This window comes from Rhinoraja longicauda, chromosome 9, assembly GCF_053455715.1.
Source record: "Rhinoraja longicauda isolate Sanriku21f chromosome 9, sRhiLon1.1, whole genome shotgun sequence".
NCBI classification, from domain to species: Eukaryota; Metazoa; Chordata; class Chondrichthyes; order Rajiformes; family Arhynchobatidae; genus Rhinoraja; species Rhinoraja longicauda.
The window spans coordinates 24,882,753-24,954,841 of record NC_135961.1 but is presented as its reverse complement, the minus strand read 5'-3'; the positions used below and the strand labels follow the sequence as shown (position 1 = coordinate 24,954,841).

Below are 72,089 nucleotides of genomic sequence, written 5' to 3'. Positions count from 1 at the left end.
GCTGATTAAAACCAAAAATAGACGGCAAGTGCTGGAATAACTCAGCGGGGCGGGCAGCATCTCTGGAGAAAAAGGATAGGTGACGCTGCAGGTCTGAACATGGAAACATAGAAAATAGGTGGAGGAGTCGGCCATTCGGCCCTTTAGCAGAACAAGGCCTTTCATTTTGTGGTAATGATGGAACTGTTGGCTCTCTCCATGATGGAAATTACTTAGGATTGTTAGAATTACTGGCCAAGTTTGACCCTTTTCTGGCAGAGCATATAAATACTCTTCCAAACAAAGGAAAGGGACATAAATCATACCCATCTAAAACAACATGTGAAGAATTCATCAATCTGTTTGGATCCAGCATATTGGATCACATTATCAGTGTAGTGAAGAAATACAAGTATTATTCTGGTTCATTGGAATCTACTCCAGATATATCTAATGTGGACCAGCTGACTTTGACTGCGCGCTATGTTTTGCCATCTAGACCAGTTGAAAAATTTGTGAAGTTTTTGGATGTGGAAGGTCATAGTGCTGAACAGCTCACTCAAAATTTACTTGACTTTTTAAAGGAAAATGACATCGATATAAAAGACTGCCGTGGTCAAAGTTATGACAATGCCAGCAGCAAGTATGGTGGCTTACAAGCACCAATTAAAGAGCTGAATGAGTTTGCGGATTACATTCCATGTTTAGCACATTCACTAAATTTGGTTGGAAAATGGTGCTGAATGTTGTCAAGAAGCAGCATTAATTTTCTTTGACTTTGTAGAAAGCCTGTACACATTTTTTTCTGCTTCTACTTATCGGTGGGATCTCCTTTCTGCTGCATTATCTGATGATGTACAGGTTTGTAGGTTAATTGGCTGGGCAAATGTAAAAATTGTCCCTAGTGTGGGTGTAGGATAGTGTTAATGTGCGGGGATCGCTGGGCAGCGCGGACCCGGTGGGCCGAAGGGCCTGTTTCTGTGCTGTATCTCTAAATGATGGTGCTCATTTGGCCATTGTAAAAGAATGTCAGATACCAGGCGGTCAGCTCGTGCAGATGCAACAAAAGCACTTTTACACAGCTTTTCTGCAATAAAACAAATCTTGGATGACATTTCAAATAACAATGATCAGAAGGCAGTGTCGACAACAGGCTCATGGATGACTTTCAACCATGATGAAGTTGGAAACAGAAATAATGGTCATATTGTGGGAGAAAATATTACAGTGTTTCCAAATGACCAGTCTTCTTTGCAATCTTCTGGCCAAGACTTGAACACAGCTTGTGCACTCTATGAATCATTGCATGGATATATTCAAGCTCTGCGGTCTACTTTTTCAGACATTGAGCAAAAAAGCCAAGGATCTGACTGAGTGTGAAGATTATCAACAACAAACTCAAAGAGAACATAAGCGAAATCCCACGTATGATGATTTCAGTGGTTCCAGCACTCTTGATCTACTTGTTGAATCTCAAACGCCTTCTCAGAAGTTTAAAAGCCAAACAATTCTTGCCATTATTGATAGCTTGCTTTCTGCCCTGTCAAAATGCCAGAAAGCTTATCAAAAGGTGAATGGTGTATTTGGATTCCTTCATCAGTTACAGTCGTTTACACCTGAGGAGATTGTAAAGAGGTCATCAAATCTTATCAAAATCATATCTGGAAGACCTGGAAGAAAGTCTTGGTGAAGAATTTGTGCAGTTTGCTGAACTGTTGAAAGCTGATCTTGCTGCTCATATTGGCACCGAACACGACCTTGTAGAGTTACAGTTGTACTGTTTGATAACTGACAATTCTTTGGAGTCTTGTTTTCCAAATGTATAAAATGCCTTGCGCATCTATTTGTCACTCATGGTAACCAACTGCAGTGGAGAACGCTCATTTTCAAAACTGAAAAGGATTAAAAATGAACTAAGGGGCACCATGGGTCAGAACAGATTGAACAATCTCATTCTAATGAGCATGAACCTCTGTGTGAAATAGACATTTCCAATATCAACAAATTTGCTATAACAAATAAATCTAGAAAATGTGACTTTTCAATTGTAGTTTTGTTACTTTTGACATTTGAAATGTATGTGTATTTTTTAAATTTAAGGCCCCTTTAAAACATACTACGGGCCCCACACTTGCTTAATCCAGCCCAGAATACAGCATGGAAACAGGCCGTTTGGCAAACCAAGTCTGCGTCGACCAGCAATCATTCGGGTTCAGGTACACTTGCTCTATCCTATGCACCAGGGACAAGTTACAAAAGCCAATTCACCTACAAAATGGCGGCACTGCTTTAGCAGCTGCGGCTCACCTGCGGTCCATTTGTCTTTGTGTTTTTGTTGTTTTTTTTGGTCTTAATTGTAGTTGTGATGTGGTGTTTTTGTGTTTGTGTACTATGTGTGTATGTGGGGGGGAGGGGGAAACTGTAACATTGTAAATATGTGTCCCTTCCGAACGGAGACCCGACCTTTGTTTTCTGGGTGTTGTCTCCGTTCCTGCTGCGGCCTACCATCGGCCCAACTCCTGGAGCTGGCGGCCTCCAGGGCTCTGGTTCGCAGAGCCCGCGGATCGGACTTACCACCACCGGAGCCGGCCGTCTTCGGAGGCTGCGAGAGCGGCTGCGACTCGCCTTAGGCTCGGGCCGCGTGGATGCCGACATCGGGAGCTCCGGCAGCGGCAGCGTGTTCGCCCGCCCCGAATCGCGGGGCTTGGGTCGCGGACATTTCACCGTCCGGCGCGGCCTAAGATATGCCGCGGGATATTTCTCTGCTGGGCGGGGGCTTTAATGTCGGGAGCCACGACCGCCCCGACGTGCAGCAACAGCGGCAGCAGCGTGTTCGCCCTTGGGCTTGGCCCGCTGTGGACCGTCCGGTGCGGCCTGCAACCACAACAACCTGACTGCGGGCGAGGACAGCGGGAGAAGGGAAAGCCATTGTGGCCTTCCATCACAGTGAGGAGAGGACTGGAGGAGACTCACTGTGATGGATGTTTCTTTGATGGATGTTTCTTTTTTTGTGTGTTTTTGGGGTTGGGTGGTTTGAGTGCCTGTTTGATGCTTTTATTGTTGGACTGTGTTTTGGGGGTTTTTTTGGGGTTGTGTAATTTGAATGCCTGTTTAGCGCTTTTATTGTTGGACTGTGTTTTTGGGGGTTTTGGGGTTGTGTGATTTGAATGCCTATTTAATGCTTTTATTGTTGGACTGTGTTTTTGGGGGTTTTTGGGGTTGGGTAATTTGGGTGCCTGTTTAGTGCTTTTATTGTTGGACTGTGTTTTTGGGGGTTTTTTGGGGGTGTAATTTTGATGCTTATTTAATGCTTTTGTTGTTGGACTGTGGGTGATTGAATTAACATTTTGTTCAAGATGGCCGCGCCGTTGTGTTTGGCTGCCTGCCACTGTATGTTTCTTTTTTTTCCTGGTCAGATGTGCAGCACTTTGGTCAACGTGGGTTGTTTTTAAATGTGCTATACAAATAAATTGACTTGACTTGACTTGACTACAAACCTGCACATCTTTGAAATGTGGGAGGAAACCGGAGCTCCCAGAGAAAACCCACGTGGTCACAGGGAGGTAGATACAAAATGCTGGAGTAACTCAGCAGGACAGGCAGCATCTCTGGAGAGAAGGAATGGGGGACGTTTCGGGTCGAGACCCTTTTCAGACTGATGTCAGGGGAGTGCTGTCACAGGGAGAACGTACAAACTCTGTACCCACAGCACCCATAGCCAGGATTGAAACTGAGTCTCTGGCGCTGTAAGACAGCAACTCTACCGTTGCGTCAATGTGCTATCTCATTGCCAATTATATATATGGCCAACTCTTTTGCAGGAAATATGTGTGTGGGTGTTTGTGCATTTACTGTGTCCTACATTAGACAGTTGTTTTCCAGATTCACACCTGACATAAATCAATGGGACAACTTCCCACGGGGCTGTAACCAGAAAGACCAAGTAGAGGGTGGGAAGTAAACCCGCAAGGTTGAGGTGTGAATCTAATATCATGCAACATGGCAATGAATTGCATGGTGAACCAGATGAGTGTTTATGACAATCTGATAGTTTCAATATTACTATTAGATTTCTTTTTTGAAAATTCTAAACATTAATTAAGTGACTTTATCGTAATTCATTAACTGAGAGCATTGACCTCTGGGCCATTGATGTTCATTAACTCACCATCCTTTCAAAGCCGTTCATTTAAACAGCAGGACAGCGCCATTGCAGGTAGGATGTGGAGGCGTTGGCAAGGGTACAGAAGTGATTTAGCAGAATGGTGCCTGGATCAGAGGATATTTGCTATAAGGAGAGGTTGGAAAAGCTTGGATTGTTTTCTCTCGAGCAAAGATACTAGAGGAACAAAATGGACCACTCCATTGAAATCGCCTATACTGAAGTATAGTACGCAAAGGAGCCATTTTAGTAGGCAAAACCCACCGTCCGTTATGCCTCTCACAGTGTAATCAGTGTTTTGGGGAACAGTATGTGTGATGATACCATTAAAATGCAGAATATATCTCATCTATCAATTCACAGATTTTTGTTATTTTTCTTTTTAAATGTTTCTGCCAGTTTCTGCCCACTAAAATGGTGCCATGACATACTACGGTTTATAGGGTCGAGTGGTCTATCTTGTTCCTCTAGTATCTTTGCTCTCGAGCGCCAAAGACTGAGAGGAGATCAAATAGAATTTTCTAAAATTAAGGGAGGCATAGAGGGCATGGACAATCACCCTTTTCCACCCCAGGGTGGAAATATCAAAGACTAGGCAGCATTGCTTTAAGCTGAAAGGGGCAAAGTTTACAGGAGATGCACGAGGCAAGTTTTTTATACAGGGAGTGGTGAGGGCCTGGAACACACTATCAGATGTGATGGAGGTGGCAGATACAGTATGATAGTGGCTTTTACGAGATTTTTAGATAGGCACATGTATATGCAGGGAATGAAGGGGTATGGATCATGTGCAGGCAGATGAGATTAGTTTAGCTTGGCATCATGTTCGGCACAGACATTGTGGGCCGAATGGCCTGTTCCTGTGCTGTACTTTTCTATGTTCTATGTATTATGTTCTACATGGTATATCGGCATCCAGTCATTCCACAGAGTTACTTACATCATTAGTTCTATCAATAACTTCTTACAAATTACAATAGTCCTAAGGATTGAAGCAGAAAAGAACAGCAGATGCTGGTTTAAATCGAAGGTAGACCCAAAATGCATATCAACTTCAAACCTTTTGTGATATTTTGCTTTATAATCTCTAAAATGTACAATGAACAAGTCATAGGACTGTTAGTTTTTGGCAAGGGTAGAAAGACATAGTTGAAGTGTCTTCATGTTACGTGTTCACCCGTGAAACTAAAGCAATGGACCTGATCATTCTGTCCCAGCGTGGATCACTGGACAAGTGTTCTGGTATCACTGAGCAAAACAGCTATTAAATTACAGCTGGAGGAGGAAATAGTCGGGCGCATAGCATCCTTCTAAACCATATGGCATGCAGTTCCTAAGTAATGGAAAGACGAGGAGAGGGCTACCTTGGGCTAAAGGGTGTTTCTTGTTTGTACCCTCCGATTGAAGGTATTGAATGCCCAATGGATTCACGTCCATTGATATGGGGCTTAGATATAGTTGCTTGAAACGCATTACAGAGGGTTTTGAGATGGAGCAGGTCACTGCTTAACTCAAAATCCAAGCAATGAGCTACACATGCGGTCGCTGAGAGATTTTGAGGAGTGCAAAGAGTGTGAACGCGACATTCCTTTTGCACTTTGCATGCATTAACATCGGTAGGCGTAAGGAACCCTGGATGATGAGAGAAATTGAGGCTCTTGTCAGGTAAAAGAAAGAGACATGGGTCAGGGATATGCAGCTGGGATCAAGTGTATCTCTGGAAGAGTATAGAGCATTGAGGAGCATATGTAAGAAGGAAATCAGGAGGGCAAAGAAAGGGCACAAGGTAGCTCTGGCAGATAAGATTAAACAGAATCCAAAGAGATTTTATAAATATGTAAAGGGAAAAAAAGTAACGGGGAGGAATAGGGCTTCTCAGAAATCAAATGTCATCTAGTGTGGCGTTGCCAGAGATGGGCATGGTCCTCAATGAAGGCTTCTCTATTTTTACCGTGGAGAAAGACACGTAAAAGATGAGGAGACTTGGCAATGTCAAAGGCGATGTTTTGAGAACAGTCGGTCTTACAGTCGAGGAAGTGCTGGATATCTTAAAACATATGAAAATAGATAAACCTCCCAGACCTGATCAGGTATATCCAAGGACACTGTGGGAAGTGAGAGAGGAAATTACAGGAGCCTTTGCTGAGATATATGAATCATCCTCAGTCACAGGTGATGTACAGGAAGACTGGATGGAGCATGGCTAATGTGCCTCAATTGAAGAAAATTCAGGGAACTACAGACCAGTGAGCCTAACATCTGTGGTGGGTACTTGGAGAGGATTCTCCGATAAGATATACATGCATTTGAGAAAACAGAGGTTGTTAGGACTAGTCTGCATGGCTTTGTGCAGGGAAGATTGTGTGTTTCACAAATTTGATTGAGTTTTCTGAAGATGTAACCCTGAAAGTTGATGAGGGCAGGATCTTGGAAGTAGTCTATATGAACTTCAGCAAGGCCTTTGATAAGGCTTCCTTTCATTGGCTGCTCTGGAAAGTTAGATCACTTCAGATCAAGGGAGAGCTAGCTAACTGGATGTAAAATGTGTTTAATGGTAGGAAACAGTTTGTGACATCAGAATAGATGGTACTGTAGACAGTGAAGATAGTTATCAAGAATTACAGCAGGATCTTTATCAGTTGTGCAAGTAGGCTGAAGAATGCCAAATGGATGTTAATTCAGATAAGTGTGAAGTGTTGCATTTTAAGAAGTCAAACTAGGGCAGGACTTTCAAAGTGAGTAAAGGGCCCTGGGGAGTGTGGTAGAACAAAGTAATCTAGAATACATTGCTCCATGAAGGTGGTATTGCAGATCAAATGGGTGGTGAAGACGGCTTTTAACAAGCTGGCTTTCATCAGTCATGGAATTGAGTATAGAAGTTGCGATGTTATCTGAAGAAGGGTCTCGACCCGCAACATCACCCATTCCTCTCACTACGATGCTGCCTGTCCCACTGAGTTACTCCAGCTTTTTGTGTCTATCTTTGGTTTAAACCAGCATCTGCAGTTCCTTCTTACACATATTATCTTACAGTTGTACAAGACATTGATGAGGCTGCTCTTGGAGTATGTTTTGGTCACCCTGTTGCAGGAAAGATGCCATTCAACTGGAAAGAGTGCAGAGAAGATTTATGAGGATTTTGCCAGGATTTGAAGGCCTGAGCTCCAGGGAGAGGTTGGGCTGGCTAGGGCTTTACTCCTTGGAGCACAGGAGACTGAGAGGTAATCTTATAAAGGTGTACACACTCACGAGTGGAATAGACAGAGTGAATGCACAGTCTTTTATTTGATGTTGGGCAATCAAGAAATAGAAGGCATAGGTTTAAGCTGAGAGGGGAAAAAATTAATAGGAACCTGCTGAGCAACATTTTTACACAGAGGGTGATGGTTAGATGGAATAAGATAACATAGTTGAGATAGATACAGTAACAAAATTTAAAAGAAATTTGGACAGGTACATGAATAGGAAAGGTTTAGAGGTATGTAAGTCAAGCAGAGACAAATGGGACTAGCTCAGATGGGGCTGAACCAGGGATGGTGGTGGAAGCGGACATGGTAGTAGAGTTAAAGAGGCTTTTGAATAGGCACATGGAGTGCTGGGAATAGAGAGATATGGGGCATGTACAAGCAGATGAGATCAGTTTAACTTGGCATCTAGTTCGGCACAAACACTGTGGTCTGAAGTGCCTGTTCCTGTGCTATACTGTTCTATGTTCTATGACTCCTTTTAATACAAAGAGAGAAGAAAGAGACACAGAGAGATGGGAGATCTTTGACTGGAGACTTTTTCACATTCCTCATTAGTGCCTTCTGCCAATCAATCAGGCCACCAGGTTTCACCAAACAAAGCACAAAGTGTTGGAGGAACTCAATGGGTCAGGCAGCATCTGTGGAAGGAATGACAGAAATAGACAGGGCGACATTTCTTCCGACTGGTTTAACCAAACTTCACATCCGAGAAAGAACTATGCCTCAGTGTTCTACAATCATTCATGTGAATTCTGTTGGTTAAACATAAACATCTGACAGTAGAAGGCTGGAGGTCTTCAACAGATTAAAGATGTTTAAAGTGAAAACAGCACTGATAATTTCTGGGGGCTCTGAGGGTTTTTAAGAGATCAATGCTGCCCCCTGCTGTGGACTGTGCAATATTGCTGAGTGAAGGCCGAAGGTGACACCAGAGAGGCAGTGAACATGCATGCGGTGGTCATCTGACCTTAGGCAACAGTGCAACGGTCAGAATAAAAGCTCAACTATCTCTGCTGATTTAGCTGAAAACCAGGAGAGGCATTTACCAGGTGCAGGGATGAAAGAACATATTTATTATTGTGAACCAAAATCAACCGGTGACACAGTAGCGAAATGGCAGCACAATGGCGCAGCGGTAGAGCTGCTGCCTTACAGTGCCAGAGCCCTGGGTTCGATCCTGACCACGGGTGATATCTGTACATAGTTTGCACATTCTCCCTGTGACCACATGAGTTTGCTCCGGGTGCTCCGGTTTCCTCCCACTTTCCAAAGACATGTGGCTTTGTAGGTTAATTGGCTTCCGTTAACTGTCCCGAGATTGTTGGATAGAAATAGTGTTGGTCGGCGCAGACTTGGTGAGCAGAAGGGTCTGTTTCCACGCTGTATCTCCAAACTAAACTAAACTAAACTAAACTCTCTAAACCCTATCACTTTGCAAATCCTTAACTTCATTGTGATCACGTGTTAGGTCATTTAGAGATATGAAATGCTTGCTGGGTGATAGAAGCAAGTGCAAAAATCAAAAGTTCTTGTTGATAAGTTCTGTGGCCTCACGTGGTTTCACAAATAAGAGTGCTTTTAAAAAGTTTGGATTTGTGACTGGGCTCGATGTAAATATAAGAAGCTAAATTATATCCGAAGAAGTACAAGGGTTCTTTATACATTAGCTGCCAGTTTCGGTGGCACTAGCGTGTAAATGAAAAATCTCGAGCTTGGTAATTTTTCACTTTTCTGCACCCGTATCTCCTGTACATTTGACCAAAATACAAAGTGATGGAATAATTCAGCGAGTCAGGCAGCATCTGTGCAGAGAACTGATGGGCAATCTCATCCTGACCCGAAACGTTACTTATCCATTTCCTCCACAGATGCTGCCTGACCCTGCCGAATTCCTGCAGCACTTTGTGTTTTGCTCAAGATTCCAGCATCTGCAGTCTCTTGTGGCTCTCCAACGTTTGTCACTTTAGTTCATTGTCGCAGTCATTGGGTCTACGCTATTCATGTAGTCACAATGGTTGGGGCATGAACGTGCCAAATATCAAATACTAGAGGGCATCAGTTTAAGATAAGAAGGGGAAAGTGTAAAGGTGATTTACAAGGCACGTTTTTCACACAGAGGGTGTGTTATGCCTGGAATGCCATGCCAAGGGAACTGATATGCAGATATGAAATGATTACAATGATATGATAGCAACGATTAAGGTGCATTTAACAGGGTGGCACGGTGGTGTTGCGGTAGAGTTGCTACCTTACAGCACCAAAGGCCCAGGTTCAATCTGGGAGCTCCAGGTTTCTCCCACACTTCAAAGACGCACAGGTTTGTAGTTAATTGGTTTGGTAAAATTTTTAATTATCCCTAGTGTGTGTAGGATAGCTTTAATGTGCGGGGATCACTGGTCTGCACGGACTCGGTGGGCCAAAGGGCCCGTTTCCGCACTATATCTCTAAACTAAACTAGAAGAACAGGCAGGGATATGATCCTTGTGTAGGGAAATGGGATTAGCTACATTGTTATTATGATCAGTGCAAGCATCATGATTAGTAAAGACGTCAAAGGTTCTAGGCAGGAGAATGGGGTTGAGGGGGAAAGATAGATTGGCCGTGATTGAGTGGTGGAGTAGACTCGATGGGCCAAATGGCCTAATTCTGCTCCAATGACGAATGAACATGAACTGAAAGCCCTTTTCATGTGCTGTAATGTTCTATGTTCTACGTTTTATGATCTGTCCAATTCTGCAGAAGACAGGCACATGATGCTTGAGTAACTCAGAGGGACAGGCAGCGTCTCTGGATAGAAGGAATGGGTAATGTTTCGGGTCGAGTTCCTTCTTCAGATTGAAACAGGCGCGGTAACAAGCCCTTCAGCCCATCAAATCCGCGCCAACCACCAATCCCTGCACACTAACACCATCCGACACACACCAGGGATAATTTACAATTTTACCAAGCCAATTAACCTTCAGACTGATGAAGGGTCTCAACCCAAAATGTCACTCATTCCTATCCAGAAATGCTGCCTGTCCCGCTGAGTTACTCCAGCATTTTGTATCTATCTTCGGTATAAGCCAGCATCTGCAGTTCCTTGCTACACAATTCTGCAGTACTCTGCATTAGAAACTTTCCCATCCAACTCCACATCTTACTCCTTCTACACTCCTTATGGTAGCAGAGTCACTGGGTTCCAACTCACTGCAGCTCCCTGTCTAAACCAATTCTTGCTACCTCTCTGTGCACATTTGACGTCATCTCAGAACTTATTTTTTTAACTACTTCCTTGAATGCCTGCCCTAGACTTTTACCGACTCCTTGGGCTGTCAATGCATTACCTCCTGCCTCCCACCGCTCTATCCTATTCCCCTGCCCCCCAAAGGCGCATAAAGTGATTTTCTTGTTGATCAGTGACTGATCAGTTTTGTTGATCCAGTGACTCCCTTATCACTGATACCTTTTATATGGGTCAGTGTTTCATTCCAAGTTGATTACAGTCGTGACTGAGATATCAATGTGTAACCCATGGGCATTTCAGAACATGGATGGGATTCATGCGGTTGTTAAAAGTCTCTTCCTTTGTGATGTCCCTTGGGTTTCTTGCCCACGTAAAAAAAAGCACCCTATAAATGCAAGTTGCCATTGGCTAGCTGAGGACCAGCAATCACCCTCTCTGACCATTACCCAACCACACCTGATGGAAAAGATTGAGGTTTAGTCGCAGTGCTTTATAGAGAGAACGTTTAGGTTAGTTCATTGTCACGAGGTACAGTGAAAAGCTTTTGTTGCATGCTAACCAGTCAGCGGAAAGACATTATATGATTACAATCAATCCATCCACAGTGTACAGATACACGATAAAGGGAATAACTTATCGTGCAAGATAAAGTTCAGTAAAGTCTGATTAAAGATAGTCCAAGGGTCTCCAATGAGGTAGATAGTAGCTTGTGACCATTGTTGATAAGATAGTTCAGTTTCCTGATAGACGAATGACTTTCTACTAGCTATCATAAAGGCTTTTAGAAATGTACTGCTAAGAAAAAAGTTATTCAGCCTATCATGTCCATGCTAGCTGACAATGTGTTACCCACCCCAATTCTGCTTCCCAAAGCTTAATCCTTAGCCTTAACATTAAGTGTCCAAGCTAATATTTTTTAATTGCCTTTACTACCCTCTGGAGGTGAATGTGTTTTTCTGAAATCTTTCCACCTTCAATTTATGCCCATTGATTACTGAGGGAAAATTGGGGACAAACCTCGATATCCTCTCAGACTGGGCGGTACGGTGGCGCAGTGGTAGAACTGCTGCCTACAGCGAAAGAGACCCAGGCTTAATCCTGACTACAGGTGCTGTCTGTACAGAGTTTGTACATTCTCCCTGTGGCAGCGTGGGTTTTATCCAGGTGCTTCAGTTTCCACCCACATTCCAAAGACGTACAGGTTTGTAAGTTAATTGGCTTCTGTAAAGTGTAATTTGTCTCTAATGCATTGGATAGTGCTGGTGTACCGGGTGATCGCTGGTCAGTGCTGATTCGGTGGGCCGAAGGGCCTGTTTCCGCGCTCTAAAGACTACATTTAACATTACGATGACACCAGCCCCTAGCCCTTTTTATTCCAAAGACTAACAAAGGCAGAGTAGATGCTTGACAAACTCAAAGGAAGGTCTGGTAGGACACATCCCACGGCAGTCTTCGAAAAGACTGACTTTCCGAGAGGAGGAAGAAAATTGCCAAGAAAAATAACAAAGAATAACTTTAAACAAAGCATGGCCTCTTTGGTCTTTTCATGGAACATTGTGATAGCAGATAATGTCGTGCCTGTTTAATTGATGAGTGAAGTAACTATTTCCATGAGGTGAACCTGTGGGTGACACAAAGTAAAACGAACTGCAACATTGAGTCGGACTTCAATTCCCCCCCTCCCAGTTCCCACACTCGACTCCCTGTCAACGCCAACCCCCTCAGAAGCGATGCACCGCCTGTGAAACACAATATTTATCACATCGGAGCACAGTCTGATGAGAAGTATGAACAGAAAGTCATGCCAAGCAACAGGAAAATGCTCACATAGCCAAAGGCAGGCAAAGGTAAATCTTGATAACTGTCCATCAATTGCCTTTCAATAGCCCAGATGAGCATCAATCACATATTACAACACATGGATTAGGGAGTGTTAGAGAATCAATTAATTAGTTCAAGAGTCGCAGAGATAAACAATCATTATCTATCGGTGCGGGCCAATTAAAGGGATGCACAGGTATTTGCACAAGCAAAATGTAATCTGATTTTCTTAGTAGTTCCGACTGCAATAACATCAGACCTCAGGGACAGATGCTCAAACAAAGATAAACTTTTACACTGAAACTTGCCTGCCTCAAAATGATTGCACCTCCTACTCCGAAACCTCCTGAGGAGGTTTGGTGTCATTTAGAGATACAGCATGGAACAACAGCCCACCATGTCCATGCTGACCATTGATCACCCATTCACACTAGTTCTATGCCACACCATTTTTGCATCCACACCCTACTCAATTGGGGGCAATTTTACAGACCCTACAATGAACCCACAAACCCGCACGTCTTTGGAACATGGGAGTAAACCGGAGTGCCCGGAGGAAACCCACGTGGTCACAGGCACCATATCTGAGGAAGGATGTGCTGGCTCTTGAGAGGGTCCAGAGGAGGTTTACAAGAATGATCCCAGGAATGAGTAGGTTAACCTATGATGAGCTTTTTACTCGGCCTGTATTCGCTGGAGTTTAGAAGAATGAGGGGGGACCTCATCAAAAACATACAGAATAGTGAAAGGCTTGGATAGAATGGATGTGGAGAGAATGTCTCCACTAGTGGGAGAGTCTAGGACTAGAGGTCATAGCCTCAGAATCAAAAGACATTCTTTTAGGAAGGCGATGAGGAGACATTTCTTTAGTCAGAAGGTGGTGTGGTAGACTTGATGGGCCGAATGGCCGAATTCTCCTCCTTGTTTCTCTCCCCCAACCGTGTGCTGCATTTGTGAGGCACCACACATGAGCTAACTTCCATTCCCCATTCCCACATTCTGTCCATCAGCATTACGTCTTCCTAATTCTACTCCTATCACTTATGACCTGATGACCTTATGAGAATGTACAAACTCCACACAGACAGCACCCGAGGTCAGGATCGAACCCGGGACTCTGGCGCCGTGAGGCAGTGCCTCTACCAGCTGCGCCACTGTGGCGCCCTTCAATATCATGGAGGTCAACCTTCGGACAGACTGAAAGCTATTGTCATCCAGTCTATCTTTGAAGGGATCCAGTCAAAGTAAATGGAACATTGACAAATGAGTGGCAACAAGGAAACGGTTACAGCGAAGTGCAATGTCAAAAGGTTGCTGCAACATAAAATGAGGTTCATGCAGATTGTTGCATCTTGGAGGTCACACCCCGATTCAGAGGTAGGATGGTTGCTACAGGGTCCAATTGAATAATAATTTTCCCAAGGTACCAACTACCAACTTCATTGGATCCTGGAGGGCCCAATTTCATTAGCAATCACCTATACTGGTTCTATCAGCCATGTAGGCCCCATACAGAATATAACTAAAAAATAAATGTGTGGGGCAATTTTTTTAGGCAGAGGGTGGTGGGGGCCTAGAATACACCGCCGAAGGTGGTGGAAACAGATATGATAGTGGTGTTTAAAGGGCTTTTAGAAAGGCACATGTAAGTGCAGGGAATAGAAGGATATGGATCATGTGGAGGCAGATGAGATCAGTGTAACTTGGCATCACGTTCTGTAGAGGAGGATGTGAGTTTAAGAGTTAATGTGTACAGATTGCATGTTGTGCGTGGTAAGCCTTCTTTACTTATAGATAAAGTATAACATGTTGTTTTGTATAACTGCAGAGGGTGTTGTGACTAAAGGAGAAAGGCCCGATACCAAGTAGTACTGCAGAGAACAACAAGTCTGTTCTAGACAATAGAACCGGGGCAGAAATGTGTTGATTGTGTGATTAGCTGGACCCGTGACTACTCATGTATAAATATACTGACGATGCACAACTTAAATTGAGTGAGACCACGAGGAGCAGGCAAGTATGTGACCATACTTGCATAGACTCTCCCACTAGCATAATAAAGTTGTGTCTTTACTATTGCATAATAAAGTTGTGTCTTTACTTAACACACTGACGGTGTTTGTTATTTCAGAGCGCAGATGGGCTTTAACGGTTCAGCACAAACATTGTGGGCCAAAGAGCCTGTTCCAGAGCTGTACTGTTCTATGTTCTACGAAGCATGTGAGCAAGTGATGGTTAGGGAAGAGCAGTCTTGCCACTTCAAGCATCCATTCACAAGAAAGATAGACACAAAATGCTGGAGTAACTCAGCGGGACAGGCAGCATCTCTGGAGAGAAGAAATGGGTGACTTTTCGGGTCGAGACCTTTCTTCAGACGTACACTCCATTCACACGTACAGTCCCAGCTCCTGGGTAGGGCATCTCGAACAATGAAAGGTAAGGATAGAGTGGATGCGGGGAGGATGTTTCCACTAGTGGGAGAGTCTAGGACCAGAAGCCAGAGCCTCAGATTAAAAAGACATACCTTGAGAAAGGAGATGAGAAGGAATTTCTTTAGTCAGAGGGTGGTGAATCTGTGGAATTCATTGCCACAGACGGATGTAGAGGCCGTCAATGGATATTTTGAAGGCAGAGATTAGCAGATTTTTGATTAGTAAGGGTGCGGAGAAGGAGAATGTGGTTGAGAGAGGAAGATAGATCAGCCATGATTGAATGGTGGAGATGACTTGATGGGCTGAATGGCCTAATTCTGCTTCTATAGCTTATGAACTTATGTACTAGGACACCCAGGTCTCGTTGCACTTCCCCTTTTCCTAACCTAACACCATTCAGATAATATAAGAAAATAACTGCAGATGCTGGTACAAATCGATTTATTCACAAAATGCTGGAGTAACTCAGCAGGTCAGGCAGCAAGAAGGGTCTCGACCCGAAACGTCACCCATTCCTTCTCTCCCGAGATGCTGCCTGACCTGCTGAGTTACTCCAGCATTTTGTGAATAAAACCATTCAGATAATAATCTGCCTTCCCGTTCTTGTCTCCAAAGTGGATAACCTCACATTTATCCACATTATACTGCATCTGCCACGCATCTGTCCACTTACCCTACCTGTCCAAGTCACCCTGCATCCTCATAGCATCCCCTTCATAGTTCACGCTACCACCCAGCTTTGCGTCATCTGGAAATTTGCGAATGTTAATTCATTCATCTAAATCATTAATGTATACTGTAGTGTATTCTTGCAGTGAGCTTTCCGTCCACATAACGATCCATGTTGTTGGATGCATGAGCCAGTAATCTCGGAGTAAACAAAACAAAATGGTCTCCCCACCCTGGGCACTCAACAAAGATTATAAATTACAGCCATTATTCTGGAACTGTGTTCCTGGCAAGTTCATTAGAAGCAAATAAAACTGGTTACTATAAATGAGATTTTAGTTTGAAGTCTTCCCTGGGAAAAGAAAAAGCAAATGAAGTGGAAAGATTTGAATTGTTTGCACTGTGTTAAGATCTTGTGTAATGAGCTAACAGAGTCAGACAGCACTATCAGATTTACAGCATGTGTGAAATAATTGTGACATACTTTGAACTGCTGCCATATCACACTACAATAGTCTGTTGTCTCACCTGGCTGACTCATTTCCAAGTCATGCAGAAACATTCATTGTGATCAGCCTGGTTTAAAGGAAAAGCTTTGAAATTGGGGAATTGAGGAGGGGGGTGGGAGGGGGAGGGGGAGGGGAGAGAGATGCAGGATTGCGCTGGAGTTTGAGTCCAGGATATTCTTGTGAAAATGCTAAAGTGTAAACAGTAAGACAGTAGGAAAGGGACAGAAATACCATCAGGCTGTTAGTGCCTGTCAATGATGTGCATTGAATTTAACATTTTATTCTTGTCAATTTGTTATGAAAGGCACCTGGGTGCAAGCCCATAGCTAAAACCGCAGACCGTAGATTTTATTGTATCTTATAAAAATTCAAGGCAATCTGGATTGCTGCTCGAAATCTTCCCAATAATTTTTACTTTACAAATATAATTCACATGCAAAAACTGGAGTTACTCATGGCGTTCCTGGTTATTTTCCAATAATAGTTTATTACTTTATTCCAACTTTTTTTTTGTATTAATAAAAAAATCTACCAGAAGATGTTCTTGCAACAAAGCAGCCTGTATTTTCTTTTGTGACATGCCTACTTGCTATCATTTTTACTGCCTGCCCCTCTCACTCCGTCCGGGGTCATTTGACAGCAGCCATTCCCAATCTCATCCGAATGATCCCAGCTGGAGGCTTTTGTATCCCGCCTGAACTTCCTCTTGCAGCCTAAGATCATAATCTGCAGCAAGGATGTTGTTTGAATCCTCTTTCGAGCCAAGAATGCTGATGCCAATGATAAAGTCCCTCTTAATGTTTGAGCGCAGATTGTGTAGCTCAAACTGAGCAGACTTTAAACTTTAGACCTTAGAGATACAGCATGGAAACTAGCCGTTCGGCCCACCGAGTCCACGCCGACCAGCGATCACCTCCTATGCTAACACTGTCCCACACATTAGGGACAATTTACCAAACCCAATTAACCTGCAAACCTGTACGTACAAACATACAAAGTCCATACAGGCATCACCCGTAGTCAAGATCGAACCCGGGTCTCTGGCGCTGTGAGGCAGCAGCTTTACCGCTGCAGTGCTGCAGTGCTGCCCCTAAGATAAAGACTTGTGCATCTTTATGCATTATCTCATGCACAATGATGTCAGTAGAACTGCTTGCTTTTTTTTCTATCTCTGCCATCCCTTTTCTTCCAGAATCCTGTAATACTACAAGCATTTCCCAGTTAATGCATTTCCCAATCCCTCTCATCATCTCTGCACCTTCAGGATACTTAAGGCACGACTCTTCCTGTTTATTCAGATAAACACACACAGTCTTTTGCCCAGAGTAAGGGAATTGAGGCCATAGGTGTAAGGTAGGGGGGGGGGAGGAAGATTTAATATGAACCGGAGGGGTAACTTTTTTACACAAAGGATGGTGGGTGTATGGAACGAGCTGCCGGAGGAGGTAGTTGTGGCAGGTCGAACCTGACTACGGGTGCTGTCTGTACGGAGTTTGTACGTTCTCCCCATGACCTGCGTGGGTTTTCTCAGAGATCTTCAGTTTCCTCCAGCATTCCAAAGACGTACAGGTTTGTAGGTTAATAGGCTTGGTAAAGTATAACATTTTCCCTAGTGTGTGTATTGTAGTATTAATGTGTAGGCATTGCTGGTCGGTGTGGACAATAGACAATAGACAATAGACAATAGGTGCAGGAGTAGGCCATTCAGCCCTTCGAGCCAGCACCGCCATTCAATGCGATCATGGCTGATCACTATCAATCAGTACCCCGTTCCTGCCTTCTCCCCATACCCCCTCACTCCGCTATCCTTAAGAGCTCTATCCAGCTCTCTCTTGAAAGCATCCAACGAACTGGCCTCCACTGCCTTCTGAGGCAGAGAATTCCACACCTTCACCACCCTCTGACTGAAAAAGTTCTTCCTCATCTCCGTTCTAAATGGCCTACCCCTTATTCTCAAACTGTGGCCCCTTGTTCTGGACTCCCCCAACATTGGGAACATGTTATCTGCCTCTAATGTGTCCAATCCCCTAATTATCTTATATGTTTCAATAAGATCCCCCCTCATCCTTCTAAATTCCAGTGTATACAAGCCCAATCGCTCCAGCCTTTCAACATACGACAGTCTCGCCATTCCGGGAATTAATCTAGTGAACCTACGCTGCACGCCCTCCATAGCAAGAATATCCTTCCTCAAATTTGGAGACCAAAACTGCACACAGTACTCCAGGTGCGGTCTCACCAGGGCCCGGTACAACTGTAGAAGGACCTCTTTGCTCCTATACTCAACTCCTCTTGTTACGAAGGCCAACATTCCATTGGCTTTCTTCACTGCCTGCTGAACCTGCATGCTTCCTTTCATTGACTGATGCACTAGGACATCTCAAAACTAAACTAAACTAAACTAAACTAAACTAAACTAAACTACTATTGCAATGTTTAAGAAGCATTCAGCCAGGTACATGGATAGGATAGGTTTAGAGGGATATGGGCCAAATGCGGGCAGACAGGACTAGTGTAGATGGTCGGCATGGGCAAGTTGGGCCGAAGGGCCTATTTCCATGCTGTATGACTCTATGACTCAATGAGATGCTGGTTTACACAAAAGGACACAAAGTGCTGGAGTTACTCAGTGGGTCAGGCAGCATCTCTGGAGACGATGGATAGGTGATGTTTCAGGTCGGGACCTTCAGACATCTCGAATTTTCAGACAAGATGCCATTTATTAGACCTTGTTCACCTATACCTATCTCCGGGTCATGCTGCATATTCAAACAGTCAGGGGAATTTCCAGCCTGCTCTTTAAATCCGGCATCAACACCAACCAATTGAGGAGTACAGGGAGTGAACAAGTTCAAGGGAAATAATCACTCATTACTTCTGACAAAGTGATGAATGGTTTTTTTCAATGTATAATTGTGATTTTGATGAAAATGCTGAACAGAAGAAACCTTCCTAACTATCTTTACACGCAGAATCCCAAAGTAATCATTTTGTGTTCCTCCATTCACAATCCTCCCCACATCCTCCCCCTCCAATCTTCCTATTTCAATTTATCTCTAGCAAACTTTCAAGGGCAAGATTAATAACTGCAAAATGGTCATTAAGGGATCTCTGGGCCTAAAATTCTAGTCAACTCTTCTCCCCCTGTCCAAATGCACACAGGTAAATTATAATGACTTGTTTCCAGTCCTGGCTGAGATAAGCTACCTCAGCACTGATGGAGGACCCCAACCTACAGTCTTCTTTATCCTCTGTGGCTTAAGCATTAACCCAGCACAGCTAATAGAGCTCATGTTCATGAACGTTCCCAAAGTCAGCAATCATTAAACACATCCACAAGGCAATTAATATGCCTCATGTGTCATGCTGAATCCCAAAGGTTCAAATAAACAGAACAAAGTGCCTCTGCCTGGTTTAAATGGGTCAGTTGATTATTTACTACAACACAAAGGATATTAAAATCAAACCAAGATAAACAATTAACATCTCTGTTACCATGTAACTATCCCGAGATCTGATTATTCCAGGGCTTTTCCCCAGAACAAACGACACACAAGAGCAGTACAGAATCTCCTTTCAGCACTGAGTTATTGATTGGAAAATAAAATCTAAATTTGTTAACACAGTACATAACCAATATAAGATAAAGCAAGTGTACTTATCATCGGCCAATGAGATAAGGGTTATATATGGCTCTGATTGCAGAGATGAAAAGAATGTAAGTGCAACAATTTGTTCTGTTTACTTTGCGTGGTGCTTGTCACCTTTCCCATCGGCTTTGGCTCCTTCCCCGGGCAGTCTCGACTGTGAATCACACGATTGTGGTCTGAAGGTTGGCTGCAGAACCCGATCGTACAATCTTGGCTGACATTCCACCACAGCACTGCGTCTTGCACTGTGCCTATTTACTTTCCTAGGCGTCTGAGAAGATTCGGCGTGTCCGCGAGGATTCTCTCGAACCTCTACAGACGCGCTACAGGGTATTCCCACAGCGTGCATCTCAGCCTGGTTTGTCAACTGCCCTGCTCTTGGCTGCATGAACCTGCAGAGAGTGGTGAGCGCAGCCCAGTCCATCACGGGCTGGTCGCCTCCTTCCACCAAGCCTGTCTTCATGGCGCATTACGCATCTAGTCATGAATGCCTGTCACCCATGTCCATTCCCTTTTATCTCTTCTACCTTCTAGGAGAAGGTGCAAATGCTCAAAAGTTTGAATATCAAACAAAAAAATAGAAGTTTGAATGTCCAGACTTAAGAACAGCTTCTTCCACACTGCTACCCAACTCCTGAACCAATCAACTCTTCCTACATCCCATTCACAGAGGTGCCTCCAAGCACTCTTAACTCTACCTCACTGGTGATTCTGTTATTATACCTTCAAATGCCTTTGCACTGGACTTTACACTGTGCGGAAACAGGCCCCTTCGGCCCACCGAGTCCGTGCCGACCAGCGATCCCCCCATACACGAACATACACACACGAGGGACAATTTACAGTTGTACCAAAGCCAATTATCCTACGAATCTGTACGTCCTCGGAGTGTGGGAGAAAACTGGAGCACCCAGAGAAAACCCATGCGGTCACAGTGAGAATGTACCAACTTTGTACAGACAGCACCCATAGTCAGGATCGAACCCTGGTCTCTGGCGCTGTAAAGCAGCAAGCCTACTGCTGTGCCACTTTGCCGCTCCTACTATATGGAAGTTGCTCAAAATCTTGCTGTTTTGGACTTATTGGGTATTTATTGTAGTACTTACCATTACTGTATGCGTACTGTTTATTCTGAGTGCTTCATGTGAACAAAGGATTTCATTGCATCCTGGCAATAATAAACTAATCTAATGAAATGCACTGTCCTTTGATCAAACTAAGCCCTACCTTTCAGTTCAAGTTGGATGCAAGAGAACACACAGCTCTATTTAAAAGAGAGTAGAAAATTCCTCCTGCTGTATTTCAATAGTTTCCCATAGCAGATCTCACTGAAGAAAAGCTCCAGAATGATTCTCTGTGGTCTGTGGGATGTTGGGAAAACCATAGATAGCTGAATATAATGCAAAAGATAGACACAAAAACCTGGAGTAACTCAGTGGGTCAGACAGCATCTCTGGAGAAAAAGAATACATGACGTTTCAGGTCGAGACCCTTCTTCAGACTATAATGCAATCTGGAATTCATAGTAATTCATAAGAACATATTTGTAGACTATTTAGCATATCGAGAATGCCCCACGATTTAATACATTCTTGGCTAACCTGATCTCTGCCTTTGCTATCTTGCCTGATTTGCCATTAGAGGAAGGATGTGGAGGCTTTGGAAAGGTTTACCAGATTGCTGCCTGGATTGAAGGGTATTAGCTATGAAGAGAGGTTGGACAAACTTGGATTGTTCTCCTGGAATGCCGGAGGCTGAAGGGAGACCTGTTCGAAGTACATAAAATAATTAGAAACATAGATAGGGTAGACAGCCAGGGCCTCTTCTCAGGGGGGGAGGGGGAATGTCAAAGACACAAAGAGGCAAAGGTGAGAGGGGCAAGATTTAAAGGGGCCTATACCAAGTGAACCCTTGGCCCAAACCTTTCCTGCATTGGTGCAGCACCATCCCTCCCCTCCCACTACCCCCCTCCCCTTCCTTCCCCCCTCCCCTCCCACTCCCCCCCTCCCCTTCCTTCCCCCCTCCCCTTCCTTCCCCCCTCCCCTCCCCCCTCCCCCTCCCCTTCCTTCCCCCTCCCCTTCCTTCCCCCTCCCCTTCCTTCCCCCCTCCCCTCCCACTCCCACTCCCACTCCCCTCCCACTCCCACTCCCACTCCCCTCTCCCCCCCTCCCTCCCACTCCCCCCCTCCCTCCCACTCCCCCCCTCCCTCCCACTCCCCCCCTCCCTCCCACTCCACCCATTCCCCTCCCCCCCGCTCCATCCCCCTCCCTCCCCCTCCCCCTTCCCCTCCCCCACTCCTCCCCCTCCCTCCCCCTCCCTCCCACTCCCCCTCCCCTTCCCCCATTCCCCTCCCCCCGCTCCATCCCCCTCAACCCCCCTTATCCTCCCTCCCTCCCCCCCCCCTCCCTCCCATCCCCCCTTCCTCCCTAGGAGATAGATTTAAAGATTTAAACTTTAAAATGTGAATAACTTTAAAAACATAACCGATTTCAATGAAACATTCCATTAGCACCAAAGGGACGACGGTGAGTAAGGTGGGCCTAAAATTGTCATGATATTGTGTACCGTTTTGGCTGTAGTTCAGGAACAAACAAACAAATAAATGATAGTTTTAGTGTATAGATGTTCACGGCGTTTTGTTACACAGAGTAGTGGATGCCCAGAAACGCTGCCAGGGGTGGTGGTGGAAGCAGATGCAATAGTGGTATTTAAGAGGCTTTTAAATAGACACAAGGATATGCAGGGAATGTACGGATATGGATCATGTGCAGGTAGAGGAGATTAGTTCAAATTGCCATCATATTTTGGGGGCATCGGGAGTGGCATGGTGGCGCAATGGTAGAGTTGGAGCTGTCCAGCGCCAGAGTCCCCAGTTTGCTCCTGGCTATGGGTTCTTTCCGTATGGAATTTATACGTTATCCCTGTGACCGTGTGGGATTTCTCTGGGTGCTTCGGTAGGATAGTGCAAGTGTACGGGGTGATCGCTAGTCGTCGCGGACTTGGTGGGCCGAGGGACCTGTTTCCGCGCTGTATCTCTAAAGTCTTAGAGTAAAGTCTAACATTGAGCACGGGCATTGTGGGCTGAAGGGCCTCTTTCGGTGCTGTACTGTTCCGTGTTCTGTTCTCAACCCTTATTTCTTTGACATGCTTAGTGAGTCAGCATCCCTAGCTCCCGAGAGTGGAGAATTCCAAAGATGGAAAAATAACTTACTTCTTATCTCAACCTTAAATGGGTGTCCATCTACCCTGAGTGGAGGCCCCTGAGTGGGTGAATACACTCTGGAACTGATCCCCATACACAAATACAGGAGCACTCCTGTCTTCACCCTCTCCTTTTTACCCAAGAAGCATACACTTCAGTGGAGAGGCATATACAAGGAGAACATTGAGTGGAGAATTCAAACAGTGTTCTCTTGACGACAGACACAAAATGCTGGAGTAACTCAGCGGGACAGGCAGCATCTCTGGATAGAAGGAATGGGTGAAGTTTTGGGTCGAGGCCCTTCTCCAGAGATGCTGCCGGTCCCGCTGAGTTACTCCAGCATTTTGTGCCTATCATCGGTGTAAACAAGCATCTTCAGTTCCCTCCTACACAGTGTACTCTTGTCTCTGGCTCATGCTCCACCCCATGAATTAAATTTACTCCTGTACACGAAGCACTTTGAAACCTTCTTAAAAAAATGTGGTTAGATGATGTGTGAGTCCTTCTTTCACATTGGACTGAAAAATGTGACAAAGATATGCATTCCTGTGCCTTGAAATAAAATTCAGCATTGCGCAGTTAATGGAAGTGTCACAATAACAGCCTTCATCGCTGTGAATTTCACTGACCAATGTGAAAAAGGACCTCACAAAGGTGAAGATCTCAGAGTCCGATCACCAGACTGTGGTAAGGAAGAGCAAAAGTGGGCTAAGGATAGTGTGGGGGGAATGGAGGGAAGCCAGAATGGGAAAGGGAAGAAAGGATCGAAACAGGAATGCAAATTACTCCTGTTTTTCTTTAACCCACTGGTCAATTCTGGTATGCAATGATGTGGGTTTAGCAAAGGATCAGGTTCACCATTGGTCTGTGGTCAAGTGTCCTTCCTTCTGTACTCATTGTCAAGGCTAGGAGAGAGAAGAGTGGTCACCAGAACCTGCCACTAACTGGGGAACAGTGTGGAGGCATCCATGTGCTCCTTCAGGGAAGAAAACAAGGACATTTCAAGAGAGTCAAGAGTGTGGAGGTTGTTTTATGTATGCCCCAAACAGAACAATGAAATTCTCACTGACAGCAGCAAAACAAAATGTGTAAACATAGTACTCTGTAAATAATATAATAAATTAAAACATAAAAGTTCAATATACACACAAGTATATATATATATATATGTATGTGCGTGTGTGTGTGTGTGTGTGTGTGTGTGTGTGTGTGTGTGTGTGTGTGTGTGTGTGTGTGTGTGTGTGTGTGTGTGTGTGTGTGTGTGTGTGTGTGTGTATATGTTTATATATATATATATAATTGTATATATATACTTGTGTGTATATTGAACTTTTATTTTTTAATTTATTATATTATTTACAGAGTACAATGTTTACACATTTTGTTCTGCTGCTGTCAGTGAGAATTTCATTGTTCTGTTTGGGGCATACATAAAACAACCTCCACACTCTTGACTCTCTTGAAATGTCTTTGTTTTCTTCCCTGAAGGAGCACATGGATGCCTCCTTTGTTTTTATGAGTATATAAATGTATGTATATATTATATATATATATATGTATGTATATATATATATATATATATATATATATATATATATATATATATATATATATGTATGTGTGTGTGTGTGTGTGTGAGTGTATGTGTATATGTTTATATATATATATAATTGTATATATATATATATATACATACATATATATATAATATACACATACATTTATATACTCATAAAAACAAACAAACAATAATAACATTAAGAGATAAAACCAATGCCCCAAAGTCGATGTAGTTCAGAGCTTATTTGGATGTGTGTAACTGCGTTAATCCAGCGCTTTGTACTTTTTTTGTAAACCAGCATCTGCAGTTCCTTGTTTCTCTAAAAAAGAAATAATATATTCTGTGTTAATGGTAATGTAGACAAGCAACTGTTAATGTAGACAAGGAAATTTAGCTTATTCATTTTTCAGAAAAATACATTGCTCAACAGACATAAAGCATTTTGCTGGGTCCAATATTTTCTTGTTTTATTATAACCAAGGAAAATAAAACTTTCGTTCCATTTGCTTATTGGAATTGCAAATTGAATTTCTTTCTTTCTTCACCGTATGCAAAGTTCTGACCTTGGCATAAATATGTATCTGTGCGGTATAGAGAATCTCGGCACATTCTTGCCCTGATACCATTGCCCCAGAAAGGGGTGGGATGTGGACTGGTGTGGGAGTTGCACACAGGCCAACATTCCACTGGCAGGCTCACTGCCAGGATAAGGTGCCAAGTGCAGGCCAGCACTTGTGAAAGGGAGGAAATCAGAGGCAGATCCACCCATTCCTCCTGGCACCTAATTAGAAGGCAATACTTGCAGAGGCCTGGCAGCAAGCCACCTCCGCATCCTTATCCGCAGGTGGCTAAAGACTCGGGAAGAGGAGCATAGTATCCAATAAACAAAAGTTTTGAATGAGGATTTTCATGCCAGTGTTACAGATTGATTTTCAGAATGGTTGCTGACATTTCCAGATATTATTCATGGCGTTGTACATGGATAAAATCAGGTTTAAACAAATATGGGCCAAACGCAGGCAAGTGGGACTAGTGTAGTTGGGACATGTTGGCCGGTAAGGACAAGTTGGGCTCAAGGGCCTGTTTCCACGCTGTATGACTCTATGACTGTAAGTTAGCTAAATGCTTCAAAGGAAGGAAGTTGCAAATGGAAAATGTTGGAATCACACAACAGGGGTCATTTTCTCTTTCAATGGTCTACAATTTTCTGTCCACTGTTTTATGTTGCTGGACAATAGGACGGCACAGTGGTGCAGCTGTAGAATTTTAGCGCCAGAGAACCCCGGTTCGATCCAGACTACGGGTGCTGTCCGTATAAAGTTTGTATGTTCTCCCTGTGACCACATGGGGTTTCTCGAGGTGCTCTGGTTTCCTCCCACATTCCAAAGACATACAGGTTTGTAGGTTGACTTTTGTAAAATTGTAAATTGTCGTTATTGTGTAGGATAGCACTAGTGTGTACGGTGATCGCTGGTAGGCACGGATTCGGTGGGCTGAAGGGCCTGTTTCCACGCTGCATCTCTAATGTAAACTAAAGTACAGACAATGTCACATAAGACAATAACAAAACACTGCGACCAAAGCTCTCTGTTAAAAGTCTAATTTAGGAAATTATCCTAACCATATCCTTCCAGTGTGGGAAGGATAATCAACAAATTAGGATTCTCTCTACAAACACTAACCTGCCCACAAAGAATTCCCAGCTCTTATTAAAGCTGCATGCTTCTTGTTTTACAATTGGGAACAGCTAATAAATAAAAATCAAACATGAAAGGTACAGGGTGGTGCCTAAAACGTGATGACATTTGTGTATTGACCCGGTGTGGTCTTCTATCTTACACAATTAGGGGCAGCAGAGTGGTGCAGTGGTAGAGCTGCAGACATACAGCGCCAGAAAACCGGGCTCAATCCTGACGGATGCTGTCTGTGCAGAGTTTGTACGTTCTCCCTATGACCAAATGGGTATTCTCCAGGTGCTTTGGTTCCTCCCACATTCCAAAGATATGCAGTTTTGTAGGTTTAGTTTAGTTTAGTTTAGAGATACAGCATGAAAACAGGCCCTTCAGACCACCGTCCACACCCATCTCCATACATTAACACTACCCTACATACACTAGGGATCATTTCCCATCAATACCAAGCCAATTAACCTACAAACCTGTACGACTTTGGAGTGTGGTTGGAAACTAAATATCGTGGACACACAGGTTGAAGATAGCGAGTTTAATTACTGCATGTACTGTGTCCAGTGACTTGGTAGAACATAGAATAGTAACCCTTGCATTTCCTTTCTCTCTGTCCTCCCCCACCCGAGTCATCCTACTAGTTTCACTGTCATCCTGCCTAGTTTCACTATTCGTACCCCCTCATTAACAACTTTTCCTCAACCAACAATGGAACATTGTGGGCTCCACCTTTCCTTGATCATCCTTGCTGGCCTTGATTTGTTCTTTTCATACCTTTCGTTCTTTTGTTCTTTGCACCTTTTCATACCTCTAGTTTCCCTCTCAACCTGACTCTCAGTCTGAAGGAGGGTCTCGACCTGAAACATCACCACTTCCTTTTTTCCAGAGATGCTTCCTGACCTGTTGAGTTACTCCAGCATTTTGTGTCTGTTCAGTGTAAACCAGCATCTGCAGTTCCTTCCTAGACATAGAGTAGTAAAGCACAGGAACAGATTCTTCAGATCAGCCGTGTCTACGGCAATTAAATAATCTCCTCTGTCTGAATGCAGTGATCCATATCCCTTCAACATGTGCCTTTCCAAAGGACTCTTAAATGTTGCTATCTGAAACTCTTTTGAGCCCAATACCACAGGCTTGGGAAATGGCTGAATTGGGGGCCTGGGATGAAAATAGGTCACTGCTTTTGCCACTTCTCCTTATTGACACCTTCTGGGAAGTGCCTGAGTACAGCTACCAGCAAAGGATGAGTCAGACACAGTCATCCGCACTCTCAGTCTGGGCTCGAAGAACAAGCTGGTACGCTTGCCAAGAAAAGACTGCCACTCCCAGCCACGGAAATTACAATGCTGTGCACTCTGATTCTCCGTCCTTTAAAGATAACAAGCACAGAATGTACATTGTTCATTCAGGCAGCACTCCCGTCAGATGTCATCTCTTGCCGCACCTGGCTGAGGGATGAGAGGCCCAGGGTGGTGGTCAATGTCATAGTCATAGTCATAATGCAGGGATCTGGCCATTCAGCCCAACACGTCCATGCCCCATGCCCCAAGATGCCCCATCTAAGCTAGTCCCACTTACCGGCATTTGGCCCATATCCATCTAAGCCTTTCCTATCCATGTACCTGTCTGAGTGTCTTTTAAGTCTTGTTATAGTATCTCCTCAACTACCTCCTCTGACAGCCCATTTCACCCATCACCCTCTGAGTGAAAAGGTTGCCCCTCAGGTTCCTATTAAACTATTTTCCTCTGACCTTAAATCTATAAACTCTAGTTCTTAATTCCCCTGCCCTGGGTATAAGGCTCTGTGCACACACCTGATCAATTCCCCTCACGATTTTATAAACCTCAATAAGTTCACCCTTTAGGCTCCTGTGCTCCGAGGAATAAAGTCCTAGCTTGCCCTATCTTTCCCCATAACAGGCCCACGAGGCCTGGCAACATCCTCGTAACTCTTCTCTGCACTTTTTCAACTTAGTTGCATTCTTCCAATAGCAAACTGAACACAATACTCCAAATGTGGCCTCATCAACATCTTGTGCCACTGCAATATAATATCTTAATATCCTGACTGATGAAGGTCAATCTACCAAAAGCCTTCTTGACCACCCTATCTACCTGTGATGCCACTTTCAGGGAACTAGGTCCCGATACTCCAAGATCCCTCTTCCTCTACAACACTCCCCAGATGCATGCCATTCACTGTAAATGTCCTTCTATGTGTTCAGGAAAAGAGGAAAATGGGAGGGAAGCTAAAGACAATAATGTTTCATATGCCGTAATCACATTGAACAAAAGTCACTGTGCTGAAATAAAGGAGTGACCTCCAAACTCCTGGATCACATCTGGGAAAAGTCTATTTGAGCTGGAGCCTCTGTAATTGGTGAAGACACTGGGGTTCTGGGACTGGAGTAAAGTCTGGCTCACTCCAGGCTTAAAGGCCCAGGTGGAAGGATCCTGGTACATAAGCAGTGTCGCAGCTACACATATGCCTGGATGAAGCTTGTGGTCCCAAAGTTCCCGGGTTGCATTTCTTCTAAGTATTTTCATCAAGGATCAATTCTGAGCTAAACCACGCTGGTTGTGTGAGGGGAGAGCACCCTCTGCTGGTCACTCGCTGCATTTCAAACTAAATCCATTTAACATGGAGAAGGCAGGAGAATGGGGTTGAGAGGGAAAGATAGATCAGCCATGATTGAATGGCAGAGTAGACTTGATGGGCTGAATGGCCTCATTCTGCTCCTCCAACATGAACATATGAACATAATGCTCCTTGTGCAGATATAACACCTGGATCTGGACCCACGCATGAAAGGCTGGGATAAGAATGAGGCTTAAAGATGAGGTCTCTTTGCCATTTAGATTGTTGTTGACAGTTGCCTTAGTGGGGGAGAAAGTATCACAGTTGGTGAGGGTTCTCAGCCAGATCCATACTGTTACTCATTCTGCATCGAACTTAGGCTTGAGTGTATCTGGGCAAAATGAAGGATTAAGATAGCCAGAGATCAAGGGAGAATGTGAAGAGAGAAGGGGATGAGATTCACCAAAGCTATTGAAGTCATATGCAGATGGGAATGGCAACAAGGCTGCATAAGATACAATACGTTGTTGTTAGTGCCCTCATCTAATGCAAGATGCTGTGCCTGTGAAAGGGGTTCTGAGAAAGCACATTGGATTAACATCTTAGTCTGAATTGGAGGTCTAGAGGATAGCAGCTTGTATCATTGGAAAAGGTTACACTTTAAGAAGGTATGATTAAGGGCCTTAAATAATAAACATAGGTTTTCTTTCACTAGGTAGGGCAATGTGTGCTGGCAGCTTCGAAGAAGGTATGGCCTCACCTTTGTTTCGCTCCACCCCCACATCAACATGTTCCGGGTCCACCACGATGTGGAGCTCTTCTTCCGTTGCCTCCGCCTCTGAGCCTTTTTCCATGGGAAGGAGTCCTCACCACCCAGTGATGACCACTTCTCCCGTCTCCAGCAGATCCCCTCCTCTTGGACTCCCCCGGTTTAATCGCCTCCATCTTCGAACAAGGTATGATCGCAACGTTTACGAAACATTTAGACAGGTACATCGACAGGACAGGTTGAAAGGGATATGGGCCAAAACGCAGGCCGGTGGGACTAGTGTAGATGGGACATGTTGGTCGGTGTGGGCCAGTTGGGACGAAGGGCCTGTTTCCACACTATATAACCCGATGTCTCCCATGACTCATATGAGGAGAAGGCAGTTACATGGGATTAGGAGGCAAAGATCAGCCATGATTGAATGGCGGAGTAGACTCGATGGGCTGAATGGCCTAATTCTACTCCTATAATTTGTGAACTTGTGAACTTGTGACTCTATAACAATGTGGTGATATTAACAAAGGGCACAAATAAATGAACTGGACTGAATTATTTTTGCAGCATCGTTAGCTTCTGGATTAAGTTGCCGCCATGTACTGCGAATGAAGTTTGCATTCACAAAAGGCACCTGAATAGATTCCATTGTGTCATAAGAAGGTGGGTGAATCGCTGGAAGTTGCTGAAACCATTCATCAGATCACCAGGAACTTGTTTGATCTTTTTAATGCCTTGGAGGTTCTCAACCTAATTACATAGAATATAGAACAGTACAGCCACAAATCAGTGCCAAACATAATGCCAAGATAAACTAATCTCCTCTGCCTGCATATGATCTATGCCCCTCCTTTCCCTGCTCCTCTATGAGCCTATCTAAAAGCAGGTAAACACTACTATCATATCTGCCTCCACTACTGCCCCGAGCTGAGCGTTCCAAGCACCCACCACCCTCTATGTAAAAAAATTGCCCTTACATATTTTCCCATGGATATTGGAATTGGCTATTCCAGGAGGCTGCATAATGCAGGTGGCAGTTCAGTTTAGGTGAACCAGCTGCCCCAATCCTGCCATTTCTCTTTCGATTAGATACTTGTTTTCTAATGAGTGGAAGCACTTGAGAATTCACAACAGGTAGGGAGGGGTGTTGGGTGGAGGAGTCAGACGAGCCCTTAGACGTAGCCAGCTAGACACATGTGAAAGCAGAGGAAATGAGTTTATTTCAGGGGCCGGCCATTCCCATCTCACTGAGGGCAGCACAGTGGTGCTGCCTCACAGCGTCAGTGACCCGAGTTCGCTCCTGGCCTCAGGTAGGGTTGCCAACTGTCCCGTATTAGCCGGGACATCCGGTATTTTGGGCTAAATCGGTTTGTCCTGTACGGGACCGCCCTTGTCCCGTATTAGACCCGGGGAGCGCTTTAGGCCCGGACACTGTAGGCCCAGACGCTGTAGGCCCGGACGCTGTAGGCCCGGACGCTGTAGGCCCGGACAGTGTAGGTCCGGACAGTGTAGGTCCGGACAGTGTAGGTCCGGACAGTGTAGGTCCAGACAGTGTAGGTCCGGAGGCCCGGGCGCTGCCTCACGGAGGTTGCGTAGCAACCCGCCTCCCGGCCCGGGAGGCCGCCATTGGTGGAGCGGGAGCACATGGCCGCTGGCTAGGTGAGGTCACGTGGGGCACGGGGCGGTGATGTCACCTGGTCCCTTATTTGGGAGTGAGATAGTTGGCACCCCTAGCCTCAGATGTATGTGTGGAGTTTGTACGTTTGCTCTGTGTTTCCTCTGGATGCTCCGGTTTCCTTCCACATCCCAAAGATGTACGAGTTTGAAGGATAATTGGCTGCTGTAAACTGCCCCGAGTGTATTGGGAGTGGATACGAAAGTGGGATAGCACAGAACCTATGTGAACGGGTGATCGATGATCGCCATGGACTTAATGGGCTGAAAGGCCTTTTTCCATGCCGTATCTTTCAATCAATCAAAGCTGGTGGGCTTGTTCATCTTTGATCCAATCTCATGCCCACACACCACCCACATGTCATCCTCTCTTTGTAGAACCAAATAAACTAGAAATTAATGCAATCCGTGATTTTCTTGTGCAAGTTTATTGCTAACGACCAAAGACAATGTTTCCCACTAGATACCCCAATGCAGAAGGAAAAAGAAATTCAACATTACCAGTCCACAAGCTACTTAAATCTCCCCAGTGAAAAGACCAATTTCGACTGGAATGTCATGTATGGCCTTTGTTATGTTTCTGTCGATGTTCAGTCTAGGGTACATGTAACATAAAAACCAAAGAAAGTACATACAAAATTCTATCTCTCGCATTCTTCCGATGAGTAGCATTACTTTGTAATTGCACTTACTGCAAAGAGCCTTGTGTTTTCATTTTTCCCTTCCTTGTTTGTCACTTTCCACCAATAGTGGAGTGTCTTGATGACAGCTCGACATTCTTTTGGTAGTCTGAGTATCTTGAAATGTTGGTTGCCTTGCAATGAGAGAGATTGTTGTCTCAGATTATGATTCACACTGATTTAATTGCATGCTGCAATTTTGTCATCATACTACAGAGCAATTGGCCAATTCACTCGAGAGTCCTTCCTGCAATGGCAGCTTAGTTAAACTGCTCTCCTCCCCGCAATACCCAATGGTTCAATGGCGCTTTATTTGTCACATGTGCAACTGCACAGTGAAAGTATTTTTGCAGACTTACACATGCAGGCTATGTTTTGGCGTCATTTCCAAAGTCCAGTCTGCCCAAGTGCTCCTTGTACTAGAGCGGCTCCAGAACCAGGTAAACCCCTGACTCCTGCAGAAAGAAGGCTCTGCCCGAGCCGGCTGTCTGCTCCTTTTCTGGGGTTATGTCCGTGCACGAGTGGTTTTAGAGAGGGACTGCGCGCTGTTCACGGGCACCATGGGGAATTTCTGGAACCGCTGGGCACCACGGGGGTGAAATGCATCCTTAAAAAGGATGGGGAAAGAGTTGTTTAAGGGAAATTTGTTTTCCTTGTATTGTGGTGATGGGTTTTGTTTTGAATTATTTGGTATGGTAAATAGTATTGTAAATACTTGAATAAATCTTATTTTTGGTTTAAAAAAAAGGCTCCTGCAGAGCCTCCCTACGTCTTCTTCGATCGGATTGGCCCGTGAACCAATGTCCCTCAGGTTGCCCGGACATCTTTGAATCCCAGGAGCACCTCCTGCAGCTGACCTTGAAGACTACCGGAACATGTGGGAACATCATTTTTTTTAATGTTCCAAAGAGTCGCAACAAAGTGCCCATTAGGATAGTCTTACAGAATGTAAATTGGGGGCTGAAGGGCCTGTTGTTATGCTGTACGATTCTAAATCTTACCAATGTCTGGGCCCCATCAACTCACAGTGAAACAACGCACTGTGGGGTAGCCCTGGCATAGACTGTCATAATCATTGTAACCCGGTTGTCAAGGAATTCATACCATGAGGAATAGGCGTGTTGGCTGAAGTTAGATGAGGTGACCAAATAGTATTAAAGTTGCTTTGCTGCAAGGAGCTCAGTCCAAAGTTTCGCATCCAACAGTCAACAATGCTGATTCTGGTCATTCAGCGCCATCTGCTGGATGCCATTGCAAAGTGTGGATCTACTTGGTCAACTGGTGCCTGTCTCAAAAGAGAAAAATAAAATCAATCGTCAAGAGTCCAGAGTCCACAGTGTTTTATTGTCATGTGTCCCAGATAAAACAATGAAATTCTTTCTTGCTGCAGCACAACAGAATGTGTAAACATAGTACACTGTAAACAATTTGACAAACGAGAGAAAAAAAAAATTCAGTGCGTATATGTACACATACCCACAAGTACGCATATATAAATTATATATATACATACACACACATACTCAAAAATCAAGCAATATTAGTGTAATAATAATAATAATAATAATAATAATAATAATAATAATAATAATAATAATAATAATAATAATAATAATAATAATAATAATAATAATAATAATAATAATAATAGTGTATTGAAGTTCAGAGCTTATTTGAGGTTGTAGTGTTTAAAAGCTCGTTGGCTGCAGGGAAGAAGCTGTTCCTGAACCTGGACATTACAGTTTTCAGGCTCCTGTACCTTCTTCCCGATAGCAGGGGTGAAATGAGTGTGTGGGCAGGATGGTGTGGGTCTCTGATGATGCTGGCTGCCTTTTTGAGGCAGCGACTCCGATAAATCCCTTCAAAGGTGGGGAGGTCAGAGCCGGTGATGGACTGGGCAGTGTTCACAACCTTTTGCAGTCTTTTCCTCTCCCGGGCGTTCAAGTTGCCGAAACAGGCCGTGATGCAACCAATCAATGTGCTCTCTACTGTACACCTGTGGAAGTTCCAGAGAATCCTCTCTGACAGACCGAATCTCCGTAATCTTCTCAGGAAGTAGAGGCGTTGATGTGCTTTATTTATAGTTGCATCAGTGTGCTGGGTCCAGGAAAGATCTTCAGAAATATGCATGCCCAGGTATTTGAAGTTTTTGGACTCTCTCCACCATTGATATACACAGGATTGTGGGTCCTCATCCTTCCACTTCCAAAGTCCACAATCAGTTCATTGGTTTTACTGATATTGAGAGCCAGGTTGTTGTGCTGGCAACATTTGGTCAATCGGTTGATTTCACTTCTATACTCTGACTCATCACCATCTGTAATTTGTCCAACAACGGCGGTGTCGTCAGCAAACTTGAAGATGGAGTTCACACTGTGTCCGGCTACACAGTCATGAGTATAGAGTGAGTAGAGCAGGAGGCTGAGCACGCAACTTTGAGATGCTCCTGTACTGATTGTTAATGAGGAAGAAGTATTTCTGCCAATTTGAACAGACTGTGGTCTGTGGAGGAGGAAGTCGAGGATCCAATTGCAGAGGGATGTGTTTCCTCCTACACTCTAAAGATGTGCATTTGTGGGTTAATTGGCTTTGGTAAAATTATTAAATTGTCCCTAGTGTGTCGGATAGTGCTAGTGTATGGGGATCGCTGGTTGATGCAGACTCAGTGGCACGAAGGGCCTGTTTCCATAATGTATATCTAAAACTGAAAAACTAAAATTAAATTTGCATTTATTTAGGACCCACAAATGGGATCTCTTATTATGTTTGACAATACCTTCAAACAACCTTACGAAATGGTATCTTGTTTTTGATGTAAAGCACAATTGAGAGCAATGAAAATCATGGCGGCTGCTCTCTCTATTCTGGTCACCTTACCATGCAAGAAATCTTTGCATAAAGTGAGTCTTCCTTGAAGATTAAGATCAGACTTCCTGAATGTTTCAACTCGTGCAAGGCTTCTTTCTCCCTTTTGTTAGTCACAGCTGAACGCTTTTACACCCTGTGTGCAAGCATATAACTGCAAATATAGTTTATCTTCCTTGTCAAACTAGTTAAAATTAAGTAGTGTAGGAAGGAACTGCAGATGCTGGTTTATACCGAAGATAAACACAAAATGCTGGAGTAACACAGCGGTCAAGCAGCATCTCTGGAGAAGACGAATAGGTGATGTTTCATGTGGGCTGCAGAAGGGTTACAACAGTCTGAAGAAGGGTTCAGACCCGAAAAGTCAACTATTCCTTTTCTCCAAAGATGCTGCCTGATCCGCTGAGTTACTCCAGCATTTTGTGTCTATCTTAGTTAAAAATAAGGATTTTTTTACACTGTGCTGGTATCATATTTGTTACAATTATTGACAGCAATAGATAAAATGAGTGGGTGCACTAAGGTTAAGATGCTCAGGCTAAGAAGGCAGGAATCTGCATTTGATGTGTAGGAGGGACCTGCAGATGCTGGTTTATACCGAAGATAGACACAGAATGCTGGAGTAACTATGCAGGTCAGGCAGCATCACTGGAGAAAAAGAGAATGGGTGAAATTTTGGGTCAGAACCCTTCTTCAAACTGAAAGTAGAGGTAGGTGGGGGGGGGGGGGGGGGGGTCTAGGTAATAAACTGGAAACATGAAAAGGTCAGAACAAATCAGGGCCAGCAACAGATGACCTTGTGAAGGGTGGACCCCATAATGGCCTGTTGTTGGCTGGCGAAGGTGTGATAACAAGCGTGATACAAGGATGTGAACAGTGGAACTGGTAGGACAACTAGGATTGGGGAGGGGGTGAGAGAGAATGTGGATTTGATGTAGATATTGAATGGTAATGCTACTACCACAACAATAAGAATAGGTGACCCGCTGAGTTACTCCAGCACATTGTGTCTTTCTTAACCATAAGAAAATATCCTGTTAGTAGAAATGATTTCAGATTGTACAAAACATGTGGTGCAACTGGTTTAGGTTAGTTTAGTTCATTGCCACGTGTTCAGAGGTAGAGTGAAAAGCTTTTTGTTGCATGCTATCCATTCAGCAGAAAGTATACACATTATTACAATCGAGGCAAGCATCGTGTCCACATGCAGGATTAAATGAATAACGATTAGTGCAAGGTAAAGTCCAGTAAAGTTTGATTAAAGATAGGCTGAGGGTCTCCAATGAGATGGATGATAGCTCAGGACCGGTCATAAAAAGTAATGATGCACTTCATGTCAGCACCATCTAAAATATTTCTAAACTGCAAGACTGGTACAGGTAATGAGCTTCCAAAGGAGGAAAAAGGCAGGCAATTAGCTGGTGAATTTGAGAGAATTAATAAGATATTGCAACAGTGAACCATCCTGGACTGAACTTCGAGAGACAGCTTCGTGTTCAGGTTTGTTAATGAGCATCAACAGACGATAGCACTCCAGACCTTACTTTTGAAAAGGTGAGTATGATTACTGAGTATGAGAAAGACACTGAAAAATCATGACCTAAATTTCACTCAGCTCAAATGCAGATATGATGTGGCAGGGATGTTCAATGTTATAGGGGCATCCACTGTTTAGTTTTGTTTAGTTTTTAGTTTTAGTTTAGTTTAGTTTATTTTAGTTTTTATTTAGTTTAGTTTAGTAATACAGCATGGAAACAGGCCCTTTGATAGTGAACCACCCACGTGAACTGCTTCAGTCTAACAACATAGTACAAAGCCAATATTGACAAGTATTGACAAGAGTCCACAGACTGTATACTTTGTCAACAGGAAAATTAATATGCAAAGCTAACAGAAAGGAATGAATACATTAGATGCATATTAGAGGAAGTTAGAATGTTGAACATACAGTAGCACAGCATAGCAATAGGCCCTTCAGCCCACAATTTATGTGCAAAATATGAAGCCGTATTAAATTAACCCCATTTGTCCACACATGATCCACATCTCAATAGTCAATAGTCAATTTATTTGTCACATACACATAAATGTGCAATGAAATGAAAGATTACCCATGCAATAACACACACAATCATAAACCAACACCAAACAAAAAGAAACATCCATCACAGTGAGTCTCCTCCAGTCACCTCCTCACTGTGATGGAAGGCCAGAATGTCTTTTGTCTTCCCCTGCCGTCTTCTCCCGCGGTCAGGCTGTTGAAGATGCCACGTCGGGGCGGTCGTGGCTCCCGACATTGAAGCCCCCGCCGGGCAGAGAAAATCCCACAGCCTATTTCAGGCCATTCCATTCCCTGCATGTTCATGTGCCAGGAAAATTAAGCTGATAATGGTATTCATGCCAAGGATGGTGATATACAAAACTGCAGTGAACTTAAAATTATCATTAAAATGAAAGGTCAGAGTATTGTGATGAATATTGATATTGCACCAGATTGCCAAGTGATAGGGCAAGACACCCACAGGCACAACAGAGGAAAAATAGGAAATTAGGAGGCTATTTGGTATTTTGGGCCTGATTCACCCTTCAATATGATCATTACCTTGATCTCATCTTCTGCCCATATATCTTGTAATAAACGTTACTCCCTTTAACATGTATCTGTACACTGTGGATGGCTCGATTGTAATCATTTATAGTCTTTCCGCTGATTGGTTAGCACAAAACGCTTTTCACTGTACCGTGGTACACGTGACAATAAGCTAAACTAACTTGGTACACTAACTCCTCCAACCTCATCAATTGTATCCGCTGTTCCAGATGTCAACTTCTCTACATAGGTTAGACCAAGCACAGGCTCGGCGATCATTTCGCTCAATAGCTTCGCTCAGTCCGCCTTAACCAACCTGATCTCCTGGTGGCTCAGCACTTCAACTCCCCCTCCCATTCCCAATCTGCCCTTTCTGTCCTGGGCCTCCTCCATTGTCATAGTGAGGCCCAGCGCAAATTGGAGGAACAGCATATCATATTTTGCTTGGGCAGTTTACACCCCAGCGGCATGAACATTGACTTCTCTAACTTCAGATAGTTCCTTTGTTTCAGATAGTTCTCTTTCCCCTCCCCTTCCCAGTTCTCCCACTAGTCTTCCTGTCTCCTACTATATCCTATCTTTGTCCCGCCCCCTCCCCTGACATCAGTCTGAAGAAGGGTCTCAACCCGAAATGTCATCCATTCCTTCTCTCCCAAGATACTGCCCGATCTGCTGTTACTCCAGCATTTTGTGTCTACCTTTGATTTAAACCAGCATCTGCAGATTTTTCCTACACTAAACTAAACATCGGTAAACATACAGTGTTAGCCATATCTGCTAACCAGGAGCAATGCCTTTCACCTCACTTTGGTGCTATTACTTCATAGTCTCAATGAATTGTTCATCATGGTTACAAAATGCCATATTTTAAGGTGTCCTTTTGTCTCTAAATGACCAGTGATAAGAATGAGTTGAGATGCGAAGAAATCATAGAGAACCCAAAGCCATAGGACAAAGTGGTGTAGCTGTTAGAACTACTGCCTGACAATTCCAGCGACCCAGGTTCCTCCCTGGCATTTGGTGACGGCCGCATGGACTTTGCGTGTTCTCCTTATGGTTGCTACAGTTTCCTCTTAGAACATAGAAACATTGAAAATAGGTGCAGGAGGAGGCCATTAGGCCCTTCGAGCCAGTACCGCCATTCATTGTGATCATTCACAATCAGTAACGTGCCTGCCTTCTCCCCATATCCCTTGATTCCACTAGCCCCCTAGAGCTCTGTCTAACTCTCTTTTAAATTCATCCAGTGAATTGGCCTCCACTGCCCTCTGTGGCAGAGAATTCCCCAAATTCACAACTCTCTGGGTGAAAACGTTTCTTCTCACCTTAGTTTTAAATGGCTTCCCCTTTAGTCTTGATGAACAATTTCCTCCCACATCCCCCCAAAAATTAATAAATTCATGTTTATAAGTAATAGAAGAATCAGGCCATTCGGCCCATCAAGTCTACTCGCCATTCAATCATGGCTGATCTATCTCTTGCTCTCAGCACCATTCTCCTGCCTTCTCCCCATAACTTATGACGTGTGAGTTAGTAGGTTAATTGACCAATATTAATTGCCCCTAGTTTGCAGGTGAATGATAGAATCTGGGGAAATTTGATGTGAAGATAGAGAGAACAGAATGGGTTAGGATCAGATTAGTATTCAAATAGCTGTTTGATGGTCAGCACTGACTCAATGGGTCAAAGATCCTTTTTCTGTGCTCAATCTCTCTTTATGACTGTGTGCATCTGCTTTATAATTGCTTTGTGGTTGTATATTAACATTGACATGTTATCACAATGGGATTTGATAAAAAGATTCTCATTGTTTTGCCTGTAGATCGCACAGTTGTTGCATTATTTTGCATTTTTACTCATTATTTTGCATTTTTAACATTGTATCTGTGCAAAAATAATGAAGGATTGTGTCAAAGTTTACCAGACCAAAAATAATATCATTCATATTTAAACATAGTTGGTACTTCTAATTGTTAAATGATTTAGGAATAATTTGTAAATGCTCCTGAGAGTTTAATTTTCATAAAAATATATTTACAATGGAATTTTATAAATGAACACTAATAATTTTGGTGAAATAAGTTATTTTTAAAACGGGGAACAGGGTGTGAAGGGCCTCTTTATCAGAAGATGTAAAATACTGCAAATGTTTATAAAAATGAATTTTCCTCAAAAATGTGAAGATAGTGGGTGGTAATTTGCAATCGTAGTGTGTGTGCGTGTGTGCAAGGTGGACCGTCGGGGGTGCCCGTAAAACGTGTGCTCCAGGTGAGGCTCGAACTCACAACCTCGGCATTGCTCACTGCGTACTGCTGTATAAGTACCGCGCGCTAACCGATTGCGCCACTGGAGCTCTGACATCAACGGCGGACAAACCTTCCATATCCCGGCAGTCGCCGCCCAGTGCCGTCGCGTCGCTGCCGCGTCCGTTGTTGTCGCGTCTGTTGTTGTCGTGTCGCTCCCGTATCGCTCCCTCGGCGACGGCTCCAGTCCCAGCCCGGGCCCGGGCCGCGGGTGGCGGGCAGGGGGAGCATTGCCTTGCCAGGCCAGGCCTACAGCGCGGCTGAGCGGAGCGGAGCTGGGCCAGGAGGCCCTGGCTTCAGGCCGGTGCAGCCACCAGAGGAGGGAGAAACAAGAAGCTCCAACCTTCACTCACTGGCGACTTGTATACACAAAGAGACAAATACTGCAGCAACAATAGTACCTGTTGTGTACTGATTACTGTACTATAATATCGGGCATTACTTTTGACTTTGCACTTATTACTTCATAGAAGTCACTCAATAATAATTACTTTATTTGTATATCTAAAGAGACAAATAAATAAGCAATAATAGTGCAAAGTCAAATCATAGTCTCAATGAATTGTTCATCATGGTTGCAAAATGCCATATTTTAAGGTGTCCTTTTGTCTCTAAATGACCAGTGATAATGAGAATATATCTATATATATATATATTTCATTGTTCCGTGTATTTAATATATATACTGTACACGGATATATATACTGTACACGGAACAATTAAATTCTTGTTTGCAGCAGCACAGCATATATGTAAACATAGTACACTGTAAACAATATAATAAACAGCAAATAACTTTTTCATATATATGTGTGTGTTCAGTGTATACATATTTGTGTGTTCAGTATATGTATATATGTGTGTCTTGTTCAGTATATATATTTTGGAACTTTTTTGCGTATGGGTTTTACAAAGTACTATGATTACAACATACCTGTTGTGCTGCTGCAGGTAAGGATTGCATTGTTCTGTTTCAGGACAAATGACAATAAAACACTGACTCTTGAAATCAGGATAGACACAAAATGCTGGAGTAACTCAGCGTGACAGTCGGCATCTATGTTTTGGAACTTATAACAAAAAAAAAAACACACTTGATTCGTTGGGAAAACGAGTTGTAAGCATCCGAAGTGGAAATATTAAGTGCTGTTCCTCCAACTTCTGTGTGGCCTCACTTTGGGAGAGGAGGAGGAAGTTATTGTGGTCAGGTGTGCTGAGGTACAGTGAATAGCTGTCCAGTCACATCAGATAATAGTATTTATAAATAAAATCAATCAAACTCAAGTACAATAGGTAGAACAAAGGAGAAGATATAGAATGTGGAGTTGTAGCATAGTAAGGGCAATAGTTTCGTAGACAAAGATAATGCCTGCAATGGGGTAGAGGTGAAGCCCTAGCAATGGAAGGGCCATTCAGAAGCCTGCTAACAGAGTGGAGGAACCTGTTCGTGTGTCTACTAGGGTGCGTTTTCAAACTTCTGTAGCTTGCCTAATGGAGGCAGGAAGAAGGAATAACCAGGGAGGGACATGTCAGTGGTTATGTTGGCTGCTTTTCAGAGGTACCATGATATGTAGTTGGAGTCAATGACGGGGAGTTTGGTCTGTGTGATGGATTGGGGTACATCTACAACTCTGCAATTTCTTGTGGACTTCGGCAGAGCTGTTCCCAAGCGAAGTTGTGATGCAACCCAACAGTACGCTTTCTATGGTATATCTGCAGAAGTTTGTCAGAGTTATTGGAGACATGTTGAATTTCCTCAGTCTCCTAAGGAAGTAAAGACGTTGGTGTACATTCTTGGCTGTTGCATCAATGTACTTGCTCGACGGCAGATCGTTTGTAATATTATCGGCAAGGAACCTGAAGCTCTCAACCATTTCCACTTTGACACCAATCCCATGTTGATTGGGATATGTACTCCACTGTGTTTCATGAAGTCCTAGAGAGACGGTCTGCACTGGAGAAATAGAGACTGCACTGGAAAAACTAGAGACTGTATGTACACTGGAGAAATAGAGAGTTGGCGCTGGAAAATATAATAGTGATAAAGAAGTAGAACGAGTGACAGTTTGCACTGTAGAAGTAAACCTATGGTTTGGTCTGGGGATACAAGGTATCTATGCATTGGAAAAATAGGTAGTCTGCAGTAGAGAGAGAAATTGTGCTAGTCAAGGGGAAACCAACTACATTTCACACAGGCTGCTGGAGGGGAAATTCTGAAGAACTCTTTTACAATGAATCTGTCTAAAATGCAAATGTGGCTCAACCTCATAATTACCATGGCCAATAAGACGCTGAAACTGATGCATGCCTCTCGAGAGAACAGTGGCCCAGCTGATGTCCTCAGACATGGCAAAGAGGAACTTCAGTCACATATTCCCATGTATGGCAAGAGGATGACGTGCTTGGGAACCTTAGAGATACCATCATCATATATGGTAGACACAAAATGCTGGAGTAACGCAGCAGGACAGGCAGCATCTCTGGAGAGAAGGAATGGGTGACCTTCGAAGGGTCTCGACTCGAAACGTCACCCATTCCTTCTCTCTGAGTTACTCCAGCATTTTGTGTCTACCTTCGATTTAAACCAGCATCTGCAGTTCTTTCCTACATCATCTTTTATATGTTTAGTTTAATGATGCAGCATGGAAACAGCCCACCAAGCTCATCTGTTCATTCTAGTTTTATGTTTGCCCACGTCCTCATCCACTCTCTACACATCTGTGGGAGGATGCGGTCACAGGGAAAACATGCAAACTCCATCGAGGATCAGGATCGAACTCAGCAGCTGTGCCACTGTGCCTAAAACATGTGCTCCAGGTGAGGCTCGAACTCACAACCTCGGCATTGCTCACTGTGTACTGCTATATAAGTACCGCGCGCTAACCGATTGCGCCACTGGAGCTCTTAAGAGTTCTGCTTTCAAGAAAGAGGACAAATTCAATTGCAGCATGAAGGAAGGAAGGAACTGCAGATGCTGATTTAAACCATAGACACAAAATGCTGCAATAACTCGTGGGACAAGCAGCATCACTGGAGAGAAGGAATAGGTAATGTTTCGGGTCGAGACCCTTCAGTCTAGGGAAAGGGGAAACAAGCGATATAGACGATAATGTAGAGAGATAAAGAAGAATGAATGAAAGATATGCAAAAAAGTAACGATGATAAACGAAACAAGCCTTTGTTAGCTGTTGGGTGAAAACAAGAAGCTGGTGCGACTTGGGTGGGGGAGGGATAGAGAGAGAGGAAATGCCGGGGTTACTTGAAGTTAGAGAAATCAATATTCATACCACTGGGCTGTAAGCTGCCCAAGTGAAATATGGGATGCTGTTCCTCCAATTGCAGCCTTTAGGGAAAGTCATTACTCGGGAGCTCTTCAACAGCCAGGTCCTGGTGACTGAAGCTGTTCCAGGTAACTGAACCATCATATCAACAACCAGAGAGCAGTCCTGAGCTACTATCTCCCTTATTGGAGACCCATGAAGAATAGACAATAGGTGTAGGAGGAGGCCATTCGGGCCTTCGAGCCAGCACCGCCATTCAATGTGATCATGGCTGATCATTCTCAATCAGTACCCCGTTCCTGCCTTCTCCCCATACCCCCTGACTCCGCTATCTTTAAGAGTTCTATCTAGCTCTCTCTTGAATGCATTCAGAGAATTGGCCTCCACTGCCTTCTGAGGCAGAGAATTCCACAGATCCTTCTGAGGCAGAGAATTCCACAGATCTTTAATCTTTACTGGACTTTATCCTGTGCTAAACGTTATTCCTTTTATCATGTACACTGTGGATGGCTCGATTATTATATAGTCTTTCTGCTGACTGGTTAGCCAGCAGCAAAATCTTTTCACTGTACCTCGGTACACGTGACAATAAACTAAACTAAACTAAACATTAAATAGTGATATTCTGTTTGTAAACCAGAACAAACTGCTGTTTGTTACCCGCAGCAAAGAACTCACTGTTGTTGGCAGTCAAGTGTGTGGGATGTATGGATTCAAACTTTGCAGAGGTTCTGAAAGTTTTACAAAATTGCTTTTGTCAAGTTGTCTGAGAGACGGTCTTGAACCAAAATGGCAAAAAAAAATTGCGGTGACAGGGATTTGTACAACATAAGCCCAATATGGATCAGAACACTCCCAACACATGCTGAATAAAGTTGATAGCTAAGCTGCAATTCCACTACACCACTTAAGCCAACCTTCAAATCCATCAAGAACACTGAGTGTTTCTTTATATCCTTGATACTCAGAAACATGCATTAAAAACGTAGATGTTAAAAATGTTTATTTTTGAACAAATTTAAAGATGTTTTAATACCAAAAAATAATATTTCTGAGTATCTAGGACAATACATTGCCTAAAATGTGTCGAGATCCGACACAACCTTTCCTCTCTATTTGCTTGAGTGAACTTTGCATTCCTTTGCAAAATCAATTTGGGGGTATTGTTTTGGCTGAGCGTTTCAGTCTAACGGTTCGTGAATTGCGTAGAATACATTGACAGCAGAACCGTGATGAATAATGAATTCATGTCGGCTGCATCAATTAGAACGGCTGTGTGTCTACATGAGCCTTTTTTTTAAAATTCAACTTCGCAACTTTTCAATAAATTCCTATTAGAAACAAACAATATGGACAATGCCCCCAAAATGCCAATATGACACAGATCCTCTCCAGGTTAAATTATGGGCAGACAACGTTTTCGGTCAGGGCGCTTCTTCAGGCTGAAGAAGGGTCCCAATCCGAAACACAACCTGTTCACTTCCCTCCCCAGATACTGCCTGACCCGCTGAGTTATCCCCAGCACTTTGTGTTTTGCTGAATATTCCTTGTGTCTCCAGCCAAATTGTGCTTGGTCCACGCAGGTCACTTTCTGTTTTATTTCACCTTTTCAAATTTCATCTCCATGAGCTCCAGTGAAATGTTATAAAGGTCTATGCCAAGCGGTGCATAACGCTTTAAAGAAAGCTGGGAGAATCAATCGGCGCTTGCAAACATATCGCTGCACGAATGCGGAACAGTCTCCTCCCACCAACAATAACCAATCGCTGTTTGCACCGGAGTTCCCAACTCCGTCTTTGAAACGGGTCTGAAATAGCCAGGGGGCAGTGTATTTGTGAATGGTTCACTCTGACCCGGGCTTGTAATTCACAAGGTGGTCTTTCAGACAGTCTAGTGCAAAAGCATGGCGCTGCTCTATCAGGTGGACAGATGGATTGCAGAGAACAAATCAAACTTCAATCCTCCCGTTTGCAACAAATTGATGTAAGTCTTGCACTTAAATCTTCACAGAGCAGAGACCAAAATCCTTCTCAAAAACCCTGTAAAAACCGTGGAAGCACAGTTCTGTGGATTTTGAACGGTTGGCGAGAACCATGCCATGGATCTCGGTTTCGATTCCAAAAATGCAACACCACTAATGTTCTGTGGATGGGATTTCCCCTCATTACAGTTAAAGGGCACTAGCGGTCTCGGTTTCATTTTCTGTGTGTCCATCAGAATTATTAGAGTGTTTTTTTTAATCCAATGTACGTGGTTGTAGAAATGTTGTTGGCGTAATGAAGTCAACCACATAAGCTTATTGTAAATCACACTGATCCCGTTAGTTTATTTTTGTTTGCTTTACAATCCTCTCCATCCGTGCGATACAAGCAAAGTCAAGTGTTTTATTGTCATAATTACCGAAAGGGAATAATGCTATTTTTACCTACCATTTGTTGCCATAGTTGTCTACCATCTCAGACTAAAATGTGAAGATTCTGTAAGCTGTTTTGAAATGTTGTTAACTTTGAATCACCTCTCCAAAATTGTTGTGCTTTTGGTTAATATTTAATTGTAAAATAATACTTTACAGGCACGCTGGCCAGCTAAAGGTTATGTTTGTTGGAGGACCCAATGAAAGAAAAGATTATCATATTGAAGAAGGAGAAGAGGTGAAACTGAATTACTTGGTGGATGCATGTACCCATTTGGGCCAATTGGTGTTTGTGCTCCATACCGTTTTCCTTTTGCATTTAACACTTCTAATGTTTTTTTCCTGTGTATCTTGTGTCTCCTTCCCTTGAGTACTCATCTATTTTTATCCAAAACCATCTAAACAGTTTATTTCAATCCCAGAGGGAAGGAGTTCAATTTCAGGTCAAAGAAATGGGTCTGGAAATGAATGCATCGTCTAAAACAGCATTGTGTTTCAACATAACACTTATTTTGAAACTTCTGTAAATATTGCAATCTTCAATTACTAGGTCCTCCAGGCAGACTTGCTGGGTCTCTCTTTATAAATTTCAGTACAGCACCAACATCTTTTGCAATTTTCAATGCAGCAGCAACTGCAGAAGTCTCAATTGATGAACTCAGTTGATCAACTGCAAGACCCCAGGAGCTACAAACCCCCAGCCCAGAGGTTGTGATGGTGGCAGACATCTTGACAGAGTCATACCATAACACACACAACCCTCTTAGATTACCGAGGCTTAATGATTGTGTGTTGAAGATATGTGTAGGTTGGTGAGTGCTCTGGTAAGGCCTTGCTGAAAGAGTGACTTGGACAGACTTGTGAAGGAATCTGCAGGAGCATGGCCAACTCAACAGTTCAACAACAACAGTTCAACAGAGCTTTATTTGTCATTCGGTACCAAGGTACCGAACGAAACTACATAGCAGTCACACACAAAAAAGAACACAAGACACATGACCCCAACACAAACATCCATCACAGTGACTCCAAACACCCCCTCACTGTGATGGAGGCAACAAAACTTCCACTCTCTTCCCCACGCCCACGGACAGACAGCTCGTCCCCGACTGACCCGCACAGTCCCCGCAAGGGGATGGAAGTCCCCGCGGCCGAGCCGCACCGGGCGCTGAAACGTCTCGCGGCCGAACCGGGCGGTGGAAGGCCCCGCGACCGAGCCATGCGCAGCTAAGTCCTGCGGCCGAGCCGCACCGGGCGATGTTAGGCCCCGCGGCCAAGCCGCACCGGGCGATGGAAGGCCCCGCGGCCAAGCCGCACCGGGCACTGTTAAGTCCAGCGGCCGAGCCGCGCCGGGCGATGTTAAGTCCAGCGGCCGAGCCGCACCGGGCGATGTTAGGCCCCGCGGCCGAGCCGCACCCCGCGCCTTGAGGAAGAGACCTAAAAGAGAAAGGTTTCCCCCACCCACCCACACCACCACCCCCCCACCCATACACAAAAAAAAACACAAAAAAACATCCCAACACCGACACACAACAAAAAAAAAGGAAAAAAGAGGAACAGACTGCTAGCGAGCCGCAGCCGTTAGGCGCCGCCACTTCCGCGGAGGAGATTCCAGGCAAGTCTCCGTAAACAGTAAAACCACTGGAAAATGTCTGTGGACATGTTTGTATTCATGTATAGTCTTTGACTGAAGAGCACGCAAACAAAAGCTTTTCACTGTACCTCAGTACACGTGATGGTAATAAACTAAACCAAACAACTCAACAAAATTCTTGCCTCCATCTGTGATGCCCTGGTCCCCATTGGGACCATTGGAATGTGTCACCAGTGGGGCGTGTCACCATTTCATTCTTCCTGTAATTCTCCATTATTCACATTTATTTTTGCAGCTCTATATGTGGTTGTGAATATTTGTCACTTTATTCATCATACCCATTCACTCAGATGAAGCAATTTTGAAACATGACATTCAACTTGGCAACATTCGTTTAATCTGATACTGTCCTTAAATTTCCAAGTGGATAACTCTAGTGTGGTTATTTGTCAATGGGGAAACTACGATTTGTTGTTCAAAGCATTTTCTAGTGCCCGGCCTTTTTTAATGTAATTTCCCTGTTTTGTCCTTCTGCCTCTCATCTCTAGGTAACTGGGTTTATTTAAATTCAGCACTCTAGTTTCTCACTGAACAATTTTTCTATAATCTTGTGATCACTTTTCTCCAGTGGGTGCCTTGTCATGAGATTACTAATTAACCCCGTCCCTTCACATAACAGGTTCACTGTGTCAGAGTTTGTTTCCATGATTAATTGCTCCTGCAATCTGTTCTGACTGCACTCCGTGAACTCTCCAAAGTATGGTTAACCCTGATTCTATGAAATTTTTTAAAAGGCAGCAATTATTAATCTGGCTTTGCTAAGGTTTATGATTATTTCTTGATTAACTCTCTCCAGAAGCTTTGCTGCTGCTGGAGTGGAGGAGTGTGCTGCACAACACTCCTATATCTTTTTTGTAAACTTATAATAAACATATGTTCTGATTTTTCTGCGATAGATGTACTGTTACCGATGCATTTCAGGAAGTGCCATCTCACCATCCTCTTTTTTCATTTTATCCCTTTTAAGCTTTTTATTGTCCTGCAGAATATGCTTCTGATGTTGATTACCACATAACTATATCTCTGTGACAGATATTAAGTCAAACCAAATTAGCTTTTATTTGTTCCACTATTTTATTATGAATGCATCGTACATTCCAGTTGGTTTACATTTTATCGTACCTCATTACTTTGTTCACTGATGCACTATTTCTAATAAATGCTCATGCCTTGAATAGAACCAGAAAATGATGGAAACACAGCAGATTGTAAAGTATTTATAAAAAGAGAAACAGTGATGTTTCAGGTTGGGCAATCTTCGACCAGAAACATCTGTTTTTTTAAATCTGTCAATGCTGTCTGATTTGAAGGGCCAGTTTCCATGCTGTATAGCTCTATGATCTTGGGAGTATTTCCAAAAATTTCTAATTTATTTCAAACTATCAGCATCTGCAGGTTTATTTAGGTTTCTTACCTTGAAATGAGAATTTGTCCTTCTTTGATCGATGATTTGGTGCTAATGCTGAGATCAGATATATTTCAAAATATCTCAAAATATATTGAGATATTATTAATTTATTTTGAAAATAGTTAGGGCAGTTTTCATGTATAGGAAGGAACTGCAGATGCTGGTTTACACTGAAGATAGACACAAAATGCTGGAGTAACTCAGCGGGACAGGCAGCATCTCTGCAGAGAAGGAATAGGTGACGGGTCTCGACACGAAAAGTCACCCATTCCTATCCAGAGATGCTGCCTGTCCAGATGAGTTGCTCCAGCATTTTGAGCCTATCTAGGGCAGCTTTTACCAAGATTACTATGTTAAAAGCGGCAAGGTTGTCGGGTTAAGTTGTCAGGTTCCTGCTGCCTCATTGCTGCTAGGACTATTGAGAAGTAGGTTTTGGTCTTAAATAGTTTTCTACAGGGCAGCCTCAGTGATACAACTCTGGAAGGAGGGCAAGCATGTCTACTCCCTACCCACCCTTCCCCAAATCCTAGTACTGTTCTCCAGCCATGCAAAAGCAAAAATCAATGCAACATTGTGGGTGCGTCTTCCACTGTGATGCAATGGAGAACACAACAGGTATCTCTGACATGTAGCACTGCAGTAAGCACTGTGAGATGCAGGATGTGTAAGAAAATAACTGCAGATGCTGGGTACAAATCGAAGGTAGTTATTCACAAAATGCTGGAGTAACTCAGCAGGTCAGGCAGCATCTCAGGAGAGACGGAATGGGTGACGTTTCAGGTCGAGACCCTTCTTCAGATGGAAGAAGGGTCTCGACCCGAAACGTCGCCCATTCCTTCTCTCCTGAGATGCTGCCTGACCTGCTGAGTTACTCCAGCATTTTGTGAATAAATACCTGTGAGATGCAGGATTGTGTATATATATTTTTTAAGTATGAGGGGCATTTCAAAATGTACGGTGGCAGATTATTTTTAGACACCAAAGTGGCTGCAAATATTGGAAATGGAAGTAAAAAAACAAACTGCTGGGGAAACTCGGTGGGTCCAGCAGCATCTGTAGAGGCAAAAGAATGGCCAACGTTTCAGGTTGAAGCATAGCCAATGTAAAGAGATGCAATGGAGTGGTGAGTCAGGGGTTGGTAGGTAATGAGTGGAACCAGGTGACTTGGGGATGATGGAGAAATGGAGCCAAGCAGGTATGGATCATTTAGTTTTACCTTTTTTATCTATTCCTTTCTTGGGATTTGGGCAATGTGAGGAGTGGCCTTGAATTTTTGCATTTCTTCAATCTGCTCAGTTCCTCCAGCAGCACATTTTTTTTGTTGTTACCTTATTAGTCCAGTTTCTGTTGGTAAGTCGGAGAATGCATCACGCACACTGAGAATTAAAGTTTCAGGTTGATGAAGGGTCTCATCCCGACCAAAAACATCACTTATCCATGTCCTCTAGGGATGCTGCTCACTGAGTTACTCCAGCACTTTGTTTTTGTTTGTTAAACAGCATCTGCAGATCCTTGAGAAAATGATGTGTGTGGAAAAATTTGAGTCTATTAGTGGATTTTGGAGGGAAACCTTGTCCAGTGGTAATTTATGTTTCTCGTAAGAAGGGGGTGGTGCAGCTGGTAGACTGGTAGCTGGTAGCTTCCTCGCAGCAACAGGGACCCAGGTTCAGTCGTCCTTGAGTGCTGTTTGTGTGGAGTTTGCACGTTCTCCCTGTGCATGGGTTTCCTCTTGGTGCTCCGGTTTCCTCGCACATGCGGGTTTGTAGGTTAATAAGCCTTTGTAAATTGCCCCTCTTGTGTAGGGAGGGACTGTGAAAGTGGGATAGCATAGAACTGGTATGAATGAGTGTTTGATGGTTGGCGTGGACTCGGTGGGGCGAAGGGCCTGTATCTCTAAAGTTTAAAAATAAATTGAAAAGTCAAGTGTGATTCTCCATGTTGGTGTATCTATTCTAGAAGTGTTGAACTTTGTAACAATGTGTGCTACCTGTGCTTGGATCAATGTTTACACAAATTGATGGTGAAACTGCAACCTTTGTCTTCTGTACACATGTCAATGTACTTACCATGGACTGGTGGACACAAGTAGTGTGGTTAGTCATCAACAACATATTGTGAAAGCAAATGCAATCACAGGAGAAGAATGTGTGCAGACTGTCTGATTCTATCTGGAAAAAATACTCGTGACATCCATTTCTTTAATTCCATGATCTTTCTCCTGCAATTTTGAAAGTTCATTCCACCATGTCACACGGAACTGCAGATGCTGAAATCTTGAGTAAACACAAAGTGCTGGAGTAATTCAGCAGGTCAGGCAGCATCTCTGGAGGACATGGATAGGCAATGTTTCAGGCTGGAACCCTTCTCCTGAAGGGTGGCATGGGGGTGCAATGGTAGAGTTGCTGCCTTACAGCGCTTGCAGCGCCGGAGACCCGGGATCAATCCCAACTATGGGTGCTGTCTGTACGGAGTTTGTACATTCTCCCAGTGACCACGTGGGTTTTCTTCGAGATCTTCGGTTTCCTCCCACACTCCAAAGGTGTACAGGTATGTAGGTTAATTGGCTTGATGTATGTGTAAATTGTCCCTAGCGTGTGTGTGTAGAATAGTGGTGTGCGGGGATCGCTGGTTGGTGCGGACTCGGTGGGCCGAAGAGCTTGTTTCCGCGCTGTATCTCTAAACTAAACTAAAAACTAAACATTGTAGTAGGTGAGGGGAAAGCTGAACCTCTTCTGGAAACCCCTGCTCCTTTTCCAACTTTCTTTCCCCGACTGCAATCAGGTTTGCTTTTTCTTGGAGGTGTTTGATAGGTTTTATATCTTGGTTTTTTTTCTTTCATTATTTATTTTAGCAGTCGTAGGGGGAATGTTTTCCGTTTGTTGTCCACGTGTGGTGCTTATCGGGGATTTATTGAAGTCGCTGCCTCAAAAAGGCAGCCAGCATCATCAGAGACCCACACCATCCTGGCCACAAACTCATTCACCACTGCCATCGGGAAGAAGGTACAGGAGCCTGAAAACTGTAACGTCCAGGTTCAGGAACAGCTTCTTACCCAAACGGCCATCAGTGCCATCTGGCACTCCAACCTCAAATAAACTCTGAACTACGATAGACTATTATTATTATTATTGTTATTATTTACAAAGTACTATGTTTACATATTCTGTTGTGCTGCAGCAAGTAAGAATTTCATTGTTCTATCTGGGACATACGACAATAAAACACTCTTGAATCTTAACACCGTAACATACATTTAATCTGCGGTTGATTTGTATAACTTGTTCTGTAATCTTTTAGTTTCCTTCGATACCAAACCTAGTAAGTTTCTGACTTGATATTGGTGATCTAAAATTAAGTTATGGCCCAATTCTAAGCTTTGAGTTAATCCTCCTGATACCTTCGCCCGATGAACATTATTTCCAGTCTTAAGAAGAGTCCTCTTCTGAACCGTTGCCTATCCATGTCCAGGGAGGCTGCCTGACCCGCAGATTTTCTACAGCAATTTGCGTTGTAAGCAAGATTCCAGCATCTGCAGTTCCTTGTGTCACCATTAATTCCTCTCAGAATTACCTTTTTTTTCCCCGCCAGTTTATTCTCCTTGCCCATTTTTATCTTGAACCTCTCCATTATTGAGATAGGCTCGAGAAACTGAAATTATTTTTCAAGTTCTCGCCTTAAGTGTGTTAAGTGTGTTTTTGCTTACTTCCTAGTTGTTTTACCAGTGGAAAGGTGACATGTGCCTGAAGATTGTAGAGAAAGGAAAACACAAAGATGTGCACATTCGAGAAGGAGAGGTCAGTGTTTTCGAGATTTAACAAAATGAAAGTGTATTTATTGAGTATTTCCAGCCGTTTAAAAAAGATATATTTGGTATATGTTGCATCTCAGTTCCATGTTTCCCCTACAGAGGAGGGGGTGAAACGTCACCTATTTACATTTACATACAGGTCAGCTGTAGCTAACAAAATCTCACCATCGTCTCTCAGCCGGCAACACCACTGCTTATGCCATTTAGTTGTTCTTTTCATCTAATTTGTTCTCCAACTCTGTCCAATTTATTACAGCTTAAAACATTCCTGTTTACTAACTTTCCCTCATCCTGATTTTTAAAAGCCATCGACCTGAATGTTAATTCTATTCCTCCCTCCTGTAAAAGCAAGAATGATGACTCCTTTTGCTAAAGATCTGGAACTAGGAGGCCATAGTCTCAAATTATAGCATCAGTTCTTCAGGACTGATATGATAATACTTTTTTAAAATTCATTCAGGTGGAAGTGAATTTTTGTGCAGTAGCTCCTTCCACATTTAACAACAGGCATTGATTGTACCAGGAGCAGCCTGTGGCCTAAGATTTCCTCTCTCAGTAGAATGAAGTGCCAATCCCACCTCAAATGAGTTAAGGTGCCCAAATTAAAAGCTCCCTATTCCCATATTCCCCTATTGTCTAAGTATTAGTGACGAAGACCTAAAAGTGCACACATCACCTTTGAGGACTACATTGGATCGTAGAATCCATTTATTATTTTAAGATATATCTGCTGGTGATTACATTTTTTTAAACTTCAATTTCATTAAAACTGTTAGTGGGTCTAGTAATTAATTTAGATAGTGGACAAAGACAAATTGGGGTGTCTGGACAGTGAAATAAGATGGAACACACTGTACCTTATCTGCAAGGTTTGTTTCTTTACTTAAGCGTGTGGCCACAATCAGTGATCAACAATTTATTTTCAAAGAAATTGTCCTCATTTGTAAATGACATTTTATAATTAACTTTGCTGAAAACGTTGTTCTTTACTTATCCATTTAATGTAATCGTGCATCAGTAGTTTAGATGTGTTTGCCAGAACATGCAACACAGGAAGTGGCAGCACTGCACCACAGCTGCGGCTCGCCTGCAGTCCGTTTGTCTAATGTGTTTTCTGTTGTTTTTTGTCTTAATTGTAGTGTTTAGATGTGATGTAGTATTTTTTGTAGTTCTGTGCTATGTGTGAGGGGGTGGGAAACTTTAAAAATTGTCTCTTCCGTACGGAGACGAGACCTTTTTTCTGGGTCGTGTCTCCGTTCACACTGTGGCCTACCATCGGCCAAACACCTGGAGCTGGGACCACCTGGGGCTCTGGTTCGCAGAGCCCGCGGACCGGACTGTACTCACCACCTGCGGAGCTGGCTGTCTTCGGAGGCTGTGGTGGCGTTGCGAGTGCGGCTGCGACTCGCCTTCGGAGGCTTTGGCCACAGGCCGCATGGACGTTGGAAGCTCGCAAGTCCCTGGGTGGGGGCCGACCTCGGGAGCTCCGGCAGCGGCAGCGTCTTCGCCCGCCCCAAATCACGGGGCTTGGGTCAGCCCACTGCGGACCTTTCACCGTCTGGCGCGGCCTGGAATAGGCCGCGGGATTTTCTCCGCCCGGCGGGGGATTCAATGTCGGGAGCCCCGACCGCCCCGATGTGGCAACTTCAACAGCCTGACCGCGGGAGAATATAGCAGGGAAGAGAAAAGACATTCTGGCCTTCCATCACAGTGAGGAGGTGGCTCACTGTGATGGATATTTTTTTTGTTTTGTGTTGGTTTTGTGATTATGTGTGTTTTTGCCTTATTTTTATTGCTTCTTATTGTTGGACTGTGGGTAACATGTTTTTTGGATGACAATAAAGGCTATTCTGATTCTGATTTGAGGCAGATGTTCTGAGGGAAATGGATGAGAATAGATATGGAGAGAATAGATATAGATATGAACTTGACATTAATCCTCAATGGAGAGTCCAAGGGAGGTTAGGTGGTTAAATGAAGAAAATGTTTTGATTAGTTCTGAAATCCAAAGTGTCAAATTGATTTATTTTATATCCTTCCCATACCCAATTCAGATGTTCTTGTTGCCAGCTCGAGTACCTCATTCTCCACAGCGTCAGGCAAATACTGTTGGGCTGGTTTTTGAGAGGACTAGACTGGAAACAGAGCTGGATGCACTCAGGTAAAGAAGGAATTGCAGGTGTATACTTTTTTCTTCTTCTTGACTTCCTTTTTTAATTTAAAGTAATAGTGAATGCAAACATTTTGTTAGATGACGATTTAAAAACAAATATATATATTTTTATACTGCTGACATTTTATTTCCATTTATTTTAAATGATTTCTAATTCTTTAACCACTGTGTTGACATTTGAGCTGCTCCTCCCTGCAATTACTCCACTGCACTGGTTCAGAGGTAACAAAACAGCTACATTACCACCACTTTAGAGTTTAGAGATACAGTATGAAAAGTGGCCCTTCGTCCCACCGTGACTGCTAACACCAACGCTATCTTACTGCCTAGGGACAATTTAGAGAAGCCAATCAGCCAATCTTTGGAGTGTGGGAGGAAACTGGAGCATCCGGAGAAAACAGGGAGAACGTACAAACTCCGTACCGACAGCACCTGTAGTCAGGATCGAACCCAGGTCTTTGATGCTATAAGGCAGCAACTCTAGCGCTGAGCCACTGTGCCGTGCCAAACTCTTCCTGTTCCCCTCAGCTCAGGAGAATCCTTCAGTACCACACATTAACAGTTCATCTTAGTCAGCAGCCATTGCAAATTGCAGGGAATGAGTTAGTGATTCAGAGCGACATGGATAAGAGGGATCTCATAATTTCAATAATCATTCAGTGACACAGTGACACAGCTGGTTGAGCTGCTGTCTCACAGTGCCAGAGACCCGGGTTCGATCTTGACATTGCAGTTGTCTTTGTGGAGTTTGCATGTTCTCCATGTGGGTTTCCTTTGGATGCTCCAGTTTCCACCACATCCCAAAGAAGTGCAGGTTTTTAGGTTAATTGGCGTATGTAAATTTGCCCCTAATGTGCAGGGAGTGGATGAGCAAGGGGATAACATAAAACTACTGGGAACGAGGGGTCAATGGTCAGTGTGGAATCGGTGGGTTAGAGGGCCCGTTTCCACAGTACATCTCTAAACTAAGACCTCCATGAAAAGGAGATCAGAAGGGATAAAATCAAAATAAAACTGCAAATGGCAGGATTTATTTTTTTTCCATAGGAGGCACACAGGGAAAATAAAGAATTTATCATACAGTGCCCTCCATAATGTCTGGGACAAAGACCCATCATTTATTTATTTGCCTCTATACTCCACAATTTGAGATTTGTAATAGAAAAAAAATCACATGTGGTTAAAGTGCACTTTGTCATATTTTAATAAAGGCCATTTTTATACATTTTGGTTTCACCATGCAGAAATTACAGCAGTGTTTATATATAGCCCCACCCATTTCAGGGCACCATAATGTTTGGGACACAGCAATGTCATGTAAATGAAAGTAGTCATGTTTAGTATTTTGTTACATATCCTTTGCATGCAATGACTGCTTGAAGTCTGCGATTCATGGACATCACCTGTTGCTGGGTATTTATTCACAAAATGCTGGAGTAACTCAGCAGGTCAGGTAGCATCTCAGGAGAGAAGGAATGGGTGATGTTTCGGGTCGAGACCCTTCTTCAGACTGAGCTGGGTGTCTTCTCTGGTGATGCTCTGCCAAGCCTGTATTGTAGCCATCTTTAGCTTTTGCTTGTTTTGGGGGTTAGTCTCCTTCAGTTTTCTCTTCAGCATATAAAAACCACGCTTTTGGTAATAGCATAATGAATTCTGAAGTGTATAGACACATCTCATAATAGCTTCTTTGACTTTCATTGGCATAACTTTGGTTCTCATCTTGATAAACAGCAATAAAAGTTTCCAAAGGTGATGGAAAGACTAGAGGAATGACTAGGTGCTGAGAGCTCTCTTCTACCTGCATTAAGGAGGCAATTAAACACACCTGAGCAACTACAAACACCTGTTAAGATGTGTTCCAAACATTCAGATCGGGTGATTGACTTGGTCACTCAAGAATTGACCATTTCTTAGCTTTGAAAAACTCTTTTGATGCTTTAGCAGTATGTTTGGGATCATTGTCTTGCTATAGAATGAACCGCCGGCCAATGAATTTTGAGGCATTTGTTTGAACTTGAGCAGATAGGATGTGTCTATACACTTCAGAATTCATTATGCTATTACCATCAGCAGTTGTATCATCAATGAAGATAAGTAAGCCAGTACCTTCAGCAGCCATACATGCCCAGGCCATAACACCCCCACCACCGTGTTTCACAGATGAGGTGGTATGCTTTGGATCTTGGGCAGTTCCTTCTCTCTTCCAGACTTTGCTCTTGCCATCACTCTGATATAAGTTAATCTTCGTCTCATCTGTCCACAAGACCTTTTTCCAGAACTGTGGTTGCTCTTTTAAGTACTTATTGGCAAACTGTAACCCGGCCATCCTATTTTTGTGGCTAACCAGTGGGTTGCATCTTGCAGTGTAGTCTCTGTATTTCTGTTCATGAAGTATTCTGCAGACAGTGGTCGTTGACAAATCCACTCCTGACTCCTGAAGAGTGTTTCTGATCTGTCAGACAGCTGTTTGGGGATTTTTCTTTATTATAGAGAGAATTCTTCTGTCATCAGCTGTGGAGGTCTTCCTTGGCCTGCCAGTCCCTTTGCGATTAGTAAGTTCACCAGTGCTCTTTCTTCTTAATGATGTTCCAAACAGATGATTTTGGTAAGCCCACGGTTTGGCTGATGTCCCTACCATTTTTATTCTTGCTTCTCAGTCTCATAATAGCTTCTTTGACTTTATTGGCATAACGCTGCTTCTCATCTTGATAAACAGCAATAAAAGTTTCCAAAGTTGATGGAAAAACTGGAGGAAAGACTAGGTGCTGAGAGCTCTCTTCTACCTGCATTAAGGAGGCAATTAAACACACCTGAGCAACTACAAACACCTGTGAAGACATATGTTCCAAACATTATGGTGCTCTGAAATGGGGGGACTATGTATAAACTTATTTTTTTCTTAGGCCCCCTCGGTCATGGCTGACCATGGGTGATGCATCCTAGTTGGCTGCTTGCTCCGCACCTCGGCTAGAGCAGCGTTGCTTGTGGCTGAAGAGACCAATGTGGGAGTGAAAGTCTCTGGGAACAGAGCGAAGAAAATCCCAAAGAGTGTGGAAGCGAGGACGCAGGCTTGTTTGACGCCAATGTGGACATCGAAAAGCTCCGAGAAACTGCCATTGAACTGCGCTGTCCCCTTCGTGTTGATGTGGAAGGTTTCTATCATGCTCTGCAGTTTTGGTGGGCAGCCGATCATTGGGAGAGCCTTGATTAGGCCATCTCTGCTGACGAAGTCAAACGCCTTGGTGAGGTCAATGAAAGCCATATACAGGGGCATCCAGTTATCTGCACTTCTCCTGGAGCTGGTGAAGGGAGAAGACCATGCCTATGTATAAACACAACTGTAATTTCTACATGGTGAAACCAAAATGTATAAAAATAGCCTTTAGTAAAATCTGACAATGTGCACTTTAACCACATGTGATTTTTTTTTCTCTATTACAAATCTCAAATTGTGGACTGCCGAGGCAAATAAATAAATGATGGGTCTTTGTCCCAAACATTATGGAGGGCACTGGATAGGGCATTCCTGGTCATTTCTGAACTTGAGAGGTAGGCAAAGTGATGCTTCTGTATCTTAATTTCTGTTCTACTGCTGACTAACATAATTATTTGGGTGGACGGAATATCGGGCTCAACCTCCTGCCAAGGAGGAGTTGAATTAAAGCGATTTTATTTCTGTTTTTCCCCACAAAAATCAAGGTTGCAAGAAAGAAAACTGCATATCTTCCCAAAGGATGCTGTGTAATGACCTTAACTGCACACTAAGTTTGTTGACATTTTTCTTTAAAATCTGATTGTATTATTCTTTATAAATCAAGCACATCAAGGAAAATTTTACCATTGTTGTTTGGTGATTAGAGAAATGGTTCTGTTGATTAAAGAAAACATTCATGTCATATCAGTTTAAGGTGAAGGGGAAAAGATTTAATAGGAATCTGAGGGGTAACTTTTTCACACAAAGGGTGGTAGATGTATGGAACAAGCTGCCACAGGAGGTAGTTGAGGCAGGGACTATCCCAATATTTAAGAAGCAGTTAGTCAGGTACATGGATAGGACACGTTTGGAGGGATATGGACCAAGCGCAGGCAGGTGGGACAAGTGGACAAATGTATCTGGGCAAGTTGGGCAGAAGGGCCTGTTTCCACACTGTATGACTCTATGACACAGATAAGTTCATTAATTGTTGCTGAGCAGTGTTTACCAGTGTCGTAGCCTTGATGAACTCTTGTAAAAGTAAGATAGCTTTGAATAAGCCACGGGATAATTTCATGGACATCATTCAGCCTCTGTTATAGTTTGGTCCTCGACTTGTATATATTTGGGGAACTAATTATGATGTAAAATCTTATTTCGAACAGATTATTCCCAGCTATTATCAGGCAACTGAACCATCCTCTCGCCAACTAGAGAATAGTCCTGACCTCCCGTCTCCCTTATTGGAGACCTTTGAAATGCCTTTAATCCGACTTTACTGGACATTATCTTTGCACTAAACTTTATACCCTTTATCCTGTATCTATACACGGTGGATGACTTGATTGTGATCTATATTCTCTTTGCTGATGGAATAGCAAACAACAAAAGCTTTTCACTGTACCTCTACACATTTGGCAATAAACTAAACTACTTTTTCCAATAAGATACAAATGAAGGATGGTTAATAATTTTATTTCTTTTGATAGATATTATGCAGGGGATTCCACCGATGTGCTGTTTGAGAAATGGTTTTACTGTTCGGACCTGGGCACTCAGCTTGCACCGATCATAAAGGAGTAAGATTTCTTCTATGACTTTTTTGTTTTTCATAATTCGGGGTACAATGAAGTGTGCTGGATCTAGGTTTTGATTGCTGTTGCTCTCAAAGATGAAATGTTTACAGAGTCGGCATGGAACCATTGCCCCTTGATTTGAATACAAAATTTCAATTGATAGGCTTTTAATGGCGGGCGGCACAGTAGTGCAGTGGTAGAGTTGCTGCCTTATAGCGCTTGCAGTGCCAGAGACCCGAGTTTCATCCCAACTACGGGTGCTGTCTGTATGGAGTTTGTACGTTCTTCCCGTGACCGCATGGGTTTTCTCCGAGATCTTTGGTTTCCTTCCCACATTCCAAAGACGTACAGGTATGTAGGTTAATTGGCTTGGTGTATGTGTAAATTTTCCCTAGTGTGTGTAGGATTGTGTTAATGTGCAGGGATCGCTGGTTGGTGCAGAATCCCTGGCCGAAGGGTCTGTTTCCATACTCTATCTCTCAAACTAAAACTAAAAATTAGAGTCAAGAATCAAGACTGTGTAATTGTCAGACTGGGAATAGAACTATTACATACACACTGAAGCTTTACAAGACCAATAGCCACTATGGTATTATTCATTTTTCCAACCAGCATTCATAAACTTGGTCATAGAGCCGTACAGCATGGAAACAGGCTTCATCCCAACTTGCCCACGCCGACCAACATGCCCCTTCTACACTTGCCCCATCTGCCTGCGTTTGGCCTATATCCCTCTAAACCTATCCTATCCATGTACCTGTCCAAATGTTTTTAAACATTGTGATAGTACCTGCCTAGGCTACCTGCTCTGACAGCTCTTTCCATATACCCATCACCCTTTGTGTGGAAAAAGGTGCCCCTCCGATTCCTATTAAATCTTTCCCCTCTCACCTTAAACCTATGTCCTCTGTTTCTTGATTCCCCTACTCTGGGTAAAAGACTGCATCCCCCCTGTCTATTCTCCCCTCCCTCTGCCACATGCACACACATACAAACCTGGTGATTCTGGATAACTCCCAACCTGGCGAGGACACCCAATCGGCACAGCCCGCAGAATCCCATGACTCCTGGCCTCAAGCAATCCATCTGCCTTTGCCTCCAAGTAGCCAGAGTACAGGCCTATGTGCCCGTTCGCGGTATAAGACAAATCATTCTATTTTCGTAAGATTTATGCCATGACATCAATTTTTATTGCATAAGCATTCCGAGAAGATGGTTCTAGATAGGTTCCAGTCTCTGTCATTAATGGCAGAACGACCTTTCCCCATAATTCGGGGTGGCACAGCGGTAGAGTTGCTGCCCTAGAGCGCCAGAAACCGGGGTTTGATCCAGACCACACCTACTGCCTGTATGGAGTTTGTGTGTTCTCCCCGTGACGTGCGTGGGGTTTCTCTGGGTGCGCCAGGGTTTCCTCCCACACTCCAAAGACGTTCAGGTTTGTAGATTAATTGGCTTCTGTAAATTGTCCTTAGTGTGTCGGGGTGATCACTAGTCGGTGCGGACTCGGTGAGCCTGGGCCTGTTTCCACGCTGTATCTCTAAAGTCTAACGTCTTCATTTCTGTGTTGTCTGCTCCAAGCTTCCGCATGGTGTTCACACCAATTCTATGTTATGAATCTTTCTCATCCACTTCCCGTACACGAGGGACAATTTACAGAGGCCAATTAAATTACAACCCCACACATCTTTGGGCTGTGGGTAGAAACACATGCGGTCGCATGGAGAAGATGCAAACTCCACACAGACAGCGCCCCAGGTCAGGAATTAATCCTTGTCTCTGATGTAGTGAGGCAGCAGCTCTACCAGCTGTGCCACTGTGCACTCTGTGTGAAATGGAAATGGCCTGTCCCTGGAGTGCACTTATTTCCTCTGCTTCACTTTGGCAACCTTTGCAATACCTGTCAGATGTCAGGATCAAACCCAGGTCTATGGCACTGTGACGCAGCTGCTTTAGAGACTGTGCGCATTGAGCTGTAGCATGCTCCGTCCATCCTCTCCCATCTTTGTTCATTGTCCATGCTATGCTCCACTGGTGAACAATAATTATAACAGTTCTCTGGCAAGTCCTCACACCAGCAAATCAGCTGAAAAATAATTTTTGTTTCAGTTATTTCAACTCCGAAGAACATAAAACCGGGAAACCCAATCCAGGTACAGAAAATATGCATAATTCAAATCGAGTCTGCTAATGATATTTTTTTAAGTGAATTTGGTTAAATATTATGCTGGGCATATTATTATTAAAGGAAGACAGAAGTCTCTACACATTTTGCTTCCAGTGGTTATGCTGAGAGCTCACACTGTGCCCTCAAATTTCCTGTACTCTGATGCATTATATTGGAATGATGGCTAACAGTTTCATGGGAGAATAGAACGAACAGCATTAATCTAGCTTTTATGCTTCATTTAATTCACAGACAAATTACGGAAAGAACTTCCATTTTGCATAAATACTGTCAGTACTGTTATGAAGCCCTTTTTCTTAAAAGACTGGCTCCATAGCCACAGTAAGGATATTAAAATGAAGCCGCTCGTGGATATGTTTGGTGACCACTTTGAAACTCAGGTGAAATGATTTAATTGAACCGAACTCCAATTAACATTTTGTGATTTATTTTTTTGGGGGTGGGGGGTGCGAGCATACCTTTATTACTAAGTGTAAGAAAATAACTGCAGATGCTGGTACAAATCAAAGGTGCTTATTCACAAAATGCTGGAGTAACTCGGCAGGTCAGGCAGCATCTCAGGAGAGAAGGAATGGGTGACGTTTCGGGTCGAGACCCTTCTTCAGACTGATGTCGGGGGTGGGAGACCGTTCCCTCCGCAACTCCCTGGTCCACTCGTCCCTTCCTACCCAAACCACCCTAACCCCGGGCACTTTCCCTTGCAACCGCACGAGATGCAACACCTGTCCCTTTACCTCCCCCCTCAACTCCATCAAAGGACCCAAACATTCTTTCCAGGTGAGACAGAGGTTCACCTGCACCTCCTCCAACCTCATCTATTGCATCCGCTGCTCTAGATGTCAACTCATCTATATCGGCGAAACCAAGCGCAGGCTCGGCGATCGCTTCGCTGAACACCTGCGCTCGGTCCGCATTAACGCCACTGATCTCCCGGTGGCCCAGCACTTCAACTCCCCCTCCCATTCCCAGTCTGACCTCTCTGTCATGGGCCTCCTCCAGTGCCATAGTGAGGCCCGCCGGAAATTGGAGGAGCAGCACCTCATATTTCGCCTGGGCAGTTTGCGGCCCGGTGGTATGAACGTTGACTTCTCCAACTTCAGATAGCTCCTCTGTCCCTCCCTTCCCCTCCTCCTTCCCAGATCTCCCTCTATCTTCCTGTCTCCACCTATATCCTTCCTTTGTCCCACCCCCGACATCAGTCTGAAGAAGGGTCTCGACCCGAAACGTCACCCATTCCTTCTCTCCCGAGATGCTGCCTGACCTGCTGAGTTACTCCAGCATTTTGTGAATAAATCGATTTGTACCAGCATCTGCAGTTATTTTCTTATAATACGAGAAGGAATGGGTGACGTTTCGGGTCGAGACGTCTGAAGTTCTTTCAGTCTGAAGAAGGGTCTCGACCCGAAATGTCACCCATTCCTTCTCTCCTGAGATGCTGCCTGACCTGCTGAGTTACTCCAGCATTTTGTGAATAAATACTTTTATTACTTGTACAAATGTACTAATTATCACAGGATTCCAGGAATGAGTGTGTTAGCATATGATGAGTACTTGACAGCAATGGGCGTCTATTCGCTGGGGTTTAGAGGGGTGAGGGTGGACCTCATTGAAACTTACAGAATATTGAAAGACAAAGGTAGAGTGGATGTGGAGAGGATGTTTCCACTGGTGGGAGAGTCTAGGACTAGAGGTCATAACCTCAGAATTAAAGGGCACTTTTAGAAAGGAGATGAGGAGGAACTTCTTTAGTCAGAAGGTAGTTAATCTGTGGAACTTATTGCCACAGAGGGCTGTGGAGGCCAAGTCAGTGGATATTTTTAAGGCAGAGATGGACAAATTGTTGATTAGAATGGGTGTCAGGCGTTATGGGGAGAAGGCAGGAAAATGGGATTAGGAGGCAGAGATCAGCCATGATTGAATGGCGGAGTAGACTCGATTGCCGAATGGACTAATTCTACTCCTATAACTTGTGAACTTGTAAATTACAAATCTTAACCAAGTGTCTTATTGTTTTGTTCTGACAGACTCTAGTGTATGGGACTGGCGAGGGTGAAGGCAGAGCGAGTGCAGACACTTGGCTATGGGAGCTGGTGAGTGGTTACTATTGTTTTATCTCTAATATTTTGCCAACGTGTACATATTTAAACAGATCCAACTTTCCCCATAATACTTTACCTGTGTTATTTTAATCTGTTATAAAACCTAGAAAAGGTACTGTACCAAAAGTAAAGTATCACTGAGCAGATACTGCTGATATAAACTGTTTGCAAATTGCTGGCACCAAATGGCCCTGATGTAATAAGACCTTTGCTGTGTGGATTATGGCTCTACAAAATTAAGGGCAAGTTTTCTCTCTACTTTTCACCACCACTAAAACAGAGGGATAGAAAAATTGATTAAGACTTAAGAAAAAAACCCGCAGTACTGCAGTAATTCATGAATAAGTAACGTTTCAAGCCAGGGCCTTCTTCAGACTCACTGACCCACTAAGTTACTCCAGCACTTTGTCAACTTTTGCAAACTAGCATCTGCAGTTCCTTGTCTCCATCTCTGAGTAACCCTCAGAAAAGTCATTTGATTTCCTATGCCTGCATCAGTCCTCATTTTTTAGGCTCCCTACATCTTACATGTAAAGCTTCAGAGGAACATCTTGCACTGTGTGAGCTTACCCCCACATCTCACGAATATAGTTTGTTTTGCCTTCTTCCCACTTCAAATGGTCTCTGAAAGAAAGTTTAGTGGAAATGTGTTAAAGCTGAATGAGCTTTGCAAAAAAAACTTTTTTCTTAATTTTTATCAATCATACTTTTCCATGTTTTTAAAAATTCCACAAATGAGATTTTGAGAGGGGTGGCATCTGTTCACTCATTTTGTTATGCTACAGTTAAAACACTGCACTAAAATAAACCACTTTTGACCAGTATGTCACTTGGAGAGATACAGTGTATGATCCTGACCACCCTGTCCCTGCTGAGGGCTTTCTAGAAAGTCTGCATTCATTTTCCCTTTCTCATTGGACCTGCACATGTTCCCTCAGTCACTTCTCAGTCAGCTAAGCACAGTGAAACAAAGCTCGAGTGATGAACACTAACCCATGCCTTCTGTGCCATTTATTTCATAACAACAAAACTAATGGTGGTTGTAAATGAAAGATATATAAGGACTGAATGGTGAGAAGATGAGGAAGTGGAGACCATGAGAGGTGAAGTGAGTTATAATGTATAACAGGATGCCAAGGGTGTTGGTTGGGAAATTTGTTGTTCATATGGAAGGAAAACTGGTCAAGAAGGCAGTGGAATCAGGAGACTGTGGGGTGGAAACTGAAGCCATCTGAGAATGAGCTGCTGAGATGGAGGGAGATTGTTGGTTGAGAGCAAGAATTTTCAGGAATGGTGCAATGACAAAATAATAACATTTGTGGAAAAGCAAGCACCTGTGGAACAAGAAATGAGGATGGAGCAGATGATATGCAAGTTCACGGAAGTGTTGGCTTTTGTAAGTTTTGGACATGCACACAGGCGGAACCTACCTCCTGCTCGACTGATCTGGGAGATCTGTGCTCTGATGCATGACTCAAGTCCAGGATCTGCGGCCTTTCCAGTAGCAAAGATACAAACGTCTTGGAGAGGCTTCAGAAGAAATTTACTGAAATAACTTTGGGGAGAAAGTACTTTGGTCATGTGGATAGACTCAAGAAGCTGGGTCTGTTCTCTTGTGGTGGAGATATTTGTGGGGAAATCTGTTGGAGGTATTCAAACTTGTGAATCGATAGCTACCGAGAAACTGTTCTCAGTAGCAAAGGATTAACAACTGATGGTTAAGAATATGGTAATTGGCAACGAGGGCTACAAGTACAGTGAGGAAAAGTCTTTCCCTACAGCCAATGGTTTGGGATGCATTACCAGAGATACTGGTGGAAGCAAATCAAGTCACAGAATTCAAAAATAAATCTGGTTCAGGATCTAAGAGGAAAGCATTTGCAGAACAATAGAGAGAGGGCAGGGTTGAGCTGAACTACTCTTGCATGGGACTGATGTGGTCTTGGAAGGAGGACGATTGGTCCACCGTGTAATATCCATCGTGATTCTGACAATGTGAGGCAGGAGTGCTGAATTTCACTTTGCTCAATCACCGTTCACATGAAATACAAACCACCGATGGGAAGAAAACCAAGACACTCAGTTAATTGGTACTGATGCAATTAAAAATGAACAGTTCTTGTTTTTAACATGCTGATCTAGTGTGCGAATGGTACCAGGCTCACTGTACTTTAGTTTAGAGATACGGCACAGCAATAGGCCCTTCAGCCCACCGAATCCATGCCAACCTTTGATCACTCGTTCACACTTGTTCTATGTAATCCCACTTTCTTATCCACTCCCTACACACTCAGGGCAATTTACAGAGGCCAATTAACCTACAAACTCTCTGTCATTGGGATGTGGGAGGAACCCGGAGGCACTCAGAAGAAACCAATGCATTCACAGGGAGAACCTGGCAACTCCACTCAGACAGCACCTGAGGTCAGGATTGAACCCTGGTCTTTGGGGCCATGAGGCAGCAGCTGTACAAGCTGTACTACTGTGCTGCCCAGATTAGTACAAATGCAACTAAAATTGCAACAGTTTTTGTCTTTAACAAGTTGATCTGGTGCTTAATGGTGCCAGGGTCATGGTGCTTGAGGGAACTGTCGGCGACCTTGGATTGCACCAGCAGCACAAGTTTCTACCTCTTTCTAAGGTAGTCTGCTAGTGAGGGTTGTGAAGACATGTCTACACTGTTAGACAGCAAGAGATGCAGGGAGCAAAACCAATAAAACTTGATTTTATAAAAAAATTATTGACCTAAATGTTAAGTGAAAACTAAACTTAAACCAAAGAAATGTTTTCTTAAAATTGAAATCATCAAAACAAAGGAAAACCTGTATACCAATTTATGGTTCTTAGATTTTATTTTAATTATTTGTGAAACAATATTTTTTTTTAGCAGTAACTTTCCCCTTTCTCCACTTCCATCTCTGCTGTACATCATTGACGTTAATGTGTTTGGCATTTTGCATCCGATTTGACACTCAGATCCTGTGCCAGGTCTATGATTCCCCAGGGTGTACAATGTCAGCAAGATTGAACCACATAGATCAATTGATCTAATGGTGCCAGACAACATGGCTTTCGATGTCAGTAAGACCAAGGAATTGTGGACTTTCGAAGAGGAAGGACAAGGATCCACAAATCTGTCTTCATCAATGGGACAATGAAGATCTGTCTTGGACCCAGCACATTGATGCAATCATAAAGAAAGCTCATCAACTTCTCTACTTCCGTAAGATTGAGGAGATTTGGCACGTCAACGAATACTCTCTTGAACTTCTACAAGTGTGCAGGAGAGAACATGTTGGCTGGTTGGATCACAGTCTGGTTTGGCAACTCAAACTCCCAGCAATGAAGATGATTGCAAAAAGTGGAGGACACTGCCCAGTTTCAGGATGTATGACCATAAAACACTCTTGAGTCCTGAATTCATAAGTGGTGGTTGTCAAAGCTCTTCATGGTTGCTGCCTTGTTTGGATCACCAATGTCCATGATCATGACCTCTGCTCAAATTTAATTTTCTTCAATATATTATTCTTCAGGAGGGTACTTCCAGGGTGGTCATGGATGGCAAAACTATCAGCCTAACTGCCGGAGACAGCCTTCTCATCCATTTAAACACAAAGTAAGTGTGTATTTTTGCACAGAAGGGGATCATTTGCTCATTGAGGACCTAATGACTCTGTGTAAAAGCAATCCAACTAGCCTCCCCATCCCTACTCATTCCTCATAATCCCTGCAAATTCTGTCCTTTCAGGTACCTCCCCAGCTCCTTTCAAATGCTGCAATTAAATCTGCCTCCACCACTAACCCGAGCAGTACATTCTAAACCCTAAGCACTTGCTCTGTCTTTTAAAGAAATAAGAATCTTTCCCTTATGTTACTTATTTTGGTTTTTTTTCTAATCTTATTATTCCATCTCCTGGTTCTTGAACCCTCAGTCAATGGGAGTAAGTTATTTGGTCAATCTATATCCTGCATGAATTTAAATGCCTGTTGGACCTTTGGTCAAACCTTCTGTTTTCCTGGGAGAATTACCTTGGGTTCGTTAGTCTATCCACATAACCAAAATCCCTCATCCTTGGAATCATGAGGGTAAAAGATAAGATGAATGCACAGTCTTTTCCCTTGGTAGGCAAATCAAAGGACTTGAGCTTAAGATATAAGAAAATAACTGCAGATGCTGGTACAAATCGATTTATTCACAAAATGCTGGAGTAACATTCTTTCCAGGTGAGACAGAGGTTCACCTGCACCTCCTCCAACCTCATCTATTGCATCCGCTGCTCTAGATGTCAACTCATCTATATCGGCGAAACCAAGCGCAGGCTCGGCGATCGCTTCGCTGAACACCTGCGCTCGGTCCGCATTAACGCCACTGATCTCCCGGTGGCCCAGCACTTCAACTCCCCCTCCCATTCCCAGTCTGACCTCTCTGTCATGGGCCTCCTCCAGTGCCATAGTGAGGCCCGCCGGAAATTGGAGGAGCAGCACCTCATATTTCGCCTGGGCAGTTTGCGGCCCGGTGGTATGAACGTTGACTTCTCCAACTTCAGATAGCTCCTCTGTCCCTCCCTTCCCCTCCTCCTTCCCAGATCTCCCTCTATCTTCCTGTCTCCACCTATATCCTTCCTTTGTCCCACCCCCGACATCAGTCTGAAGAAGGGTCTCGACCCGAAACGTCACCCATTCCTTCTCTCCCGAGATGCTGCTAGGACTTGAGCTTAAGATGAGAGGGGCAAGATTTAATACCAAAGGGCCAACATTTCTACTCAGAATGTAGTGGGTATATGGAATGAACTGCCAGAGGAGGTAGTTGAGGCAGGTAGTAAAACAGCATTTAAAGGAGACGTGGACAGGTGGGACTGTTGTAAATGGGGCATGTTAGGCGGCATGGGCAAGTTGGGCTGAAGTGCCTCTCTCCACGCTCTATGATGCGGTGCAAGCAAGTGGGACTTGTTCAGTTAGGCAGTTTGGTAGGCATGGATGAGTTGGGCCAAAGGGTGTGCTTGTGGACTCGACATTTTTGGAATAAAAAGTATGGGCAGATAACAAATTTGAATGGTGCTGGCAACATCTGCACCTTATGAAAGAATTAAAACAAAATCAATTTCTTTGTAAAGATAGTCACAAAGTGTTGGAGTGACTGAGTGGGTAAGACAGTATCTGTGGAGAAAAAGGATGGGTGATGTTTTGGGAAGGGTCCAACTCGAAATGTTACCCGTCCTTTTTCTCCAGATCTGCTACCTGATCTGCTGAATTGCTCCAGCACTTTGTGTCTAAGTTTGGTGTAAACCACCAACTGCAGTTCTTTATTTCAACTTCTTTTGAATTGCAGATGAATGCAAGATAATTGGATGCATAAAGCTCGCCTGATTTCTCTTTTCCCTTGCAAGCTCAAGGTTAACCATAACCCTTATGCTTCACGTTAGCTGAAGGCAGTTAACTCATATGGAGCAGGAGGATGCAGGATTTTTGTTTTGTGCTCTCCGAGTCCAGAGATAAAGTATTAATACTGCTGGAAAAAGTGAATGCATGTGTGTTGGGGAGAAAGTTCAAGCCTGCTGCCTTTTTCTTTACATACCAGGTACACATGGAAAAGGGATGAAGGAACTATTGCACTTTGCGTCCTTCAAGATGCAGGAAGAAAAAGATCTTATGAGAAATAAGACCTCAAAGCAATGAATATCTTCACCTGTTTTACTCGAATAATTTGAACTTAATTTTCAATATTGCAATCATTGATTTTGCATCAGTAATTAATATCCAAAGGTTCCTATAAAGGACTGAAAACAATGACATTATTCTGTCAATCATGACGTGAACAGAACTATAACAATGTTTCAGTCACGCATGATCATGGATTTGTAACCAAATATATTCCAATTATTGAAAATCATTGCTTTGTTATAATGTGCTATTTAATTTATTATTTTAATTGCATCGTATGTAAACAATGTAAATGAAAACCTTGAATGTAATTTTTGTTAAATGATAAACTAAAAATACTGCAGCAACCAAAAATCATGGGGAAAGAATGAGACGGTGCTCGAGTGATTTTCAAAGGCATATTCTGTAAAGAAAGAAAGAAATAATAAAATTTCAGCTTGATGACCTTTCATCAGATCTTAGCAAGGAAAAGATTCAATGATCAATGTCCTTAAGGCATGGATGGGCCAGTAAGAGAAGGGAGGGAACTGGGGTCTGGCCTTCTATGCCCTAGTAGTCGGCTGTGGGAGACACCCCTTGGGAACGAAGTTTGATGGGTGAGGAGAGGCGTCTAAGGCAGGAGCTGGCTGGAGGCCTGCAACAGCTTGGGGCTTGCCTGGAACTGAGCGTGGACTTTGAAATAGCTCCAAAACATGGCACTGCTTACATGTGGGCTCAGTAGATGGCAATACACTATTGGGCTGTTTTTAAAATGAAGAATTTTACTGTGTCTTGTGACAATAAAAGCATCATTGAAGATGACCTGGAAAGGTGCACTCAAAAATCTTTGGGCCTAATTGCAGTAGTAGTGAAGGTATCGGAAAATATCCCGAAGGATAGAATTAATCTGCACTTGGACAGAGATGAATTAATATAAGATAGTTATGTATCAAGCAGTAGTTGACAAGGAGCCCTGTCCGACTAATGCAATAGAATTTTTCAAAGAGGTGACAAAATATGTTGATGGGGGCAGAGAGGTTGATAGAGTCCAAATCGATTTCAATAAACTCTTTGACAAGAGGTCATAGGATCCATGCAAGATGACAAATTGGATCAAAAATTGGCTTACTTAATTGTAGGCAGAAGCTAATAGTGGGTGAAAATCTAAAAAAACTGCAAATGCTTGAAATGGGAAATAAAAACAGAAAGTGGTGGAGGATTGTTTTTGTGACTAGAAGCCCGACTTGTGGTGAACCACAGGAATTAGTGCTGAGACCTTTGCAGTTCATCATATACATTAATTATTTAGATATGTGTGCAAGAGATAAAATTAGTAACTAATCAAATGACCTAAAAATTAATGGTGTGAATTGAATTGGATTGAATTGAATTGAATTGAATTGAATAAACTTTATTAGCCAAGTATGTAATTTGCCCTGGTGCTTTGCTTGCAAGTAACAACACAACATATAGTAAACAATTAAGAATAAAACATAAAACATTAAAACATTAAGAATATAACTTTATAGTTTAAACATGTGAAGAATGAAATAAAATACCAGAGCAAAAGGAGGCTACTGCTCATGGAAAAAAGCTGTTTGTATGTCCGGCTGTGGCGGCTTTGACAGTCTGGAGTCGCCTTCCAGAGGAAAGTGCTTCAAAAAGTTTGTGGCCAGGGTGAGAGGGGTCAGAGATGATCTTGCCCGCTCGCTTCCTGGTCGTTGCAGTGTACAGTTCGTCAATGGGGGGGGAAGGTTGCAGCCAACAACCTTCTCGGCTGATCGAACGATGTGTTATGCTTGGTGGCTGAGCCAAACCAGACCATGACGGAGAAGTGTGAGGACAGACTATTGATGGCAGTATAAAACTGGAGCATCATTGCCTGTGGCAGTTTGTGTTTTCTCAGCAGCCGCAGGAAGTACATCCTCTGTTGGGCCTTTTTGACTGTGGAGTCAATGGTGGCCTCCCATTTAAGGTCCCTGGAGATGATGGTTCCAAGGAACTTAAATAACTCCACAGATGTGATTGGTGATGGTGAGTGGGGGGAGGGGAGGGGGAGCTCTCCTAAAGTCTATTATCAATTCCACTGTCTTAAGAGCATTGAGCTCCAGGTTGTTGCAAAGGCACCAGGACGCCAGCTGGGTCACTTCCTGTCTGTAGGCAGATTCCTCCCCATCCTGGATCAGTCCAATCAGGGTTGTGTCATCCGCAAACTTGAGAAGCTTGACGGGAGTCTGTGGAGGTGCAGTCGTTGGTGTAGAGAGTGTAAAGGAGAGGGGAGAGTACGCAGCCTTGCGGTGCTCCTATGCTGAGAATCAGTGGGCTGAAGGGTTTGTTCATTTGCTGTGGGATGGAGTGTTTGCTGGAGTTATGAGGAGAGATTGGTTAGGCTGGGTTTGTTCTTGGAGTGGAGGAGTACTGACAGGTATGCAAAATAATGAGTGGCATAGACAGGTTAGATAGTAAGAAACTTTTCCCCATAACCAAGGAGTCAAAAACAAGAGGTCCTAGGTTAAAGGTAAGGAGAAAGAGATTTAGAGCCTGGATAGAGTGGATGCGGAGAGGACGTTTCCACTAGTGGAGGGTCTCGCAACAGAGTCACCACAGTGATGCTGCTGCAAGCAAGATTTGTCATTGCACCTGTACCTCACTATACATCACATGTACACTTGTACATCCATATACTAAAACTCTTGTTTGTTTGTTCCTGAATTACAGCCAAAACAGTACACAATAGCACAACAATTTTAGGCCCACCTTATTCACCGTCGTTCCTTTGGTGCTAATGGAAGAAGTTTCATTGAAATCGGTGTTATATTACTTGGGGCCTGCATAATAGTTGTATAGGAAGGATGGTTTTGCTTCTCATTGCGCTGTGGTATTGGCCTCTGTAAATCACCAATGGTGCAGTAAAACTGAACGCAATCATAATAATCTACCTGCTTCCAAACAATTGGAAGAATGACTAAAACCCACAATATTTTTCTGCTATGCTGAAAGCACCATCGAAGGTATCTACAGGAGTCGCTGCCTCAAAAAGACAGCCCGCATCATCAGAGAC

General features: G+C 43.5%; 1 protein-coding gene and 2 non-coding genes across 3 annotated transcripts; 1 reads left to right on the top strand and 2 right to left on the bottom strand.

Annotated features, from left to right (window-relative positions):
• Positions 1–39,554: 39,554 nt before the first annotated feature.
• On the bottom strand, positions 39,555–39,647 carry trnai-uau (transfer RNA isoleucine (anticodon UAU)). Its single transcript is given in 2 exon segments — positions 39,555–39,590; positions 39,610–39,647. It is a non-coding gene; the product is annotated as a tRNA-Ile (tRNA).
• Positions 39,648–42,406: 2,759 nt separating this feature from the next.
• On the bottom strand, positions 42,407–42,499 carry trnai-uau (transfer RNA isoleucine (anticodon UAU)). Its single transcript is given in 2 exon segments — positions 42,407–42,442; positions 42,462–42,499. It is a non-coding gene; the product is annotated as a tRNA-Ile (tRNA).
• A 2,174-nt stretch (positions 42,500–44,673) lies between these two features.
• haao (3-hydroxyanthranilate 3,4-dioxygenase) lies at positions 44,674–70,445 on the top strand. The gene is made up of 10 exons (XM_078404985.1): positions 44,674–44,861; positions 45,451–45,529; positions 52,064–52,147; positions 54,216–54,322; positions 59,018–59,107; positions 61,211–61,254; positions 61,521–61,669; positions 63,314–63,379; positions 66,922–67,004; positions 68,967–70,445. The coding sequence occupies exons 1-10, from the start codon at positions 44,782–44,784 to the stop codon at positions 69,046–69,048; spliced, it is 864 nt and encodes a 287-aa protein (XP_078261111.1). The 5' UTR covers positions 44,674–44,781; the 3' UTR covers positions 69,049–70,445.
• Positions 70,446–72,089: the final 1,644 nt, after the last annotated feature.

Excerpts from the sequence above, each read along its gene's own strand:
- haao (XM_078404985.1), top strand. The coding sequence starts at position 44,782 with ATGGCGCTGCTCTATCAGGTGGACAGATGGATTGCAGAGAACAAATCA. Across the intron at positions 59,108-61,210 it reads CTTGCACCGATCATAAAGGA|TTATTTCAACTCCGAAGAAC; the intron begins GTAAGATTTCTT and ends TTTTTGTTTCAG. Across the intron at positions 61,670-63,313 it reads GTGACCACTTTGAAACTCAG|ACTCTAGTGTATGGGACTGG; the intron begins GTGAAATGATTT and ends TTGTTCTGACAG.